This window comes from Sarcophilus harrisii, chromosome 1 (assembly GCF_902635505.1).
Source record: "Sarcophilus harrisii chromosome 1, mSarHar1.11, whole genome shotgun sequence".
Classification (NCBI taxonomy): domain Eukaryota; kingdom Metazoa; phylum Chordata; class Mammalia; order Dasyuromorphia; family Dasyuridae; genus Sarcophilus; species Sarcophilus harrisii.
Window position 1 is genome coordinate 511,794,733 of NC_045426.1, and position 72,089 is coordinate 511,866,821.

Consider the following 72,089-nt stretch of genomic DNA (forward strand, 5'->3'; position numbering starts at 1 on the left):
ATTGGCCCTTCCTCTAATTTCTCCCTCCAACTCAAATGACCATGTATTTTCCAAATTCAAAAGTCAATAGTTAGTTTAACTGTTTATGTCCTGTATACCTCAGTTGGTAAATTGCACAGTTTACTTTACCAAGCCTGGGATATTTTGACCTATTCTGAAAATTCCAAATATTTCTTATTCTTCTACATGTTGCCTATAGAGTATAATTTACATTTACTAACTTGAATTTCAAGAGGCTAAAAAACCTGGTCTAAGCTCAGCTTTCCATTAGGACATATGCATATGAAGATATATTGAATTTATATCTTTAATTTATATTTAATTAAGATGATTATCACTTGGTTCATAAGATTTGAAAGTAGAAAGGACTTCATAGATCATCTAATTTAATTTTTAAATTAAACTTTAATTAATTAATTAATTTTTAAATTGTCTGAAAAGGTTAAAAATATTATTCAATTCCACAAAGATCATTTATAGAAGAACTATTATTTCAGAGCTTTTTCAATTGTCATACTATGTGGTAGTAGCACTTTATTAAATTACTTAGTTGATATAAATGAAAACAACAACAAAAAATAAGCCTTACAATTAAGAGATAGTATTTAGCAAAGAATTTAAAAAATAAAATATAATAGTAAGTTTATTTAAATTTTCTCCAAATTTTATAAATGCCATACTTAAAATAAAAAGCAAATAAATAGAACTCTTGAACCAGATACATCATTCTATTTCAGTGGTGTCCAAAATTGGGATGTTTGATGTACAAAAGGATGTTTGTTCAATCACAGGACAAGAAAATAACCAATTGTTGGACATTTCTTCAACACAACCACACCTACTCTTTTCTCCCAACGTTCCTCTATCCCCCTTTTCTCTACTGTGTAAGCTCCCAAAGGGTAAGCAAAGTGGCAATCTTTGAGAAGAGATGGAGTGACAAAATCAAGAGCATAAGTAGAGTGATTGGTTTTACTTTATAAGGACAACTTCTATCACTGAGACTAGAACAAGAGAAGAAAAAATAAGGCAGGTGGTAGCATTATGGCGATTATCATATTTCTATCAAGCAGAGTCATATTGAAAAGAAGATACTTTTTTCTAAGTAAAATTAAAAATAATAATAAAATGATGTCCTCTGCTAAAATAAATAGGGTAATTACATCTATATGTGAACTTTGAGAAGTTCAATATGAAACAAGTCAATAGCACTAAAAGTACTGTCTTGCAAGTCAGGTAAAGCATGAGATTATATAAGACAATTTTGTAGTGGACCCAGTAAGGACACCTAAATAATTTTCTTCATTCTTGTTCAGTAAATAGGAATAGTAGAGAAATTGAATTGGGGAGTAAATCAGGACTGATATTTAGAAATAGAATGACCAGTGGAGGCTGAAACAGGAAAGAGATTCAAACTCCTTTTTGTTTTGTTTTGTTTTGTTTTTGGCTTTCTTTCAATCTTCTGTTCTTTGAATTATCTTTTGAGCCTTATCCCTTAGTATATCAACATATTCTACTGATCAGCAAAATTGCATTATCAAGTCTCCCTTGTTATTTTCTTATTTAATTTAAATTTGTGAATTTTTATCTGAATTTAACATCAAATAAATTCAAGATATCCATATAAAGAATATGACCAGATGATTTAGTTTGAAACTATAGATACTTATTACATTTATTTTGTTTTTATTTCAAATTTATATTCAGTTCAACAATTAACTTTCAGAGATTTCCTAACTTCTGAGATTCTGTTCTCTTCTGTGTACCATTTAAAAGAGCATCAATGATTCTTTTTTTGTTCTTTTATTTTTGCTCCATTCCCATTTCTCCTTTTCTTGATTATACCTTCAGTAAGTTTAATATTTTTTAAAGTCCTAGTAACAAATATTCATAATTGAAAGTTTTTTTTTTCCTTTTCCTGATTTTATATTTTATAATATTGGAATCAACAATACCTGTAAATCCAGGTAGCCCTAAGAATTGCCTTCTTCTCTCCAAAGTTAATTTTCTTATGCATTTTTTTCTTTTTAATATTAGATAGTTTAAACATTTTATTTCTTCTGTTAATCTGATTATTTATGTTTTGTATAAACATTTGTCCATTTAATCTAATTTATCTGCTGTGTTTTCAAAGAGTTGAGCAAAGTAATTTTTTTTATTTTATCTTTATATATGAATTCTTTTTTACATATTTGATATTTTTTTGGTTATACATTTTTTTCCTTAATGAAACTGTCTATTAATTTTATTAGTCTCTTGCTTTCCATTCTCTCTGTCTAAAAAAAATATTAATTTATTTTGTTTTTAGTCATATTACTTTGATATTATTCTTTTATTAACCTTTAAAATTATTTGAAATTGTTTTGTCCATTTCACTAATTTGTTTTTTCCTTTCAGGACTGCTTTATTAGTATCCCATAAATTTTGGTAAATTTCATTTTTGCTGCTCTCTCTGATATTTATTTTATTTCTAAAATTTGTTCTTTTATTTATTCTTTAGGATTCAATTATTTTCTCCAATTAATTTTAATTATTTCAGGCAAGGTCCTTACTTCCTATAATTTTTATTATATTAAAAAACAATAAAGGATGTGTTTAGCTTTAATGTATTCATTTGTGATATTTTTACATGCCCTAAAACATAGCCATTTTATGTTAAATTTACATATACAGCAGAGAAATATATCTTTACATTGTCCACTAATAAGACAGAAATCTAATATTTCTAATTTTATTGAGATTTATTTTAGCATTTAATTCCTTCCTTATCTTTTGATTAGATTTATCATCTGTTACTATAGTTTTAGTATTCATTTCTCCCTGAAATTCGATCTTTGTCATGATTATTTAGATGCTATTCCATGTTGTATGTTTGTATATACATACATAAATATATGTATGTATAAACATAAAATATTGATATTGATTCTTTATCTGTGGAACATTTAAGCACAATAAGGATTCCCTTGTTCTTTATCATGTCTTTGTCTACTACTGCCTTGTCTGAGTTCATGTTTACCACCCTAATTTTGAGGGTGCACTTAAAGCAAAACAGTTTTTGCTGCATTTTCTAATTTTGACTTTATGAGAATATTTGTCTTAAAAGTTTTTTAGTTTTTTTTAATGGGGGGGCAAGATTCTTCTTTATAATTTATTCAGCTATGATCTTTTGTTTTAGGGGTAAATTATTCCCCACATTCACAATGATAAATTTTAATTATGTAATTTTTACCATCTTGTACTTCTGTATCCTCCCTCCTTTTTTCTCTTCCTTTCCTGCTTTTCTTTTTTTTTTCTTCTACCTTGCTCCTCTACTTCTCTACCCCTTCCTTCTCTCCCTTCCTTCCTTTAAAACTTTCTCTTTGTTCATCTTTGTATTCATAGTTTATGTGATCATAAATCCTTTACCCTTTTTTCTTCTTTCATTTCTAGCATTGTAACTAAATTTGTCAGATTTTGTCCTTCTCCTAAGAACATAAACAGAATAGTTCTACTTTCTGCCTATTTGTTTCTATTATTTAGATTTTTCTATGACCTTTACATATGTTGAGGTTCTGAAATGAAATTCGTTTCTTGCTTCATTAGAATTTAAACAGTTCATCATTTTATAATTCAGAGGTTCTTTTTGTGTGTCATGGACTCCTTTGGAAGTCTAATGAATCCTATGAACCCCTTTTGTACAATAATATTTAAAATGTAGGAAAAAGTGTGGAGTTATAAATCAACTCAATTATATTAAAATATATTTATTATTATATTTTAAAAAGAAGTTCTTTTTTTTTATTTAATAGCCTTTTTTACAGGATATATACATGGTAACTTTACAGCATTAACGATTGCCAAACCTCTTGTTCCAATTTTTCCCTCTTACCCCCCCCTCCCTAAATAGCAGGATGACCAGTGATTTAAATATTTAAAATAACAGATACATAATAAGTATACTGACCAAAACATTATTTTGCTGTACAAAAGAATCAGACTCTAATTTTGTACAATTACTTGGAAAAAATCAAAAATGCAGGTGTGCATAAATATAGGGATTGAATTCAATGTAATGGTTTTTAGTCATCTCCCAGAGTTCTTTTTTTCTGGGCATGCTAGTTCAGTTCATTCTGCTCCATTAGAAATATTTGGTTGATCTCATTGCTGAGGATGGCCCTGATCCATCAGAACTGGTCATCATCTGTATTTTTGTTAAGTATATAATGATCTCCTGGTCCTGCTCATTTCCTCACACCAGTTCTGTAAGTCTCTCAGGCCTTTCTGAAATCATCCTGTTGGTCATTTCTTCAGAACATTATTCCATAATTTTCATATACCACAATTTATTCAGCCATTCTCCAACTTCTGGACATCCATTCAGTTTCAGTTTCTACCACTACAAAGGGCTCCCAAACATTCGTCACATGGTCCCTTTCCCTTCTTTTATTCTCTTTGGGATATAATCCCATATTTCCTCTGGATCTTAAATTTATCTTTTGAGCATAGTTCCAAACTTCTCTCTAAAATGGTTGGTTCTTCAAACTCCACCAACAATGAATCAATGTCCCAGTTTTAATCCCCTCCAACAATCATCTTATTTTCCTTCATCTTAAATCGACGGTGTGGTGTATCTTAGGTTGTCTTTTTGCATTTCTGTTAATAATGACTTGGAGCATCTTTTCATATGATAGAAATACTTTCAATTTCTTCATCTGAAATTTTCTTTCATTCCTGACCATTTTCAATTGGAGGTCGATTTTTATAAATTAGGTTAATTCTCTATATATTTTGGAAATAGGGGCCTTTATCAGAACCTTTGACTGTAAAAATTTTCCCAGTTTTTGCTTCCCTTCTAATCTTGTCTGCATTAGTTTTGTTTGTACAAAAACTTTTTCAGTTTAGTATAATCGAAATTTTCTATTTTTGATCAGTAATGATCTCTAGTTCTCTTTGGTCATAAGACCCCTTCCACAGGTCTGAAGTAAACTTTCCTATTTCCTCTAATTTATTAATAATTTCATTCTTTATCTGGTCTAACCCTTTATTTCTTGGTTATGGCATTAAAGTATGGATCAATCCTAGTTTCTGCCATATTGGTTTCAATTTTCCCAGCAATTTTATCAAACAGTAAGTTCTTATCCCAAAAGCTGGGATCTTTGGTTTTCAAAGACTAAGGTTGCTATATTTGTTGACTGTTTATCCTTAACCCAATCTATTCCATGATCAATAATCTATTTTAGCCTCAAATGTTTTGGTAACGCTCTCTATAATATAATTTTAGATCTTAACTAAACCATCATTTGATTTTTTTTTCATTAATTCCTTGAATTCTTGACCTTTTGTTTTCCATATGAACTTTGTTTTTTTTTCTAGGTCATTAAAATGTTTTTGTCTGATTGGTTATAAATGGATAGATTAGTTTGGTAATTTGTCATCTTTAATATTTTCGCCCTTCCAACAGCATTTAATTTTTTCAATTGGTTAGATCAGACTTAATTTGTGGGAAAAGTGGTTGTAATTTTGTCAAAAGTTTCTGATTTTCCCTTGGAGATGATTCCCTAAATATTTTACATTATCAGTAGTTACTTTAAATGGAATTTCTCTTTTAACTCTGACTGTTGGTTTTTTGTGATATATAAGAATGCGATATTATGTGGGTTTATTTTTAAAACCTTTGCTAAAGTTGTGGATTATTTCTAATAACTTTTAAGGAATCTCTGGGTTCTCTAAGTATACCATCATGTCATCTGCAAAGGTGATAATTTGGCTTCCTTTGCCTATTCTTTTCCTTTAATCTTTTTCTCAGCTCTTATTCTTAAGCTAGCGTTTCTAATAAAAATATAATTGATATGGGTTTTGATTTATTGGGAACTTGTTCCTTAGATTATGGGAAATGTTGCGTTTTTTTCCATTTTACATATTAATGTTTTAATGGAATGGTTTAAATAAATGCTTTCTTGATTATTAAGGAAAAGTTTTTAATTTTTTCCCCTTATATTAAGTTTTTTTAATAAAAGTGATTTTATAAATCCTCTTGATCTATTAAGGAGATATTTTCGGTTTTTTGTAATTTTATTTAAATTTTGGCCAATTTATAAATTGGATAATTTTCCTTTTTTAACCAGGTGCCATTCTGGTATAAAAATTTTCCCTTACCCTTTTTTCAAATAATTTTTGCTTGAATAATTTTTTAAATGTTTTAAAATTCATTAAATCCATTGGTCCCGGGGTTTTTTCTTAGGGGTTTTTAATTCCTTTCTATTTCCGAAATCATTCAAAATTTACTTCCTCCTCTGGTGTCTGGGAGTCTGTTTTTTGGGTAGTCATCCTTTCCTTGGATTATCAAATTTTTGGCATAAAGTTGAGCAAAATAACTCTATTTTTCTCTAATTTCCTCTTCATTGGTGGAAAGTTCTCCCTTTTCATTTTTAAGACTACAATTTCATTTCCTCCCTCCTTTTTAATCAGATTTACCAAACATCTATTTTATTGGCTTTTCAGAACCAACTCTTAGTTTTTTAATTAGTTCAATGTTTTTTTACTTTCAATATTTTTAATTTCTCCTTTTTAATTTTAAATTTCCAATTTATATTTGATTGGGTTTTTAATTTGGTCTTTTTTAGTTTTTTTAGTTAAGCCCAATTCATTAATGTTTTCTTTCTCTGTTTTATTCAAGTAAGCCTCTAAGGATATAAAATTCCCTCTTATTATCCTTTGGCTGCATCCCATAAATTTGGTATGATGTTTCATCTTGTCATTATCTTATAAATTATTAATTGTATCTAAATTTTGCTTCACCCAATCATTCTTTAAGATGAGATTGTTTAGTTTCAATTACTTTTTGGTCTATTTCCCCTAACTTTTTGTTGAATGTAGTTTTATTGCATCGTCTGAAAAGAAAGCATTTACTATTTCTGCTTTCTTGCATTTAATTTTAGGTCTTTATGTCCTAATATTTGGTCAATTTTAATAGGTTCCAGAACTGCTGAAAAGAAAGTATATTCCTTCTATCTCCCATTAATTTCTAAGATCCAACATCTAATTTTCTAATTCTATTTACTTCTTTAATTTCTTTCTTTTTGTTTTGGGTTTGTTTGTCTAATTCTGAGTGCAAGGTTAGATCTCTACTATTACAGTTTTGTTGTCTATTTCTTCTTTGCTCTCTTCTTCTCCTTTAGGAGTTGGTGCCATACCATTTGGTGCATATTGTTTAATTGATATTCTTCTTTGTTTTTACCCTTTGTAGGATGGTTTCCTTCCTTATCTCAATTGGATCAATTTTTACTTTTGTTGATCGAGATGGATGGCTACCCTCTTTTGACTTCACCTGAAGCATAATAGATTTTGCTCAGCCTTTTACCTTTACTCTATGTATCCCCTGCTTTAAATGTGTTTCTTGTAAACAACATATTTTAGGGTTCTGACTTTTGATCCAGTCCTATCTGCCTCCTCTTTATGGGGAGTTCATCCCATTCACATTTCGGTTAAATTACTAAATCTGTATTTCCTGCCATCCTAATAACCCCAGATTTTGCTTTTTATTCTTACCTCCCCAACCCTCTTTCCCCTTTTAAACTTATTCCCCTCTTGCATCTCTACTTATCCTCTTTATAATCCCCTCCCCCAATTCTTTCCCCTTCCCCCTTATTACTCTTTTTTCTTTTCCCTTTTCCTCTCCCTTTTTAATAGGGCAAAGAGAATTTTCTCTAAAAAAATTCAATTATTTTTTACTTTGAGCCAACTCGAGGGAGTAAGTTCCCTGTTCCTCCCCTCTCTAATTCCCTCAGAATAAGTTCCTTGCCTCTTTGTGGGATGTGGTTTCCTCTTTTTATCCCTCCTTCCCACCTTTTCTGCCATCATCCCTTTCCATATCTACCCCCTTTTTTTGTTATATCTAAATCAAATTATAATATTTTTTTTGTTATCCACAACGAAATACAATTCTCAAGATTTTTTACCTTTTTTCATCTCTTGAGTTCTACCTTGGAATCAAATTTTTTTTAGTTTGGTTTTTCTTCAGAAACAAATAATTCATTTGTTTCATTTTCCATCTTTTCCCGGAGAAAATGCTCACTTGCTGGGTATTTATTCTTGGCTGCATCTCAGTTCTTGTGCCTTTGAATATCTTTCAGGCCCTTCTTTCCTTTAATTGAGGCAGCCAGATCTTGGGTGATCCTTTTTTGGCACCTCGGTTTTAAATGGTTTTTGGCTGTTGAAAATTTTTTCCTTAATCTGATAGTTTTGAAATTTTGCCACAATTTCCTTGGCTTTTATCTTAGGGTTTCTTTAGGGTGTTCGATGAATTCTTTCAATGCCTATTTTCCTTCGTTCTATTACATCTGGGCAGTTCTCTTTATGATTTCTTGTAAAATAGTATCTAGGCTCTTTTTTTCATCATAGTTTTCAGAAGTCAATAATCCTAATTTATCTCTCTAGATCTATTTTCCAAGTCTTCATTTTTGCAAGTAGATAATTCATGGTTTTTTCAGTTTGTCATTTTTGTTTTGTGACTGATTCTTGCTGTCTCTGAATCATTAGATTCTATTTGTTCAGTTCTAATTTTTTAAAATTATTTTCTTCATTAGCTTTTTACTTCTTTCTGTATATGTCCAATTGAGTTTTTAATGTATTGTTTTGGTCTGTAATTTTTTTTCCATTTCCTAATTTTTTTTTGGAATTTTTTTTTTCAATTCCAAATCCACTTTCTTGCAGTTCTTTGTCTTTTCAATTCCCAAAATCCTACTTTCTTTGATTCTTTTTTTCAATTCACAATTCTTCTTTCCTGAAATTTTTTTTTTTTCCAATTCACCAATTTTGTTTCCCTCTTCCTGGATTTTTAACTTTTCGTTTTATTTCAGGAAGTTGTTGCTCTCTTTAAGGCTTCTTTTCCTTTCCCATTTATCTTCTAACTCTCTTTTGGACTTTTAATGGTCTTTTCTGTAAAAGCATCATTGGAGGACAGTCTGATTATTTTGCTGTTTGGGGTCTCTTCAGGTTTTGCTGACCTCTTTTTCTGCATAAAGCTGTTGATCGTTCTTTTCATCTTTTTATTCATTTTTAAAGCCTTTGGGTGGTCTCCTAGGCAAGGGGTTCCACTTCCTCCCCAAACGGGGAAGATGTAAACCGATTTCCGGCTCCATGGGGGTGCTCTGGTGGGTTTTCCTTCCCCCAAAGGAGTTTCGCATGGCGGACTATCAAACTTTAGTGGGGCTGGTGGGTTGTTTGCCCTTGGCTAGAGATAAGGGGTGAAAGTGTCACTGCCCCCAGGTCGGGCCTCTTTGGGACTGGTTTAGCGCCGAGACGCGGAAGAGACCTCCCAGAACTCTGCCCAGCGTCTCTGCCTGAAGCACAGCCCTGGAAAAGCTCTTGGCCCCAACCGACTCCCCACTGTCAGATTGGAGGCCCCGGGCATCCTCCTCCGGGTACTCCCCAAGGAAAAGCCCTGTGCGGGTTGGGGCTGCGCCTTGCTGAGATCTGTGCCTTCACCCTCGGTTTGAGACTCTCCTCGGAACCTAATTTCTCTCCCCGTCTGCCCAAAATCCCCCTGGCCCCGGAACCCCTTTTTGGCGAGCTGAATTTTCGCCTGAGTTGTTCACTTCTTGTCTTTACAATTGTGATCAAGACTATTTTTGAGGCTCGATAAATTGATAAAGGGTAAGAAAACTTAGAAAGTCGCGTGTGTCTTCTCCCCATCGGCTCCGCCCCCAAAAGTTCTTGAATTCATTGTCTCCAAAAATATTCCACAATATACTTCTAATTTTAGTTTATTGTTCAGATGATTTTTTATTTTAAATTTTATAACCTCTTCTTTGATTTTCAAGATTTCCATTTTTGTATTTAATTGGATGTTTCTTATTTATTCTTTCTAGTTTTGTTGTTGTTGTTGCATGCCTAATTCATAAATCTGGTCTTTCTCTCTTTCATTGATGTACATATTTAAAGATATAAATTTTCCCATAATTATTGTTTTGGTTTAATTCCAAAAATATTGGTATCTTGTCTCATTGTTGTCATTCTGTTTAAGAAAATATTGATTGTTTCTATGATTTGTTTTTTGATCCACTCATTCTTTAGTTTTCCATTAGTTTTTAATCTATACTTCCAGAAACCTTTAGTGATGCCCTCAAACAGGTACATTTGATATTTCTATTTTCTGCATTTAGTTGTAAAATTGTTATGTTCTCATACCATTAACTTTTGTGAAGGGGCTATGTATAGCTCAGAAAAATAAAATCTATACTCCTTTCTATTCCTATTTAATTTTCACCATAGATCTATCATATGTAACTTTATAAAACCCTATTTGTCATTTTAAGTTCTTTCTTATTCATTTTATGATTAGATTTATCTATCTCTTAAAGGGGAAAGTTGAGGTGTTCCACTAGTATAATATTAATGTTGAATAATATCCTTCAATTGATTTATTGTATTTATCTTTCTATAACTCCCTTGTCTTCTGAATTTTCCTTTCTCATCACTCAGTTCTGATCTTTTCATTAGAAATGATTGGGGGTACTTTTTTTCTATTAAATATTGTTCCTCCACCCTTGGAATTATAATTTTTTGTTAGACTGGTTATTCTCTGTTAACTTTTCTTTTCTTTTTGAATACCGTATTCTAAATGCTAATCTCACTCTATTTGGACAAACTATTAATTTTTGTGTCATCCCAACTGTGACTCCAAAATACTTGAAATCTTTCTTTTTGGCTAGTCACAACATTCATTCATTTGTTTATTTATTTATATATAACTGGTAGCTCTGGATTTTGCCTACAATTTTCATTTCACTTTTCTTTTGGGGAGTCCTTCCTGGAGATACTCAGTAGATGCTTTCTTTTTTCACCTTCTTGGGTAATTTTAATAAAATTAATTTTCACTTGTGACATCTTGAAATATTGTATGTCAATTGCTTTTTGCCATGGTTTTTAGAGAGATAAAAAACTTCTAAGATTATCTCTTTCTCAAATGTTTTCAAAATTAGTAGTTTTTTTTCATGTTATATAACCTATATATATATGTATATTAAAATTTAGTATTTCTCTAATATTCATGATGTAGTATTTCTTGTCTCATAAAGTCATTGATTTTTGGTTGGCACATTTCAAATCACAATGATTTAAATATTTAAGAATTTATCTACACATTCTAAGTTATACATTCTCCTTCCCTTTCTTTCCTTACTAGTTGTAGCTTCTGCTAACACTGTAGTATGTAGTTCCCCTTTAATTTCTTTCAGGTACTCTCATAATTCTTGTAATCAAGACTTTTTTTTTCTTCTCAAGCTCTATATAAATCTATTGTAGACTTACTCTTTTTTGTGGGATTAACTCTCTAGCTTGTCACAATTGAAAGAATTTCTTCATTGTGTTATATTTCTTTTTTATTGTTTACTCATTTCTTCAATCTGTTTCTCAATTAAAGCTCTGTGTTTGTGTCATATATATTACTTTCCATATTCTTGAATAGTGTAAAAATACTAAGTTTTGAATTCACTGGTCAAGACTAGACATCACTTTTGTGAGATTTCCATAGTTTTGCTGAGACTTCTAGTGGATTAAATTAGATTGTAGGCTTTTTTTTTTCTCTGAGTCTTTATTGTAGAGCTCTGATTTTGGATTTGCCTCTGTCATTTTTTGTGTGTCTGACAGATCCAAGCTAGATGCTGATAAAAATGATGGAATGAGGATTCTTTCAAGACCCAGAAAGATTTTTTTTCTCAGCTACTGCCCTAGCCATTCTTCTTTGTGGCTCAGGTATCTGTATTCTGCGTTCTCTTTCTAAAATGCTTTCGGATTATTCTGTATCGGTCCCTGCAATATGTTAGACAAGGTTACTCAGCCTGGACAATGATCTTCCCTGTCTTCTTCTATGTGAGACAGCTTGCCTAGAAACTGAGTAGTCTAGACTCTTACAGTGTTTTGGTTTCTCACTGATTAAGGTTTAATTTTTTTGAGATGATAGAAGTGAGGCAACTGAGTTCATATGACTTGTTCAGGGTCACACAGCTAGGAAGTACTATGTGTCTGAGGTAGATTTTGAACTCAGGTCCTCAACTTCAGAGCCGGTGCTAGAATATCCACTGGGCCATCTCACTGTCCCTAAGGTTTTCTTTCAAGCTTTCAGAAGATTCTGGGAATCATTTTGTGGAGTATTAAGTGAAACAGAAGTTATCACCATTTCTCCTAGTATTTCTTCATGATTGTGCCTTCTGGTGATCTGGGCTTCCCTAGTTCTTAACATGCTCTCACAATTCCAGATCCTTTGAAGTTCCCCAGACTTAAAGTTTGCTTTAGTTTCTTGCTCTATTCCTGATGATTTACTTTCATTCCTTCCCCTTTCTCCTTTAAGTTCAAGTTCAATGAGACTTCCCTTGATCTACCTCATCCTTTAGACAACATATAATTTCTACTCTTCTCAGAAATATTTTGTGGATGCAATTGTTTCTGGATGGAATATGACTCTTCTTTAGATCATGAGTTCTATGAGGGAAGGGCCTATTGTTTATAAGGTAAAGTATCTTACCAAATGTTTAGCACAATGAAAGCAATTGGTAGCTAATAAATATTTATTGAGGGTGAATTTGCTATGAACATACAAGATGGGTATTTAATATTTGTTGAATAAATTTTTAGAATCAAAATCCAGCTGCAAAATGGCTTGAAGTACAAGAGCATTTCAATGTATATGCTTGTTCTTGAATGCTATTTAATGGTTTAATAAGATTTGATAATAATGAGCAGCATTAAGAACTAGCATTATTTGATAGTAGTTTCCTGTTGCAAATTTCCTCCTTCAGTTCATTCTTCTAGTGGCTAAATGATGTACCTTATATACCTTTCTTGTTGGCAAAAAAATGTTTTGAATTCCATGCAAAAACTCCTGATTAATGGATTTTTTTGTGTTCAAGAGACTCTTTGCAGAACCAGTGTAACAATAAATCATAAAATGATGGCATTGAATCACTGCCTAGATGGTTGTTCTCTCAAAGAAGAATGTCCATCCAAAAAAAAAATTCTATACTATTTTTAAATCTATTTATAGCGTCTATTCACAGCATGGTTCAAAAATAACATATATTTCCATTGTTGACAAAATGCTGCTGAAATATAAAAGCCATTTTCCTAATACCATGGTTCTTGCCTTTTCCATCCTAATACCTTTTAGGCCTAGTGAAATTATTTTTCTTATATCTTCTTTTTAAGTTTGAAGAGTTCAAAGTTGGCCTTTGGCTGTCAAAAAGATGACTAGAAGTAGGAAAGAGGAGAAGTAGAAGACATAGGAAATAACTGGCATTTTTTATGTAGTCAATAAAAATAATAATTAGACATTTATTAAGCAACTAACATTCCAGGCATTTTGCTAAATCCTGGGGATTCAAAACAAAAAGTAACAGTACAGTCCTTGCTTTAAAGGAGGCTATAGTCTAATCTTCTAATGCAAGAAAAGGAAGCTGAAAGAAGAGCTTATGGAGAGATAGTGTATGTGAAAGAAGATAGTGGAACATTCAATTTGAGAAATCCCAATGAAACATTAAAGTGAGAAACAATAATAAAAATTTGGTACTAGTAATACCACAGATACTTCTGAATAAATTATACTTTTAAAGGATTCTTGATTTTTCATATTCTAACTTACTGAGATTTATTTTTAATAATATATATATTTCATATTACATACATATATGTGAAATTAAATATATTATATCCCATCATTTTATATAAAAATGTTGTTGCACTTTTATCAACAATTGACTTTTTTTCCACATAGGAACAAGTAAAACAGTGTCAGACTACAAAGGAAGTGGTATAAGATCAGATAATATCTTTGAGAAGTGATTATCTCATTAATCTTGAACACTTCCATTTTTAGGAGGCAGCTAGGTGACATAATAGATAGAGTGCTGTACTTGTAAATCGGAAAGCTGAAATTCCAATACTTACTCAGGTACTTATAATCTATGATTCTTAGTTAATTCTTCCAATTTTCACCATTTCAGTTTTGCCATCTGTAAAATAGGATTAATAATACTTTGTACCTCACAGGGTTGTTATGAGGATAACATAATATATGCTTTGCAAAATTCCTTTCAAGTTTTAAAGTCTTACATTAGGCTTATCAGTTTCTATATTTTTATACAGCTCCATGAAGATCACTCTATCTTTACTAAACTGTCCCTTCTACAACTTTGACACTTTGTTCTTAATTCTTTTCTCCTCTTCCTTGAAAATATGTTGTCATTTAATTTTTTTCATCATCATTATTACATTATATTCTAATTTTTAATGTAACTATTTAGATAAATGTTATATTATCTTCCTAAATTCCAATCTCCTTAAGGAAAGAACTTTAAAAATGTTTATCTTTGAGCCTCCAGCTTCTGAGAAAAAAATTAACATGTGATAGGTGTCTTTTAGGCAGTATTTTCATGTTGCCCCTTCTGTTTTCCTTTCCCTAAAATATCAGATAGTCATGGAATAAAATAACTATACATTCCTGGAATTGGAAGAATCTTTAAGTTGAAAGGGGCCTAAGAGATCATGTAGTCCAAACCATACTACAATTAAAGCTACCTCTAAAATATGCATGAATAACTGTTATCCAACATATACTTGATGACCTATGGGAAGGGTGAAAATTCATGCCTTTCAAGGCAAACCACTATGGTTTTACATGTTCTAAATGTTTGAAAAAATGTGCCCTTATATCAAGACTAAAATTTCTTCATTGTAGTATTCATCCATTGCTTCTAATTATTTCTTCAGAATTCAAGAAGAAAAATTTAATCCCTCTTCAAACCTACATTATTTCAAATACTTGGAGACAATGATCAACTTCACCCTACAATATTTATTTTTCTAGATATAATTCCACTCATTCTTTTCATCAATCAGTATATGAAGTTGAGATCCTATAAGGGTCTTTTGTTTGTCTCCTCAAAATATTCCCCATTAAAAGACTTAAAAATTCTCTAAGTATTTTCTAATCAGGGGAGATGGACTATTTCCTATAGCATTGAAAATATTAGGCTCATTATAATGCAGTCCAAGACTGACAGCTTCAGTAATTGCATTATTTCCCTTATGAATCTTTAGTCTCTTAGAAATCCCACTTTTCAGCAAAAAAGTTGTTGCTATTGTTTTCAGTTTGTGGCTTCTACATTTCATTCTGAAGGTTTTTCTATTCCTGTAAGCTAATTGCCCTGAACCTAAAGAATTTTGGTTTGTATATTCCTACCTGTGATTCATGATATCCTGAACTGTTTTCTCTAACTTCTGTAGGGGAGAAAGATTCTTTCTCTTAAAGGGTTTTAAAGATACTTGATTAATAATCTTGTTTATTGTGACAGACAGGTATATAGATAGATGTAATGTTCAGGATAGCTTTCTGGAGGTCCTTTGGATGAGCCTTCGTTCAGCAGAATAAACACCAAGAGAATGGTCAAGAATAAAGTCCAAAATCTTTATTGTCTCTTTCAGTCTCCCAGTATGAACCAGTCTGCTCCACAGTCTTTTCCAGAAGTCTGACTCACAATCTGACTGACTGTCCCCAGTTTCTTCCAGCAGTCTGCCAGTCTCCCCTACAGTGCAGGAGGAAGGAAAGTCATGAGGAGGATAGTCAAAGATAGAATGTCTTCTTCCAGTCTTTGTTAGCTCTTATACACCTTATTGTAATTATATCATTACAGGATACTTATTATATGTGTAAACTAGAGAACCATTACATTACCATACTAAGTTCTAAGTATATATGTGAACTAGAGAACAATTATCTCATCATTTCCACTGAATTAACACCTTGTTTCAAGTATATTTGTCCAGAGTTCTGAATCTCTATAGAAAGACAGATAGACAGACATACAGACAGATATTCTCTGGTAAATGGTCATTTCATAATCAAATTTTGGATGATATAATTATTATAAAAGTAATTCAAGTAACCATTTATAATTCTATTCCATCAAGTTCTTAGGTTTTCATGCTTAATCCTGTCTTTTTTATGAACAGAGTTTATTTGTTCTGCTTTCTTTTTAACTAGCTTATTCTTTTCCAATAAGTTATTCCACTGCAGAGCCATATTCTGGTCATGTATCCTAATTTACCAATTGTTTGCAATAGCTATGACATCAAATATTTTTCTTCCTATGGTGTTATAAAAGTCAGTGCAGTTTTAAGTGTGAAACCTTTTATTGCATCAATAATTGTAGGATTGTTTATAATATATCCTCTCATCCTCTCTGTTATCTGAATTAAATGAAGAGATGGAGAAAGTAGTCATGAAAATCAAGTGAGGAAAATTGAGGTAAAAAATATAATTAAAACTCTTGAAAGTGATGAAGTCTAAAACATAGATATGTCAACTAAAAGATTATTTGTAATCTTGAATTAAGTAAAAGTCACACTTTGGTTGAGTGATGAGACCAGTAGCCTGATGGCATACTTGAGGGATAAGAGAAAAGAAAGTCAAGGCAAATGAATTTTTTTTTTGGTAAGAGTCAAAGTGAAAAAGAAAATAAATACAAAAAATAATATATTTAGGGAATGATCAGGTCTAATAAGTTTTTATTTTAAAGGATGGGGTAAGGTGTGGTGTTGAACACATTGGGAAGCAATAAAGAAGGATAATTGATAGGTAGAGATTGAAGATTAGCTAGGGAGTAGGGTATTTGAGGTTTCAACCTGCTGGAAAAAAACAAGAAGAGATTGGCCTTGGAAAGAAAGACTATTTTGTTGTCAGATACAAAGTGGGAAGTAGGAGAAATTAAGATTTAAAGAGAAGAGCTTTTAATAAGGAGAAAAAAGGAGCAAATGGAGCTCATTGTGACAAGCCTCAGTGTTCTCTGTGAAGTAATGGTTCTTTCCACGTCTGAGTTTCAATTTTGATTCTTCTTAATCATACTTTTTCATGATTCATAAATATATAATGTATCTAGCAAAATGTTTGTTAGGAAGATGGGCTTTTATATAATCCAGCAGTTTGAAATCAGTAAGACTCTTACACAATCTCACAAATATAATCCAACATTACTCTTACTCATACTCAATTCTTTCTTGCATAATAAAAATGTTTTAAACTATAAAAACACTTTTAACAAGCATTTCATTTATGTTATGAAGATATGTTATGTTGCTCCTTCACTAAGACAAATTTAATACATTGTTAGAGATTCTTACATGATCTACATCATGACTAGCATAAATAGAATAACCTAATAGTTTAAAGATTAGACTTTTAGTTAGAGGAAAGATGGCTTTGAATCTGGATCCATAATTTGCTAATTGGGTAACTGCAGCAAGCCATATATCCCCTCTAAGTTTAACTTTCCTCAATTTCAAAATGATGGTAATAAGAAATACACTATCTGTCACTCATGAAAAATACTCTATATTTAAAATAGTTCAGCCTCAAAGTGCTATAGAAAAGCAAAGTGTTAGGGCAGTGTACCTTAGGATAGAACAGTAGTTTTGGTTCTGATTTAAAAAATAATTTTAAAAATTCCAAACAAATATAAACAGATGCCTTGAATAATGATAGCATCATTTTGAAAGAAGAAATATTGAGGTATCTGGTGAGCTGCAGTTGAAACTGGTTTTGTTTCCCTGCTATTTGAACAAGTGTTGTTTCTTGAGCCTTGATCATGATGTGTTTTTTTTCCCCATCCCAGAGGGATTTTTGGTACGTGCAACTTGTCTGTGACTGAACCAATCTGTCAGTGACCCATCAGGCTTTTGCAAGCACACTATTCTGTGAAAAAGAGAAGAAAAATGTTCATGTTTTGTTCCTAAAGTTTTCTTGGGAAACTAATTTAATTTGGACTTTGGTTTTGAATTTTTGCTAATAATATTTGGAAAATAAATGTGGTCAGAACATAAAACATGATCACCACTGCTAAATGTTTGAACATTTGGAAATCTGCTTCTTTATAGAAAAGTATATTTGTTAAACATTTACATATTAAAGATTGCTCATAAGTGTTCATGTGTACCCCTTCTCGACCTAGAAATAACATTGTAGCAAGCACTATTTCTATGTCAGGCCCTGTACTAAGGACAGGGAATTCAAAGAAAGGCAAAAGAAAATCCCTGTTAGAATTCTTATAAGGTGCTAAGTCATTGCAATTGAAAGAGATAATAATTATCTAATTTAGCATGGCACTTCACAGTTCTCTAGTTCACTAATGAACTTAGTACTTTATTAGAGTTCACACCTTTCACACCTTTAAGATTCACACCTTTAAGAGAGCATATATAAGCTAGGAGCCTCAATCAGGGTTCAGTCCAGAAGATTCACAAGACAGAAGCTTACAAGCCCACTCTCGGCGGCTGAGTCAGATTCATTCCATATTCCACCTTTGTGCTGGCTAGAGATTTGGAGAGAGCTAGAGGCTGAAGCTGGTAGAGGCAAAGGACTAGCAGCAGGAACCAAGTTGAGAAACCGGGTTCAAGGAAGGATACAAGACTTAAAGGGAAACAATAAAGGATTTGGACTTTAACTCCTGGCTCTATTTGGGGTAGTTATTACACTGAACTGAAACTAAGGTTGCCTCCAGAAGCTCCCCAACAAACCTGCTCCCAAATCCCCACCATCAAAGAGTGCTTACAAACTTAGAAAAGGGAATGGCACAGAAAAGCATCTATGAATCAGAGGAGTGTTTGATGGAAAGGTATATGGGGCAGGGGGCATGATCAAGAAGGCTAGAAAATTGTAGTCAGGTGGCAAATTAAATTGGTGAACTAGGGCACCCACTTTAAATGAAATATCTGTGGAGGAAGAGGGGAGATAGGGATGGAACCCTGGGCAGATGGCACTGATAAGATATAAATACCATGTGATCTTGCAGGATAAAAACGTTGCTAGGACATGATGGGAAAATCCAAAGGAATGTAATTAGATGAAAACTAATTTTGTATATTTTTGGTATTGAAGTAGTATGGTATAGTATAGTAGAGAGGTGGCCTTGGAACTAGGGAAGAAATAAATCAATCAGCATGAATTCAAGTCCTACTAGTGAAACATATTGTTGTGACCTTGGACAAGTCTAATATTTTAAGTTATAGAGATGTTAACCACTATATATTAATAGTTTCCTTATGAATTAGATATAATATCAATGAGATCACAGGTCTAGTTCCTATATTTTCTAATTACTTATAGCAATACTTCTTGTTTCCCACTGTAGGATGCAAGTTCCATGAAGACTTTCATTTCTTGCTTTATAGTCCCAGGCCCAGCCCAGTGCTTGGCACGTGGTATGCTTAAAAAATATTCCTTAATCTGTTTATTCATTACAATTAACTTTCATTTTTGCCCTTGAAAATATCATCCTTCTTTTTTCCTTTAAACTGTATTGTTTCCTATATTAATTTAAAAGTTCTGTTGCATATTCCTTGGACTCAATCTTCATTTTTCTCCCACTTATCCTTGTATTTCTCCTCCTGCCTATCTATAGAATTCCCTAATTATATATCTATTAACCTTCTATAAAGATAATATTGAAATATTACAAAGGTCATGTGGTCAACAAAATGGAGAATGAGATATTTTCTCTCTCAAAGATTGTTATCTCTCAAATATAGACATTGGAAGTCAGAGATAGAGTAATATCGTTTCCACTCCAGTGCTCAACACTTTACAATATCTCACAGATTATTCACAGTGACTCAGCAGTCACATTTGCTCATCATATCTCAGTAGTCACATATCTCAGTAGTCTGAGATACCTTTGATCTAAGACTCATGACTTGGACTCAATGAATATATTTTAGTACTTTTTTAATAGGTTTTCACAAATTAAGCTTTGAGAGTGGTTTTCACATATTGCAATGTCATTTTTATGTGTTAAATGAAGGTAAAACTATGCTAGACAGAGACTAAAATTTTGTGTTAATCTATAATTCAAATAGAAGGAGATAAGGACAGAACATCATTAGCCTGATACTGTGGAAATTCTTCCTTATGTCCCATCATCCTAGGAATTTTACAAGTGTATTCTGTGGGAGTTACCAAACCCCGATTTGTAAAGATTAGAAAATCTTCTTATATTAATTTTGCTTTGCTTTGCTTCTTCCCTTTTTAATTTTTTTCCCATACTATGTATTAATGGGAACATAGAACAATTGGGGTAAGGTTTTAATAGTATTAAAGAGAAAAAAAACTCACATTAGAAGAGAACATTTATGTTTACTTCTTAGGATAAAAAAAGGGGGGGAGGGGAAATGCATTTAACAAAGAAATTCAGATGGCGTAGCCAAAATAACCCAATACTGAAATACCACCTAGTTTGGAAAATATTCTTTTCCTTTGGAAGACTATGCCAATTTATAAACGATTTAAGTATGTGTTTTCAGAAAATAAGGATTACATTATATTATGAACTAAAATTTATTTCTTATTTTATAATTCTCAAAACTCTTCCTGTATTCTCTCTACTCTCTGAGATTTCAGGATTTTTGCTTTCTTTAAGTTTTCTTCCTACTTCTTTTACTATTTCTAGGTCTCCTTTTTGATTTATCACATATTCTTTCTAAGCACCATAAGTGTTTCCTTCTATATGTCCTAGAATTTGCAAAACTTATCAGTGTCTGCCACAGAATATTCTTTTAATAAATTCTTGATTTGACTTATTGAATTTTCTTTTATAACTGATTCTTTTTGTGATCCCAATAGCTTAAATAAGTTCAATTAAGATCAAATGAAATAATAGATAAGGTGAATTACATATTGTAACAATGATTAATCATGAAAGACTTAGTTTCTCTATTGTTCAATTGTTCAATACAATAATCCAAGATAATCCCAAAAACCTCATTATTAAAAATTCTCCTCAGACAGAAAACTGATAGTCTGAGAGAAAACTGAAATATTGTTTTTACTTTCTTTTTCTTGTACTGTGATTAATGTAGAAATGTTTTTTTTTCATGATTTCCAATGTATAATAAAGGTTGGAAAATAGGAGGGAAAAAATTTGGAACTCAAAAGAACATTAAAAATAAACTAATTAAATGTCAAATAGATTACAAACTTTGAAGTTCTTTATAAATCTTAGCTAATTATCATATCTAGTTAGATGATTCTGGCATTTATATAGTCACTTCTAGTCTTTTTCCTAATCTTTATTCTCCATTGCTTATGAGACAATTCAAACCGAATTCCCCAGAGACATATCAAACTCAATATATCCAAAATAGAAAGCATTTACTTCCCAACCAAACTTACCCTCTTCCAAACTTTGCTAACACTATGAAGGGCACTACCATCATCCTAGCTACTTAATTTCAAAATTCTGTTATCATCCTCTATTCCTCAATCTCTCTTATCCTCTTATATCCAATTATTTGTCAAAACTCGTCCTATCTCCACATCTTCATTCATACAATTTGCTCTTCATTTATATAATCAATTCCTAATTTAGTTTCTCTTTACTTCTTTTCTGAAATGCTACAACAGATTTCCTTTTGTTGTCCTTGTCCCACATCCCCCTTCCCCAATTTTCATCCATCATCTTCCCAGTTGCCCAGTTAACTTTTCTGAAACACAAAAGTCCCTTGGCCCTACATGCCAATCTAAACACATCTTTGTTTCTCCCCCCAGTCATCCTCTATCCCTGGAATGAACTCCCTCTTAACCTCTATCTCTTAAAATTCTTATTTCTTTTAAGATCAAGTTTAAAGACCACCTTCTTTATTAAACATTTATTGCTGTATTCAACTGTAGAAACAAAGTTTCCAAAAACCATCTCATATTCATTTTATATAAATTCTGTAAATGTTTAGGCAACTTGAAGACAAAGATTATTTCACTTTTCCCAGTTCTTACCACAGGGCATCATATTTAGCAAATCATTAATAAATGGTTGATATGCATTATCCTATTTCATCCTCATATAATCCTGTGAAGTACATAGTACAGGTTTTAACACTGTTTTGCAAATGAAGAAATTAAGTCTAGAAAGATTAAGTAACTTCTTCATAATAAGCACAATTATTAAGACTCAGATGCTAAGCATTTGACTTTACAGACAGTTCCAGAACAAACACTAAAAAAGTACTTTCTATTTTAACATTTTTTTTAAATTTTGACTTCCACATTATCTTCCTCCCTCCAGCCCTTCCTCTAGTCATTAAAAAGGCAATGAATATAATACCAGCTATTCATACAGAGTTACACAAAACATTTTCACATTAAACATGTTGCAAATAAATAAAGAGATAGAACAAGCAAGAAAAATAAAGTAGTTCTTTAATGAGAACATTTAAAGTCAAGTCCTTCATCACATTCATTCTTGACAGGAATTTCCCAGTTTTTTAACAGATTTAACTTCGCTAGGCAATACTTAAAGTTTCTAGGTTTACCTAAAATTCAACTTCTTATTTAGAAATAACTTACTAATACCTTCCTTTCTCAGAGTGACTTCCATCTATTTTTATTTATCTTTATTTATCTACCTAGTTGTTTACATCATGCAGTTTTCCTTACTTGTGGGCATCTTGTGTGTCTTGTGGGCAGCTACAGTTTTTGCTGAGTGTGTATGTGTTTGTGTCTCTAGTGCTCAACACTGTGCTTGGCACTTATTAAGTACTTAATAAGTACTAGCTTACTCAACTTGATTGTAATTCTATTTACATAGGTAAAAACAAATGAAATAATCTATTGATATATTAGGGAAATAAAAATTCACACATACAACCTAAAAATAATGCAAAAACTTTAAGGTTTATAAACTTTAGAAAAGTATATTATATTTCATTGGATAATCTTTTTTCTAAAAGGAAAAAAATAATTCATTTGATATTCTAGGTGATCTAGACAAATAAATTCTAGCTCTAAGATGTCTTGTTTGATATTTGATAATTTTATATATGCAAATGGAAAAATATGTAGTCCAAAAATTTAATAAGCTTTGAAAAATTTATATGAAAATGTGGATGACAAGACTCAGGTAAGAATTAAAGGCCTTTTACTTATTAGAAAAACATTAAAAAAAATAAAAACAGTGAGCAGCTGGTGGTTTTGTTCCTTTTTACCCAATAGGCTCGTACTTTTGTGTGTGTGTGTATGTGTGTGTGTGTTTGTGTGTGTGTGTGTGTGTGTGTGTGTGTGTGTGTGTGTGTGTATGTATATGAAGACTGATAGACTGATTCTCCCAAAGCTCCAGTGAGCTGGCTGGTAGTGAGAAGCAAAAGAAGTGGAAGAAAAAATAGTGAAGGAATTATCTAAAAAGACCCACATACTCTTCCTGTATCCTTTGTGAACTCCCCAAAGAATTTTTTTTTCCTGGCAGGAGATTTTCTTAGTGTTTTTATTTAATAAAAAAAAGTTCTGACAACTGCAAATTGACAAACAAGAAGAGAACACATGCTGGGCCACATTTTTAGGATGTCTATAAAATTCTCTCGTACTTTTGGTAAGTACTAATACATTTTTGCTGACAGTTTGTGTGTGAATGCAAGCGTTGCCTTTTTTGTATGTAAAAATTCACAGATTCTCATATGCCAATTTCCATTGGGAAATAATGATAGGGAAGTCAGATTTAAATTACACAAAAGCAAATATCTTATATTGACTAAACTGTCAGAAAGTGAAATGGGTCACCTTGTGATGGGGTAATGAGTCTCTTATAGTTGATAGTGTTCAAATGAAGGCTTGAGGATATTTTTTTCAGGTTGTTGAAGAGGGAATTCCTGGTCATGAAAGGTTAGAATATTTAACTACGGAGGTTCTTTCTAGCTCTGAGATTTTGTAATTTGTACAGTTAGAAGAGCAGTAATTAGGCATAAAAACCTTGAAATGAAGAAAAGCCATGGATTGTTACATAGATGGACCTGCCTAGTATCTATTGATAAGACATTATAAGAGAATATTGGAATAGTGAGCATTATTGGAATAATAGAGTAGAGGAATGGAAGCTAGTAAAGAACACATTGGAGCCCAGTTTGAAACTGTGTAGTGCCAATTTATAATAATTAGCAAAAAACAGAAGCAATCATACCAGAGTTGGATGAAACAGTCTTTGTTGAAACAACTTAGAATGAAAACTGATTGCTGATTATATATGACAAATATGGCTACTCACCAAACAAGAGTCTGAAAATCAGTAGAGATTATTAAGTTCATCTTTTTAAGATACTTTGAGACATGAGACCATCACAAAAGAATCATAAGTCCTGAGTAATTCACACTCTGGGGAAATATTCTAATGGTGTTATGTTATGGAATTCAATTTAATGAATATTTTTTGACATCTGCTATTTGAAATCTGGTGAGCTAAATGGCACAGTGCATACAGTGCCAGTCTAGTCAGGAAGGCCTGAGTTCAAATCCAGCCACACATATCTAGTAGAGAGGTATATGATCTTGCAGAAGTCCAATTCTCTTAGCCTCAGTTTCCTCATTTGTGAAATGACTTGGCAAAGTAAATAGCAATCTACTCTACCAAGAAAATCCCAAATGGTGTCATGAAGAGTTAGATGCAATTGAAACAACAATATAAAAAAACCAGTGTACTAGCTTCAGCATATACAAAAAACAAAAAATGACACTGCCCTTAGGTTTAAGAAATTTACATTCCAAAAGGGGGAACATGATGTTTATGTAGATAAAAGAATGCAACTAGAATACAAGGTTTGGGAATATTAAAAGCAAAACAAATCCAGAAAAGTTACACTAGGAATATTGGAGAAAGAAAAAAATAGAGGGAGGAATAAAGCAGAGAAAACCACACATGATTCTTGCAGTATAATAAAGATTTAAGAATATTGAGAAATAAAAAAGGGCAATTGAATTTTCATATCCTTTCAATCTCCTATATGTGTATTAAATTGTCTATTAGAATGTGCCCTCTTTGAGAGCTTTTATCTTTGTATCTTTGGTATTCTTTCTAAAGTGACATATATATATGGAGGTAAATGATGGCATGTTATGGTTGAGCAAAAGTTACTAATTCAGTTTTATAATGTAAAATGTGAGTAGTAATGTGAAATAAGTCTGGAATGAAGCAAAAATATAAAAGATCTTTTAGGCCAGTTTAAGTGACTTGCATCTTATCCTAGACCAAATAGTTAATCCCTATCATATTTCAGTTTAATATGTAGTTTTGAAATCAGCTTAGTGAAAATTTTTGTTAATCATCAATACATCTTTTTTTATATTGTTAAGTACTAGTCTCCTTCCTTGAGGTTACATACCTGAGTAGTTACTTGGCTTTTTACTATTTGGAGCAGCAGAGATTCTGAAATTTTCTCCAATTTGTGGTATTATAGGGACAGATTTGTCTATGATTATCCTTTGGTTTGTCCATGTATTTGACTGCTACAAAATAGACTAACTATAATTCTCTTCTCTACTCACAAAATAAGGTCTTTAGAAGACCATAATGCCTTTTAGGGTTTTTTTTATGCATGACACAATAATTGATGCCTATAATAATTTAGTATTTGAAAAATCCCCAAACTCCAACTTCTGGGATAAGAACTCATTATCCCTCTGGGATAACAGAAAAATAATATGTCAAAAACTTGGCATAGACCTACATCTCTGGCCCCATACTAAAATAAGGTCAACATTTGGATGTTGGATATAAAGAATGATACCATAAGCAAATTAGGAGGATAAGGGATAATCTACCTCTTAGTTCTTTGGAGAAGTGAGGAATTTATGACCAAAGAAGAACTAGAGAACATTTATGAAAGGCAAAATGGACAACTTCAATTATATTAAATTAAAAAGTTTCTATGTAAACAAAACCAACAGAAACAAGACTAAAAGGGAAGTACAAAGCAGGGGAAAAATTTACAGCCAGTGTTTCTGATAAAGGTGGTCTCATTTCTAAAACTATAAAGAACTGTGTCAAATTTATAAGAATACAAGTTATTCCCCAATTTATAAATGATCAAAGTATATGAACAATTCGAAAGATATGAACAAATTAAAGCCATCCATTGTCATAGAAAAAATACTGTAAATTATTATTGTTTAGAGAATTGCAAATTAAAATAACACTGAGGTACCACTCACATCTCTCAAACTCATTAAAATGACAGGAAAATATAATGATAATTGTTGGAGGGGGTTGGGGAAAACTAATATTAATGATGGTTGATAGAGTTGTGAAATGATCCATACTTTCTGGAGAGCAATTTCAAATTATGCTCAAAGAGCTTTCAAACTGCATATCCTTTGACAGACTACTGGGTCTAAATGCCAAGGAAATCATAAAGAAGCACTAGAAAAAAATGTTTCTAGCAGCTCTTTTTGTGATAGCAAAGAGCTGGAAAATGAGTACATGCCTATCAATTAGGGAATGGCTAAATAAGTTGTGTTATATGAAGGTTATATAATATTATTGTTCTATAAAAATGAACAAGCTGATTTTAGAAAGGTCTGGAAAAATTTACATGAACTGATGCTGAACAAAACAAGTAGAACCAGGAATACATTGTACACAATAACAGCAAGAATATGTGATAATCAACTATGAAAGACTTGGTTTTTCTCAGTGGTTCAATGATCCAAGACAATCCCAATAGATTGTGGATAGAAAATAACATCTGCATCCAGAAAAAGTACTATGGAGATGAATGTAAATCAACACATGCTATGTTTACTTCTTTCTTTTGTTTGTTTTTCTCTCCCTTGGTTTTTCTCTCTTTTTTTTTGTTCTGATTTTTCTCTCCCAACATGATTCATAAAGCAATGTGTTTTAAAAAGAAATAAATTTAATGTAATTTTTAAAAAGGTACTTTTTGAAGCCTTATGCACTTTAGAATTATAAGCCTACAGTAACATTTCCTTAATAAATTGGAGGGCACAATTATTAATTCAGAATAAGACTATCTTCAAAATAGTGTAATGAAAATATAACAATTTTTTTCTATAACTGTAGAATATACTTCTCCAAAAATATACTCGCTATCAATGGAAACAATGAACCTATATAGAAATCACATATGGATTGCTGTGGTAGGTTACATGTATGGTTAGGAAACATATTTAAAAGAACACACATTTGGCCAGGAAGCACAACTGAAAAAAGACGAGTATATGCTTTCAGTGCTTTAGAGTTTTCTGCTAATGTCAAAGTGTGATATACTTATGGATCCTGTTCCTGGCTATTCTCTAAATTCTGTTCATCTCTATTTTATACATTGTTTTTGTTATTTTATTCAACTGAATGTGCAATTTCTTCTATAGGCTATTCCTAAAGAGAAATAGTCTCCACAACATGGTCTTTTTCTGAATGTGTTATCTCTGTCAGATGTTGTTCAAGTATCAAAATAGAATTTACTAGTAGAGATATCTTCACATATCTATATGTTTTATATCTATTTGAGCATATAAATGAGCTGTGTTTATGCTAAGAGCTATTTCAGAATTTTTAGTTTCTGGCTTTAGCTAAAGTCCTTGCCTTCAAGTAGCTAAATTTCTATGTCCTCTTCATAAAAAGAATGGTTTTTACCATATGCTTTCAGTTCCAAACCTTGACACTTTTTAGAAGTCTTTAATTAATCAGAAGTCTTGCTTTAGTCACAACTCCTCCCTAGGTCAAGGGATGAGGAGCAAGGAACTTCTTCTCATTTTTATTGACATGACCTATCTTGTTCGCTTCAGAATCTTTGTTGTAAGGCCTGTGTTCTCAGTAATAGATTCTTTAGTTCAAGTACCAAGCTCTTTAAAATAAAGAACAAAGTCACTCTTAGCTAAGCAATTAGGGCCTTCAAGTTCAAATCTGTCATTTGAATTGAACTCCTTGATCCATAGTCTTTTATGTTTTCCTTTGGAAACCTTCACCTAAGTTTCTATAGAACACTTTCTATAATTCTCCATAATAATCTCTGACTAATCTTTCATTGATATTGATTAAGACATTATTTCACCAACAACTGTCAAAGTCTCTAAATTTCTGGGGTCCCCCAGTTTTTAAAATTCAAAATCTCTCCACATAGATGATGCCTTTGAAATTAACTGCAAGTTCACTGACTGTTTTCCTGATTAGCCAAATCCTTGGCCTTTCACATAGATTATATATATGAAAGGAAAGGCTGAACAAATCTTAAGCTTACCCTTGTATATTTATGCATGCAAAAACAAGGCTTGATCATTTTGGGAATAAGATACCACTGAACAAGAGAGTGCCACTTGCATCCTGGGACAATACCAGTCTTCTTGATTTGTATCTTGATACTGAACTCCCAAGACTCTGGAGCTGACTTTGTATAGCTCTGCCTCACTTAAATCAAATTTACTTACCAGTCAAGACATCACTCTCCCAATTCATTGGTTCTCTTTGAGAACAAAGGACAAACAAACAACAATCAACAAGGAAGAAGATAGTAACAGCTATAGTGAGGGAGATATTTTATAACTTCAACAGTATCCTGACTGCTACATGATAGTTTTGTTATTAATTTCTGATTGACTCCATATTGCAATTGCCAAAGTAGCTTTTCAAAAATTCCTCTTTTCTCCTCAGGTTCTAATTCTGTTCTGAATAACCCTTAAAAGATTATTTTGCAAAATAATATGCACTTCCTTGCTATCTTAATACATTACTTTGGAGTTCTTGGAATCTCATCACTCTGAGATATTGAGGCAGCTTTGAAAATATTAAACTTTTCCCCGTTGCCTCCATGCCAGCTTCTTTTGTCTTCTCTAATGCTTTGTCTTTGGAATTATCAAAATTCTCTAAGTCATTATAAAATTCTTTCTAATGTTGTCTATTTTTCTACTTAAAAAAAATTCAAACCCACCCTTTCCATTTCTTATTTTACAACCTTACCTTGACCCAGATATACTTCAGCTGTAACCCCATTGTTTTTCTTTTCAAAGTCAAATGTATGGAAAAACAGGTACTACTTTGCTAATTTCTAACTTCTACACATCCTTCCATCCTTTGCAATTCACCTCTTTGTCACAGTTGAACACTGAAAGTGAAATTCACCAGGTTCTGGATGATCTCCAACTTTCCTATTGGAATTAATTAACTTTTCGTCTTTACCTTTCTTGATATGTCTATTGTCAATTTTCTATTTAATAATTCTTTCTTCTCCATTTCTGAAACATATTATGGTTTAGTTTATTTCTTCTCTTTTTTCAGGACCCTCTACTAATTTCTGTTTTTACTTGTAAGTTTGGGCATTTTCCAAGATTCCACTTTTCTCTATTTTCTCCCCTGACAATTTGCGCCACTCCCATGTATTCAATTCCTATGCTTATAACACTATATTTTTATCCCAACCTTGCATCTTAGTTCCTCTCAAATTTCCAATTATCACTTGAATGTTTTGCTGCTATCCCAGACACAAAATTTCCAAAACTTATCTTTCCCTTCAAAATCTGTTCCTCTTCCCACCTTCCCTATCAGGGACACTAGCCTGATTTCCTGAAGCCCTCTTCTACAGGAGCATATTTCCAAGTTATCCCCCATAAATGTGGAATGGAAGCCCTTCATATCTCAAAATGATTTTCATGCTTTCTTCCCCAACTTCTAAGTCACATTTTCCTTCTGATCCTGTCAATAAAAAGTAATCAATATCTCTCCAATATCTTATCACTCAAACATGAATTTGTCTCATTGAAACTTGTAGTTTAGTTGTTTTCATGTTTATCTTACCTACCTTATAAAGAGATAATAAGCTCCTTGAGAGACTATCCTTTTTCATCCATTTATCCCCAAATCCTAAAATAAAATATTGCACACAAAATGCTCTTTATAAATATGTATTTAGATTGAATTTGTTGAGTGTGGAATAGGGGCAAAGAGATAGAAGTGTTAGAGGGTAATTTGAAAACTCCTGTTTCCAAGGATATGAAGGACAATATTTAAAAAATATCTTTCATGTAAGAATAAAACAATTCAAGATCCTCTTTGAGAACAAAGGAAAAACAACAATTAATTAGGAACAAGATAAGAACAGCTATCTTGAGAAAGATGTTTTATAACCTCAAATTTGAAGCACAGAAAAACCAAAATGAGAAAGGAAAGTAAAACAGCAATAAAAACAAACTGAATTAAATTCAGATTTCACAGTAAATAATTGTGTATTTATGAAGATTTGACCTTTCACAGATAAATATAAACACCCCCCACAAATATATACCCATTATATATATATATATTTGAGTACATATACAAATCCATATATAGATGTATACATATATTTCTAAATATTTAGGTATACATGCATTTATATATCTATATATCTGACATATAGATAATACGATATAAATTTATGTTTGTATATGCATTTATATTTGCATATGTATTACTTAAAAATCCTTGTTGTTTATTAGATTTTTCAAAGATGTGAAGCAACTATTTTTATATTTCATTTAATTGGCAAACATTTCTGTAAATCTGATTTTTCAACTATTTGTTAATTTTGAGCCTAAAACTAGATTTGCTTTTCCTTACTAAATAAATCTTTATTTTATTACTTTGGCCTTTCATAATATACAACTTTTCAGTAGTGTTCTTTATTTAATTTTAAGAGTAACTCAGAATAAGACAGGATTTGTTTATTTTTAACCTTCAAAAGTACACTTTTCTATTGTTTCTTTGTTAGTGTTTCTTTTTCTTTTCTTTCTTCTTTTACTTTGAAATAAAAGCAATCAAGCAATACAAATCAAACATCTCCAGGGCATTTGCAGTGTTTCAACAAAAGGGCCTTAACTCAGAGTTTCAACAAATTGTGGAAATCAAAAACATGTTTGTGTCCTTTGTTATACCATGAGGGGACCTTAGAAATTATTTGGATCAAGGTCACTTCATTTGAAAAATGAAGAAATTGAGACCCAGAGAAGTGAAATTGTTTATCTAAGAATAATTAATATGTTAAATTAAAGTAATTGATTTAAAGAAGTCCTATCTCCACTTCACACTACCTTGAAGTGGAATGTTCAGTCTTCTGGTTTCAATCATGGATCTTATATTAAAAAGAAAGCTCTTTGAAAATCACTTAATGAAAATATGGCACACAAGTGGTTTATCCCGTTTCCTGTATGCTTTGGTTATTCACTCTGGGCCTTGTATACATAAAGAGCACATTAATTGGAATGGGGAAAATTCCAGATAATATGATATTTGTCTTATCTGTGCATATTTGAGGAAGAATTAGCTAGAATAATGGAAAAAGGAAAGGTCTCAGCTTTGAGATTAATGATATTTCCTTCTCAGAAGAGCTTGCCAATTTTGAAAAATCAAGAAGCTAATGGGATCCCATTTTCCCTTCCTTGTCCAAGAATCCCAAGATCAGCTGGTGGCAGTATCTACCTTGGAACCCTAGAACTAACAATTCTGCAAGGAATTAAGCAAAAGAGTTATAACCATGACAAAAAAATTTCCTAAGAAATCCACAAATAGGAATTCTCCTGCAAGCTACCCATTTCCTTCAAGAACCCATATGTTCATTTGGTGAAATTCTGTACCAATTGTACTTTTCTAAAAGCTACATAAAGTAGGTTGCCTGAATTGGCTCTTAACAGCTAATTTTGAATGCTAATTTTGCACACTGATGGGGATTTGAGATTATGGAATTAAAGAATTGCCCTTTGAAGATTCATAGAAATATCTTTAAGAAACAGAGTCATACTCTTAAGTTTTATTTAAGATTCATCTGGGAAAATGGGATTTGGGGTGAGGATCTTCGGAGCTTACATTTGATATAAATAAATTATTTACTGATTTGAGACAAAAAAATGATGACAATTTGAATAATCTAATTATTCATCTAAATTCATCTAATGAAGTAGAAAACAAGAAAAGTTTGTTACTGGAAAGTTTTCTTGGGATAATTAAATATTTCCCCATATAATTCTGTGTCTTATTATATATACAATTACACGACAAACTATCTTTGCCATAATGTCTCAACTAGTAAATGAAGCACAGTTAACAGAATTTCAGTAGCAGAAGACATTCTCAATTGTTGCTTCAAATCCTGGCAATGTTTCAGACTGCCAAGCAACCATGGAGCTTGATAGGAAAGTATGATCTCTCATTTGTCAATAATGATAACAATTAAATATTTAAAAAAGAAAAGAATGATCAAAGCCTCTCCTTGGCATTGGAAAATTGCTAACTTTAAAGTTCATCTGATTCACTTAGAGAATTTGATATGAATTTCTTTTTTTGTGTGTCTATTGCTGTGGCTACCAGGGCATAATCCAATCTCACTAGGGTATAACCAAACAAGAAAAATATAAATCTCTTAGAAATGGTAAAATCTAAAGCATTCAAAAAAAATAAAAAGTTATATGAGGAAACAATGTCAGAAATAAAATAATTTTTCCTCTACAAGCTTCTCCAAAAGTTCATGTTACCTTGAAATTTATTTATCTTTAATTTTTTGCCACACCAGATATATAATTCCCTCCCTCTCACCCATCTCATCCTTTTCTTTGCAGGGAACATTGACTTGGTAAGAGATCTATCAAGATCTTCCAAGTAGATTTTGAGTTTTAAAATGACTATAGACTATTTGGATGTTGACCTTAATAATAAATGTGGCCAGATGTTTTGCCTGAATATTTAATAGGTTTATAGACTTTTTAAATTGTCCATAAGAAATGCAACAGAAATTTGATCAAACTTTAGAAATATCCATTTAAAAAAACAGACCACATCAGTTTACAAAAGAAGCTCAAGAGGCTTTGAGAGAGGTTGAACTGACTTTATCCCATGTGGTTGAAAGAATCGCTCAAAAACCCTTGGAAATAATAGTTTTTGCTGCAAAAGAAGCAATCACAGCAGTCTTTCATCAAGGACATAGTGTAATCCAGTGGGTGACCCTCCAAGCACAACCAGACCAAAGTCCTGCTCTTTAACCATGCTTGTGGTTAGAATCTCATTAAAGTCCATTAAGCAAGTAGTACAATTATCTGGGATAAGACCTGACAAAATATACTATGCTTTCTAGATCTCCCAAGCTAGGGTGCCAAAATATACCTTCCAGATATGTTCTCTGGAGGACCTCGGGAACATCCCCATTCCTTGGTCTTAGTGGAGGAGTAAAGGAGGCAGGAGACTGATGAGAAATTTATGAAAAATGCTTATTCTGACCTCTCTCCTCTTCCCTCTTGCCTCCAACTTATTTCATTTCCAATCCACAAGGTCATCTACATCATCAAAGGCTGCTTTGCAACTCCCTCAAATTTATGATCCACAGCTGTGGAGGTTCTAGGAGAAATGACCTGCTCCTTCACTCAGGCATTCACTTTAACAATATACCATCCAGAAATTTTACATGACTGTGCCTAAGCCATAATTTGAATGAAAGCTAGAGACAAATAATATTTGCAATTTAGTATGTTCCTTCTCTAATACTTTTGCTTTTTTTAAACTCTACTTTTAGACATTAGACATATCTAGAGAATTAGAGCAAAAGAATTGGAATTAGGAGAGTTTCTTTTTAGGATATGATGTTTTAGAATGTTTAAAACTGTTTGTACCCTCATTACTTTTCATATTTCTTCTTTTTCCATGTTTATTCCTCCTAATACTCTCCTTTTCCCCATCTTTTTATCACAAACTATCTTGTCACTCTGTCAGCTCCCCCAATGTTCCAGTATTTCTCTTGATGTATATCTTTCTCTGTATTTTCAATTTACTTATATAAATATCTCCTTTTTTCACTTTTATTTCTTAAAGATTTTACAACAATTTAACTTCGAAAGATTGTGTTGGGAAAAATAAAATTATGAGACAAAATAATGTAATAAGCTTATAGCACAAGCATCGACAAACACTATTTATTTGGTTCCTAATATATACAAAATTATATGTGTTATGGATCTGTTAAAATATCTATTTGGGTCTCACAAAGAATATTCTGGTAAACTTTTCAAGGCCAAAGTTTAAGGACTCTGTACAGAGTTCTGTGCCAGGATTCTTTAGCTTAAACATCTCTATTATAATATACTTCCTTTTTAAAAACTTTAATTACTTTTTCTCAAAAAAATTGTGAAAAATAATCTTGCCCTCGATTTGTTGAAGGTTATAGATTGTCATGTATATTGTATTATAAAAGTGTTGTGTTGTGATAGTGTAGCTTTGAACTTTGCCATTGAACGATAGCTTTCAATTCTGGCAAAGAACCAATGCTGAGATGAGAAACATGACAACTAAACTTAAAATAGAAGTCATACACCATTGGCAAAGGCCCATCATGTATTCTCAGCTTAAAGGATAGTTGGAGCAGAGAGTTTCAAAGTGACAAATGAGATGTTAGTTTCTGGGGTTGGAAGATGGAAGGATCACCATAGGGCAAAATAAAGGGCAGGAACCAAGTGTCAATGTTGGAATAAGGAGAACACTGGAATTAGTCGTCAGAAAAGAAGAAAGGGAATTCCTTGATCCAGCTTCCTGGAAAGATGATTGTGCTTGAATAGTATCAAGTTCAAACTAAGCTGAGGAGCATTGGAAGCAAGAAGGACAATGAGGAACAGTCACAAAGAGAGAGAACAGAATCAGACCTGATTTATCCTACAAATATAAATTATTCAGACTGTAATTCCGATCATACAGAGATCAACTCTCATAATCACATAGGAGTTTTCTTTAGAGGGATTCATAAACAAAGAGTGACACTAAACATCCAGAAAAATCTGTAAGTTCCCAAGGAGGACAACAAGAACTTGTCTTAATTTTTATAGTTTGAGGCATAAGTCTTTTATCTTTTTGCATTTTTCTGTGTCACAAAATAAAAGCTATGTTGTATTCAATATATGTGGCTAGTTTGTGTATTTACATGAGCTTTTTCTGAGGAGACCTAGATTCAAAACAAATTTTGAAGTTTCCAGAATAAACTTGGAAAGAAGTAAAAAGGATTATACTCTCTCTAGATTCCACCAGAGATTTTAAGCCAACTTGGAATTCTTAACATAGGTTAACATATACTTCTTACCCAAAGAAAGTAGACATTTCTAAATCACAAGGAAAAAGTCCCTTCAATCAGTTTTACAAAGCATTTCCATAGGGTATAATTGGACTGATCAAAAGAAGAAAAAAAAAAAAATGGGTATTTTTTTTCTGTGTAGGCTTTTTTCAGAACTGGCATACATATTAAAATTCTCAACCTTTCTGGATAATAGAGAATACATCATAACAATAGTGAAAAAGAATCTTTATCTTTTAATAGCATACATCTTTCCTAAATTGGAGGGATTACCCATAATTCCTAAATACTTTTCTTGAAAACTGATGATTTGAACTCTTGCTGATAATATACAGCTGAAGAGTAGGAAAGCAACACCTGGCCAAGTGTGATTGCTCACCCTCATTTTTAGCCTTCTGAGAACTTTATTCTACAAGGGAATCAAATTCCTATTTGAAATTAGCTTGCCAATAGCTTTTAAGTTGGTGACATTAAAAGAAAAAAAAAAACAATCTGTTCTAGCAGAACTTTGGAATTATGTTTCACCTTATGAATCACAAGGCTGAAATGTAGACTGCTTCAAGAACTTGTTCAATCAGTTGTACAAATGATGAATATTCATCTTTTGCTTATCTTCCCATTAGATATCATAGCCATCTGTTGCCTGCTGTTCAGAATCAAAGAATCTGCCCAATCATCTCTGACTTATGGTCAACTAGTAGTTTATTTTATTTTTTCTTCATGAAAGGGAAAAGCAGAGGAGCAAGATGAGGGAAATAAAGAAAATGAAAGCCATGTGTCTTGGTTCTCTTGGATACTAAATTGGCAACACAGTTAAAGTACTTGAGTTATGTAAGAGAATCAGTGCTGGATGTAAATTTATAGATCCAAGGAGGTCTTCCTAACAAAACACAATTTTAAAATAAAATATATTTAATATCTGTTTCATTTTCCAAAGAAATTTAGCAACACAGTGAGATGAATTGAGTAGTCATTCATTGCATTTTTTGAGAACAGGCTCAATGTTTGAGAACAATAACACTTTCTTGTTTATTAAAACTAATATCTGTGAGAGCAAAGTTTCTGCCTATCACAGTCCTTTGCATAGATTGGAGATCAAGAACAAAAACTGCAAAAGTAGAGTAGAAAGAATAGTGTAAAAGGCTGTAAAGTCACTAGCTATCTTGTAAAATGACTATAGATCAAGAATACTGCAGAGGACAGCCAGTTATGGCGATACTCATTCATCCAGGAAAACCTGCAGAATCAGAGGACACTTATCAGATAACTTTATGAAATGAACTTGGCAGCAGTCTGAAAAAGCTCTAGTTAACTGTCTAAGAGAAGTTTTGTAGTCTCTTCTAGTGCTGAAATTGAATAATTTACTTCTTTGAATTTGTTTTTTGAACTAGTTTGGGAATACAGGAAAAATGAGAAGACATGCCAATAAATGATATCAAGGAAAAAGTACTATCAAAGCAAATGAATAATAGTTCCAACAAATAATTATAATAGTTCATATTCATTTAACTCTTTAAGGATTTCAAAGTACTCTTCTCATAACAGATCAATAGGGTAGCTCATGAAATTATTATTTGTATCATCTCCAATACAGATAAGAAAATGGAGCTTCAGATTAATACTGTGACTTTTCCACAGTCACACCCCTAGTTAAGTGAATCAGGATTTGACCTTAAGTATTCTGATTCTAAATCCATTCCTTATTTTTTTCAACACTACCAAAGAGAGGTACAGATAGATTTATATTAAATACTCTACTCCTCTTGTTCTTGGATCACCATGAAAGAGGACTTTGCAACAAAATCATGGAAATAATAATTCTGATATATAGATGGGATTCTGATGGGCTCTGACAAAATTACTATAATCAGCAGAATTTCTGTTATTTTGCAATAAGTAGTAAGAGAAAGCACAAAATTTACTAAAAATTAATTTAAATAATTTGTCAAAGGTACATGGATATTTAAGAATGGCAAATTATCTTCTTGTCTTAGGGTGTATGGGGAGGAGTGTTTACAATTGTTGATGTGAAGGAAATAAATGGTCTGAGGAGAGAGAGATATCTATCATTCTCAACTGTGGACCAAAAAAGAAGAGGTATTTAAGCCTGAAAGACAATTGTGATCAATCAAGTAAAGGCCCTGGGAATTATAATCAAATAAACAATAATCAAAGAATTTTCAAATTAGACAGGATTACACATGTCATCTAAGCCAACCCATACTTAATAAATAATTTCTAAAAAGTACATAACAAATGGTCATCCATCTAGAAAACCTTCAGTTAAGGGAACCTACTACTGCAGTGCCACCAATTCTAAATATGATAGTTTTGTTTTATAATACTTTTAATTACTTTACCCTACAGCACATAGTTTCTGAATTTTTATAACCTCATTTCTCTTTGTAAATAAATCCTAGAAAATTAATTATTGTGTCCTCTATTATTTGGCAATTGAGTTGAAAGCAAACATCACAGATTCAGTCAGTCTATGATAATACAGTGGCCACAGTGGCAGATTCAAGGAACAAAATTTGTTTGGGTATGTAAATAAAATGAAACAACAGATCTTCTTTTTGAACACTACAAGAAAAAGATAGCAAAGAAGAAATAGCATAAAAATCAGTTTCCTGAATCAATGAACCTAAGAAACCAAGCAGTCTCAGAAACCAAAGAACATCATTCTTTCTAGTATTTCAAAGTGGAATTAAATGATCAGATGTGATTTGGAAAGTAGTGAAAGGTGAAAGTTATAAATTAAAATATAAATGTTTTCTAGATAATTTTGGAAATCCCTGAAGGCAATATAGTTTACTGAGACCTAATATTAGCTGATAGGATCATAGATTGTGAGTTAGAAAGAACCTGAGAGATCATCTTGTCTAACTCCTTCATTTATAGATCCTTCACATCAATAATTCTAAATATTTCCCCTCCCCCAAATGTGGTGCTGTATAAATATCCTCTCACTCAAGGAGATAAAAGGGTGTTAGTGTTCTTGTTCCCCTCTAATTGCTATATCTCCCAAAGGAGTCTACCTTACCTTAGATTTGTGTTCTACTATTAATTTTTAACTGCATTATCCACAATATTATTATATATTTTGATCAACATATTTTTCTTCTTTTGAAATTATTTTTGCTTTCCACCCCCAAAAAAAAGAACAAAAGAGAAAAACATCAAGGAAAAAAAAAGAAGGAAAAAAAAGTGGGAATAGTATCTGCTGTTCTACATTCAATATTGATATGGATGGCCTTTTCCTCCCAAAGTTTATTGGGATTGCCTTGGATAACTGAACTGCTGAGAAGAACTAGGTCTATTAGTTGATTATTGCCCAACCCTGCTGTTGCTGCAGACAACATTTTCTTGATTCTGCTTGCTGCAGTGAGCATCAGCTCACATAAATCCTTCTAGGTCTTTCTAAAATCAATTTGTTCATAATTTTTATAGAACAGTAATATTTTTATTACTTTTGTATACAATAATTTATTCAATCATTCACCAGTTAATGGTTATTTACTCATTTTCCAATTCCTTGTCACCAGAAAAAGAGCCACTATAAACATTTCCCCACATGTGGGGGTTCTTTTCCCTCTTTTATGATTTCTTTGGGATACAGACCCAGTTGTGGCATTATTAGATCAAAGAGAATTGACACAAATTTGTGGCAAACATGTTTAGGCTTTGTCTTTTCATTCTAATTTACCATGGTCCAGTTTTACATTTGAGGAAATAAGGCAAATGGAGTTTGTCACTTGCTCTTGACTATCCATCAAGCAGGTATAAGAGGCTAAACTCATATCTCAGGTCTTTCTCCAGGCCCATTCCTTTATCTCTCACCACATAGAGAAAAGTTAGATTGTCTTTAAGGGAAGGTACAACCACTAAGAGTTGGACAAATTTTCAGAAGATAAGATTTTACAATTAGGCTTTGAGGAAGCAAGAGAAATCAAGGGGAGAGAAGAGAAGGAAGGAAAAGTATTTAAATCAGCCAGTAAAAATGCATGAAGTTGGAAGATAGCAAATCTTGTGCAAGGAGCAGAAAGGATCTTGGATTTGGAATGAAAGAAAGAATAAACAAAAATTGGAAGGATAGGAATGGCTAGAATATAAAGGGTTTTAAAAAGTAAACAAAAGGATTCACATTTGATCATTGATATAATAGAGGAGAACTAGAATTTATTGAGAGGCAAAATATGCATGAAGTTGTGAAGTGGGACAGTGAATAACATGTTGGTTTGAAGTCAGGAAGATTCATCTTTCTGAGTTCAAATCTGGCATTAGGCACTTATTTGTTGTGTGACCCTATGCAAGTCACTTAACCCTGTTTGTTTCAGTTTCTTTATCTTTAAAATGATCTGGAGAAGAAAATGATGTCATTCCAGTATCTTTGCCAAGAAAATCCCAAAAGGATTTATGAAAAAGTACACATGATTGAAACAGGAAACAACTACAAAGGAGACAGACCTCTACTTTGAGGAAGATCACTTTAGTGGATGTACTAAACTGCTGAAAGAATTGAGAAGGAAAATGAACCACAGAAAGCAATTGCATTACGAGGTGAGGAGAATTCAGACAATGGTGGCAGTAGTGTTAAAAAAGAGAAGGGATACATACATATATACACATATACACACAGAGAGAGACACATATATATGATTACATGAAGATTTGGAAGTTGATTGGACATGGGGCATGAGAAACAATGAGGAGTAAAAATGTGCAGGGAATATTAAAAAAAAAAAAAACACTATAAACTCTCTTGGGGATGGGTTAAGATATCTCTGCAGAAGTAGTAGCCTTAGAGACCAAAGAAATGCAGCCTGCAGATTGTACTAGTTCTGTTTTTAAGAGAAGTCTGTTTCTACTTAGAGTACACCTTGTACAGCTTTGAGATTTGGAATAGACCTACAGGCTACACTACATTCTCATCAGTCTCCTCTTGTTGGCTCCTTAATTGAAGATTATATTATATATATATTGCTTTCCTCAACCTGATTTTGCACTCTTTACTAAAATGGAACAATCTACCTTTAGTTTTAGTTCTCACTAGTTAGGTCTGCTTCACAAATGAGATTTGAATGAACCAATGAATAATAAATCAATGAAAATGATTCATTAGGTATTTACATTGGGCCAAGCAGTGTACTAAGTGGTAGAGATTCAAATTTAAAAAAAGCAAAAAAAAATCAGTTTTTATGATGCTTAAATACTAATAGAAGGAGACCAAACAAATAAAGGAAGTAGTACTTTATTTAAGAAAATTAGTGATATCATTAATAGGCTATTGCAGAAAAGATTGACAAACTCGATTAAGATCACCAAAGTAGTAAGTTGTACCTGATCCCAGGTGTAACACCTTTGTTGATATTATTTCATTACTGTCAACTTGACCTGCATCTGTGACAAATTTGTTGTTGTTGCTTTGTTTTGTTTTTCAGTTTGTACAGAATTCATACTTCTTTTTTTCCCATGTAAAGTGTGGGAAGTATGCAGCAGGTCTAGGGGAAGTAAATAGGGTCTGTGGGGATTGATGTGGAGAAATACAGGTAATGAGACAGAGAATAGTTACAACCCTGTTCAAGATGTGGTGGGTAAAGAAATCAGCCACCAGTCAGCATATTGGATCTAAGGATAAAGAATAGGAGTAAGCATATTGGCCATAATTAGGTAAAGTTTTATAGGGTTTGTTTAATAAGTTTTCTGTCTACTAGTTTGCTTAATCATTCAAGTTAAATATAAAAGTTGTTAAGATACTCTTACATTTTGAGAATTGATAAAAAATATAAAATGAAGCCAATGAAATAAAGTTAACACAAAGATGCTTTTTGCACTACATCTGAAGTTCACTTAACTTTCTTATAATCTCCAACTGTGTGAACTTGTCACTTTGTCCTGGTTTTGAAAGAACATCATGTGTAACAGAAACTCTAGAAATGATATTTTATACTTTATTTCATAATATCACATTTTTGTGGGGTTTAAATATATAATTATTTACTTATTAACAATGATATAGTTAATAAATAAATGAGACTTTAATTAAAATCAGCAATTTTAATATTAACTTTAAGCAAAGTCCTACATGAATGACTTAAAGAATAGGCCCTCAGGCTAGCCTGTAAGGGCCTAACTGTACAGAAATATTTTCTATTTCTTATAGATACCAATCCTGTATTTGGCATTGGTTAGTGAAGATGTATTTTAGTCTATTTAGATTCTGTGTGTGTGTGTTTTGTTAGCTACCTGGTAGCCGATAGAATAAATATAGATACTACCATTGTGATTATACATAGATATATGTATGTATATATATATATATATATATATAGATATGTATAGATATTATATATAAATGTGTATACATATATACAAATATACACATATATACACAAATGTATATGCATATGAAAATTATTCCCATCATCATAACATTTTTTACCTAATACTCATGGAATAAGTGACAGGGTAATGTCTGCAGGAATCTCTATAACTTAAAAATGAAACTGTTCTTATTTTAAAAGAAGTATTCAAGTATTCTCTTGATCAACTGCATGAACTAGCCATTTATAAAAATCACATTGTTCTTTGTTCCTTTCATCTGTACAATGGGTATGAAAGATGTATAGAGAGAAGGGAATATTAAACAATGAAACAAAAATGTTGTCCAAATAAGGTAAAAAAAAGTGTGATGAAACTGAAAACTTGCAATCTAGAAATGACAAAATTAAGTTTTCTTTTAAAGTTTATCAAAGCTAGTCTAGAATTCTTTGTAAGGTTTTAAAAATGATACATAAAAATTAAAATATTACAATTACAAATCTATTGCCCAATCTCATATATGCAAAAAATTGCATGTGAATACCTAAAATTGGAACTAATATGAATTCAATTATTGTTTCCACTAGAGATTTAAAAAAGAATATCAAAATAATATGTCAGCCTTACTTTTGTGTAACTCTGCTTTTAGGTTAATGTAAATTAAGATTTCAAAGAGTTTCAACTATATGGTAGCTATATGCTATACTTTTGGTTTATTGTTGCACTCTACAGCTTTCTGCAAGGAAGAACAAAATTTTACTTATGACACCATTCTATGATTTTATGTCCTATAAAAGCAATATTGATAACTTTTAAAGTATGGCAGTGATGGAGCCTCTTCTTGTCCCTGGTCATCTACTAATTTATTCCATTTCATTTAGTATTGTTCTAAAAGTTTAACTGTTAATGTTTAATGTCGAAACAGAAGTCTTTCTTATGAAAGCTTTCAAAAATAAAGTTGAAACTGACTTGCACTTTTCCAACACTGATCCACTGATTTAATTCTCTGTTCCTTCTTTGGAAGTTGAATATATGTGTATCAATAACATATAATTACAAAAGGCAAATCTGGGATTGAAACACCTGGAATGGTCATTTGGTTGGGTTCCTGATCCCAAGGGCAGCCCCTTTGTTTAAAATATTCCATGCTGTCAACATAGCCTGCACCTGTAGCAGTTTATTTTTTTTAATTTATGCAGTTTACATAATATTTACACATTCAGTTATTTCTCACTGAAAATATTGACAACAACCTGGTACAACAATGACCCGTATTTAGTAACATAGCACTTCCACTATTTTTGAAAAATAGTACAGTCTTCTACTTGTTGCACTATAGCTCATCATTCTGGGTGTTGGATGCACTACATTTGTAGAATGGAGATTTCACTAAAGGAAACTGATTTCCTTCCTTGTTACAATATTAAAAATTCACACCATAGTCACAGTCAGTGACATATAGAAAGGTCTGTGCCCAACCATGGTTGACACTAAACATCAATCATTATTCCATCTGGAATTGAACATGCAGTATTAATCACGGAGAGAAATCATGTGCATTTTATAACATGAATCAAAACGAGTTTCTTAACAAATGTCATGCCAAGAACTTGCTATAATAAAGATGTGTGTCTGATACTATTCTGCTGCCGTTCAGAGACTCTGTTTCTCTGTCTCCATCACTTTCTCACTCTTTTTTTCGATCTGTCTCTGTTTTTTCTCCTTGTCTCTTTTACTTTGTCTTTTTTTCCTGTCTTTCTCTTTTCATTTATACAACCATTTTCCCATATTACCATACATATCCTTACCTTCCAGGATTACAATACTTATAAAATTGATACATTATAATTTTAAACTGAAAGTAAAAGAAAAAGAAATAAGGTTATACAAAATAATATTGCATATACATATATAAATACACAAAGTAGAAAAATTTAGGGTTTGCAATTAAGTTTATTCTAAACAGAGAGACAATAGTACAAGACAGTGAAAAGTTAGTATCATTAGGAGAAGAGGGCTGCAGATGCTACAAAATTGCTTCATCTGGAACAAAATCAAAATGTAAAAACATTTAACCCTAGCTGAATCAGAGAATAGGATTTTATAGGGATTTTTTTTAATTGCAGTGCGTTTCCTTTGAAGCATAAAACATAAGACAAAATGGATCAAATGAATTTGTGTAAAGGATTGCAAGTAGGAAAAAAAAGATTTTGTTTAATATATGATGTGATACTATTGTGTAGTCTATCTAATCTGAAAGCTTTTGTTAACTGGCCAATTATATCTCTCACATAATATAATAAATTCTATTGGCAACTCAGCAGAGAAATTTATCCAGTTATTGCCAATGGCATAGAGAAGTATTACATTAAACTGGGACAAGGGCATAGCAGGATTCATTGCTCAGTTTCAGTTCTGAAATGCCCACTCTTCTGGTTAATGCCATTGGAAAAAAACCCTAATCCAAAATGACTTTCTTAAAAAAAAAAAAAAAAAAAAAAAAAAAAAAAAAAAAAAAAAAAAAAAAAAAAAAAAAAAGAAAGAAAGAAAGAAAAAAGAAAACTAGCATATATAAAGACACTTCAAGGGCACATGTACCCTGTGATAAATGTTCACCTTTGGTGAAATGTATAATGTGTTTTCTAACTGTTTTGGACTTCTGTGAACTTTAAGGGTCACTGTGATTGGGAGCTCATGACAATAGTTCTTGACAACAATGAAATATGGATGTGAATTTCCAGGACTTTGAGCCCTATCTATGGAGGGCTTTAACCACTTCATAATACTAATTTAATGAATATCTTTACAAGATAGAAGTGGTAATAGTTCATTTCCTTCCTCAAGCCCTTTTGTACCTGGCACTTAAGTAATTAACAGATGAATGGTAAGAAGGGATATGGAAGCAAGATCTTTAAGAAGGAAGAATTTATATCCACTTTAGGAATCTGTTAATATACAGACATATTTAGGGTTAGAGTCAGAAGCATTTGAAACAACTTGTATAAAATAGAGTTCAGTATTATTAATCTGCAAATTTTTTGTAATGATTTCTAGTTTCTTATTCAAATTTCACTTCATCAAAAAGTTTATTTTATGACAGAGATGTAGAGAAATGTTATTGTGAATTTTTTGATTCAACTTATATTGAGTGGTTTTAATAGCAAAGAACTCTATACTAAGATAAAGTGAAAAAAGGTACATGTTTTAAATAATTAAGCAAACTAGGAGAGCAAGAAATAGTTTTCCTGTCAGATCTATGGAGAATGGAAGAATATATGATCAAACAAGATTTAGAGAACATTAGGAAATGCAAAATGGATAATTGTGATTACATTAAATTAAAAAGGCCTGTATACACATAAAAAATGCAACTGACATTAGAAGGAAAACAGAAATCTCAAAAATAGCTTTTTACAGCCAGGGTTTCTAATAAAGTTTTTATTTCTAAAAGATATAGAACTGAGTCGAATTTATAAGAAAACAAGTCATTCCACATTTGACAAATTGTAAAAGAATAGAAACAAGCAGTTTTCAGAAGAAGAAATTAAAAACCATTTCTAGTCATATTAAAAATTCTATAAATCACTTTCAAGTAGAGAAATGCAAATTAAACCAACTCTGACATAGCATCTCACATCCATCAGATTAATATGATAGAAAAGGAAAATGACAAATTTTGGAGAAGATATGGGAAAATTGGGACACTAATGCAGCCAGTTGAGTTGTGAACTGATCCAACCATTCTGGAAAGCAATTTGGAACTATGCCCAAAAGGCTGTGAACCGGTGCATATTGACCCAACAATACTATTACTAAGTATATTTCCCAAAGAGAACACAAAGAAGGAAAAGGACTTACATAGGCAAAGATATTTATACCAGTCTTTTCTGTTGTGACCAAATATTGGAAAGGGAGAGGATATCCATCAATTGTTGAATGACTGAACAAGCTGTGATATATGAATTTGATGGAATATTATTGTCCTATAAGAAATGATGAACAGAAAGATTTCAGGAAAAAAACCTGGAAGGATATTCAAGAACTGATGCTGAGTGAAGTGAGTAGAATCAGGAGAACATTGTACTCAATACAGCATGATTTTGCAATGATCAACTATGAGAATACTAGCTTTCCTTAGTAATGCAATGATCCATGACAGTTGCAAGGGTTAATGATGGAAAATGCTATTCACATCAAGAGAAAGGACTATAAAGTTTGAATGCAGATCAAAACATACAATTTTCACTTTTTAAATATTTTCTCTTTCTTGAAGATTTTTCCCTTTTATTTTGAGTCTTCTTTCACAACATGACTTATGTGGAAATATGTTTTTGTTTTAATTGGAATAGCTTTGTAAATCTACAGATCTTTCTTTCTTTAAAAAAATATTTTTATTTTCAAAAGTATATTTTTCTGTCTATTCAAAACAACCTATTTTATCTATTTTGATAGTTTCAACATTCACCCTTGCAAAACCATGTGTCCCAAATTTTTCTCTCCCTCCCTTCCTCCCACTATCTTTCTTAAATGGCATGTAATCCAATTTATGTTAAACATGTGCAATTCTTCTAGACATATTTCCACAATTATGATGCTGCAAAAGAAAAAAAATGGAGTACTCTCTCGAAGTGCAGACAGCTTTCTCCATCACAAGATCATTGGAACTGGGCTGAATGACTTCCCAACTGAAGTCCATCAGAACTGATTATCATATAATCTTTTTGTTACTGTGTACAAAGTTCTCTTGGTTATACTCACTTCACCTAGCATCAGACCTTTATGAAATCATCCTGCTGATCATTTCTTATAGAACAATAATATTCCAAAACATCCATATACCATAACTTATTCAGCCATTTCCCAACTGATGGGAATCTACTCAGGTTCCAGTTCCTTGCCACTACAAAAAAGGGTTGCTACAAACATCTTTGTACATGTGGGTCCTTTTCCCTTTTTGATGATCTCTTTGGAATACAGGCCCAGTAGAGACACTGCTAAATCAAAGGATATACAGAGTTTGATAATCCTTTGGGCATAGTTTCGTATTGCATTCTTGAATGGTTGGATCAGTTCGCAACTCCACCAATGATGTATTAGTGTCCCAGTTTTCCCACATCTCTTCCATCATTCATGATTATCTTTTTCCTCTCAATTTAGGCAATCTGAGAGGTGTGTAGTGGTAATTCAGAGCTATCTAAATTTGCATTTCTCTGATCAATAGTGATATAGAGCATTTTCTTTATATGAAAATTGTTTATATCCTTTGTCCATTTACCCATTACCCATAAATAGCTTATATTCTTATAAATCTGAGTCAATTCTCTATATATTTTAGAAATGAGGCCTTTATCAGAACCTTTGGTTATAATTTTTTCCCAGTTTACTATAATCTTGTCTACATTGGTTTTGTTTAGACAATTTTTTAAACGTAATATAATAAAAACTATCCATTTTACATTCCATAATGTACTCTAGTTCTTCTTTGACTAAAAATTACTTCCTTCTGCACAGATTTGAGAGGTAGACTATCCTTTTTTCTTCAAATTCTTGATTTTTTTTCTTCTAGATGAACTATATTATTATTTTTTCCTGACGTTGTAAAATAATTTCTTGGGAGTTTGATTGGTATGGCACTGAATATGTAGATTAATATAGGAAGAATTATCATTTTTATCATATTAACTCTACCTAACATATGGGCCCATGATATTTTGCCCACTGATTAGATCTTATTTTATTTGTTGGGAAAGTTTATTGTAAATTGTGTTCATATAATTCCTGGTTTTGTCTTGGCAAATAGAATCCAAATAATGTATATTATCTATAGTTATTTTAATTAGAATTTCTGTTTGTATCTCTTACTGTTGGACTTTGTTGGTAATATATAAAAATGTTGGTGATTTATGTGGATTTATTTTGTATCCTACACCTTTTCTAAAGTTATAAATTGTTTTTGTTTTTAGTTTTTGAGTTGATTCTCTAGAATTCTCTAAGTAAACATATGATCATATCTGTAAAAGTAATAATTTAGTTTCCTCATCTACTCTAATTCTTTTAATTTCTGTTTCTTCCCTTATTGCTAAAGCTAACATTTCTAATACAATATTGAATAGAAGGGGTGATAGTGAGCAACCTTGTTTCACCCCCGATCTTATTGAAAATGGTTCTAGTTTGTCACCCTTATATATGATGCTTGCTGATGGTTTTTAAAAAGATGCTACTGATCATTAAGGAAAATTCCATTTATTCCTATATTTTCTGGTGTTTTTATTAGGAATGGGTAGTGAATTTTGTGAAATTCTTTGCTTTTTCTGTATCAAGATAATAATGTGATTTCTGTTAATTTGATTATTGATGTAGTCAATTATGCTGATAGTTTTCCTAATATTAAACCAGCCCTACATTCCCAGTATCTAATCCTACTTGGTGTATTATGCTGGGAATAACTTGATGTAATCTCTTTGATAATATTTTATTTAAGATTTTGGCATCAATATTCATTAAAGGAATTGTAAGATTTTCTTTTTTCTGTCTTAACCCCACCTGCTTTAGGTATTAGCATCATATCTGTGCTATAAAAGGAATTTGGTAGGGCTGCTTCTTCCCCTATTTTTCCAAATAGTTTGCATAGTATTGTAATTAATTGTTCTTTAAATGTTTGGTAGAATCCACATGCAAATCCATGTGGCCCTAAAGAATTTTTTCTTAAGAAGTGGATTAACAGCTTGTCCAGTTTTTTTTTCCCTAAAATAGAACTATTTATATAATTTATTTCCTCCTCTGCTAATCTGGGCAATCAATGTTTTGTATATATTCATTCATATTACTTAGATTATCATATTTCTTGGTATACAGTTGAGCAAAATAGCTCCTAATTATTACTCTAATTTCCTCTTCATTGGTGAAAAGCTCATCCTTTTAATTTTTAATAATAACAATTTGATTTTCTTTTTTCAAATCAAAACTAAAAGTTTATGTATTTTGTTGGCCTTTTTCATAAAATCAGTGCTTAGTTTTGTTTATTAATTCGATAGTTTCCTCATTTTAAATTTTATTAATCCTTCCTTTTATTTCCAAAATTTCAAATTTGGTATTTAATCAGGGGTTTCTAATTTGTTCTTTTCCCAGCTTGTTTAGTTGCATGTTCAATTCATTGATTTTCTCTTTCTCTGTTATGGGCAAGTAAGCAAGTAAGATATAAAATTTCCTGTAAGGACTTCTTGGCCTGCATCCCATATATTTTGGTATGTTGTTTCCTTATTGTCATTGTCTAGGATTTGTTGTTTCACCCACTCATCTTTAGTAATTTATTATTTAGTTTCCAATTAATTTTTGGTCTATTTTTCCTAACATTTTATTCCATGTAATTTTTATTGCATCTCATGCTGAAAAGATGCATTTACTATTTCTGCCTTTTTGCATTTGATTTTTAGGTGTTTATGCCATAATAAATGGCCAATTTTTGTGTACCTTTCATGTGTCACCAAGAAAAAGTATATTCCTTTCTTTCTCCATTCAATTTTCTCCAAAGATCTATCATACCTAACTTGTCTAAAATTATATTTACTTCCTCAACTTCTTTCTTATATTTCCTAAGATAAACTTTTCTTTTTATTTTCCCCCTTTCCATCCTCTCCAATGTTTTGCTTCTGATCACTTCTTCCCTCAGTGTGCCCTCCCCTTTTCTACACCCTCCCTCTTTCTTATCCCTTTCTCTTTCTATTTCTGTTCTCCCTTCCATTACCTCACCCTTTCCTTTGCTCCTTCTCTTTCTACCTTCCTATAGGATGAGAAAAGTTTTTCTATTACACTATGCAAACTTTGAGCCAAATCCAATAAGATTAAATTTCACACAATGCTCCTCCTCTCCCCTTCTTTCCCTCAATTGTAATAGGTCATTTTGCCTTTTCATGTGATATAATTTACCGCATTTTCCTTCCCTTCCTTTTTCTTCCAGTATACTCCCTGTTCCATTTATAGCATCTTTTTTTAATATCATCACAGTAAAATTAAATTATACCTATACTCTCTATGTTTACCTCTAACAATGATACAGATCTGAAGAGTTCAACATGTCATCTTTCCACATTAGGATGTAAATAAAAATGTAGGATTAAAAATAAATGAACATCAGCTATTTCATTGAATAGCCATCTTTTCCCCTTAAAAAAGAATGGTTAATTTTGCTGGATGGTTGATTCTTGGCTTTATTCCTTGGCAAGTTCCTTTGCCTTCCAGAATATCATATTCCAGAACCTTCAGTTCTTTCAAATGGAAGTTCCTAGGGGCAGCTAGGTGGTTCAGTGTATTAAGCATCAGCCCCGAAATTAGGAGGACTTGAATTCTAATCTGGCCTCAGACACTTAACACTTCTTAGATATGTGACCCTTGGCAAGTCACTTAACCCCAATTGCCCCAGAGGAAAAAAAGTGGAAGCTCCTAGTTTGTGGCTCCTTGATATTTGAATTCTTTGTTTCTGGCTGTTTGAAGTGTTTTCTCCTTAATATAATAATTCTGCTTTTTCTTACTTATAGTCTCAGTACTTAACCCAGGTCCCCAAACATTAAATTAATTAATAAATATTATTAAATTTAATTGATTGTCTTGGTCAAATTCTAGTCTATGAATAGAAAAGCAAGGGCATTGAATCTGACTTAGAACAGACCCATTCTACCTAAATAAATGAATTTCTAAAATGAAAAGGGGGATAGATATAAATAATGCCAAAAAAGTCTTGTGATGTTTATAGTTCCCCCTCCAAAAAATCTTTCTTTTTCTCTCTCTTTTCAGTTAATATAAACATTCATTCTTGGTCTCAGTGACTTCAGCTGCACAGAGGGGAAGAGAAAGTCTTTTGAGGAACATAACAGCTGCATAACTTTTGTAGGATGCACTTATGTCACGAATCATTTATCTAAAGATCATGGCATTTTATCCCTAGTGGCTTCATAAGTCATATGTATCCATTTCCAAGAACTGCAAGATTTCCCTTTGGCCAACACAAAACCTTTTCTTTTTTTCATCTAGCTGATCCTTAAGTGACAATTGATTTAGAAACTATTTGGTTGTGTGTTATAGAATCTTAAGCTTGTAAAAACATTTTTAAACAGTTACTTCTGGCATAAGGTGTTTTGCATACCCTCTTTGTTTATTTTTAAAAGTAATGAAATATCAATTACCCAACAAGTATTGGAGGAAGGAAATCATATTGTGAATAATCTGTGCAGATATCATCTCACTATTTAAAGTTAAGGAAATCAACTCCCACACAAGCATTTAAACAATTATTTGTCAATCTCAAATGGCTGAAAATGACCACTATTTTCAACACAGAAAAAAATAAATTCATCATCTAACAAAAAAGCTCTCATCACCCAAATTATCTAATAATTCAAAACAATCAACATTTAGTAACTTCTTGCTATGAGCAATTTCTTAGCTCTGACTTTCCCTTGGCAGCTAAATTCCCAAATATATTATTAACAATTATTTTTAAATGGAATTTCTCTTTGTATCTCTTGTTATTGGATTTTTTAGTAATGTATAAGAATGCTGATGATTTTTGAAGATTTATTTTGTATCCTACAACTTTGCTAATGTTGTGGATTATTTCTAATAGCTTTTTAGTTGATTCTCTGGAATTCTCTAAGTATACCATCATATCATCTGCAAAGAGTGATAATTTTGTTTCCTCATTACATGCTCTAGTTCCTTTCATCTCCTTTTCTTATTTTATTGCCAAAGCTAGCATTTCTAATACAATATTGAATAGCAATGGTGATAGTGGGCAACCTTGTTTCACCCCTGATCTTACTGGGAATGGTTCTAGTTTACCACCATTACATATGATGCTTGCTGATGGTTGTAAATAGATGAATAGATGCTACTGACAATTTTGAGGAAAAGTCCATTTATTGCTACACTCTCTAGTGTTATTCGTAGGAATGGGTGTTGGATTTTATCAAATGCTTTTCTGTATCTTTTGAAATAATCACACTTTTTTTGTTAATTTGGTTATTGATATACTACTATCACTACTACACTAATGGTGTAGTTACACTAATGGTTTTCCAAATATTGTACCAGCCCTGCATTCCTGGTACAAATCCTATTTGGTCATGGTGTATTATCCTGGGGGATGATTATCTGTAATCTCTTTGCTAACATTTTATTTTTGATGTTTTCATCAATAATCATTAGGGAGATTGCTCTGTAAATTTCTTTCTCTATTTTCATTCTACCTGGTTTAGGTATCAGTATCTTGTCTCTATTGTAAAAAGAATTTGGTAGGAGTCCTTCATTATCTATTTTTTTCAAATACTTTATTTAGTATTGAAGTTAATTGTTTTTTAAATGTTTCGTAGAATTCACATGTAAATCCATCTGGTCTTGTGGATTTTTTCTTAGGGAGTTGATTAATAGCTTGTTCTGTTTCTTTTTCTAAAATAGGACTATTTAAGTAATTTATTTTTTCTTCTGTTAATATGGACAATCTATATTTTTGTAGGTATTCCTCCATTTCACTTAGTTTGTCCAGTTTATTGGCAGAAAGTTGGGCAAAGTAATGATAATTGCTGATAATTGCTCCAATTTCCTCTTCATTAGTGGATAGTTTTCCCTTTTCATTTAAGAGACTAACAATTTGATTTTCCTCTTTCCTTTTTCTAATCAAATTAACTAAAGGTTTATCTATTTTGTTGTTGTTTTTCATAAAATCAACTATTAACTTTTATTTATTAATTCACTAGGGGTTTTTTTGTTTTCTTTTTAGTTTCAATTTTATTGATTGCTCCTTTTAATTTTAGATTTCAAGTTTGGCATTTGGAGGTTTTTAATTTGTTCTTTTTCTGTTTTTTTTTTTTTTTTTTTAGTTCTAAGCCCAATTTATTGATCTTTTCTTTCTCTATTTTATGCAACTAAGCATCTAGAGATATAAAATTTCCCCTTATTACCACTTTGCCTATATTCCACAAATTTTGGTATGTTGTCTCATTATTGTCATTCTCTTGGATAAAATTATTGATTGTGTCCATGATTTTTGTTTTGCTTATTCATTCTTTAGGATGGGACTATTTAGTTTCCAATTTCTTTTTGGTCCATTTTCCCCTGACAATTTATTGAATGTAATTTTTATTGCATTATGATATTAAAAATGTATTTACTATTTCTGCCATTCTGCATTTGATTTTGAAGTCTTTATGTCCTAATAAATGGTCAGTTTTTGTATAGATTCCATGAACTGCTGAGAAGAAAATGTATCATTTCAATCTCCATTCAATTTTCTCCAAAGATTTATCATATCTAGCTTTTCTGGTATTCTATTTACTTCCTTAACTTCTTTCTTATTTATTTTGTGGTTTCATTTATCTAGTTCTGAGAGAGCAAGGTTGAGATTTCCCACTATTATAGTTTTGCTGTGTATATCTTCTTGCAACTCTCTTAACTTCTCCCTTAGGAATTTAGATGCTACACCATTTGGTGCATATATGTTTAATACTGATATTGCTTCATTGTCTATGATATCCTTTAGCAAGATATAGTTTCCTTCCTTATCTCTTTTAATTAGATCAATTTTGGCTTTTGCTTGATCTAAGGTCAGGATGGCTACCCCTGCTTTTTATACCTTACTTGAAGCATAATAGATTCTGCTCCAGTCTTTTACCTACTCTGTATGTATAGCTCTGCTTTAAATGTGTTTCTTGTAAATAACATTGTAGGATTTTGACTTTTAATTCAGTCTGCTATCCATTTATGTTTTATGGGAAAGTTCACCCAACTCATATTTACAATTAAAACTAATAATTCTGTATTTCCTGATCTTATTAACTCCAAATTATAATTTTCTCTATCCTTTTTCTTTCCCTTTTCTCCTCCCCTTACTTATGAGTACTACTTCCCTCAATCAGACCCTCTCCCTTTCTTATACCTTTTCCCTACTGTTTCTCTTTTCCCTTCTATTTTTTACCCCTTCCCTTTTCCCCTTTCCTACTTTTCCTCCCACTTTTCTATAAGATGAGAAATGTTTCTTGGTGAAACCAAATATATCTAATTTTCTTTGGGCCAAATCTGATGAGAGTAAGATTCACACATATTCATCACCCTCTCTACTTTCCCTCAATTATAATATGTTTTCTTTGCTTCTTCCTGAAATGTAATTTCCCTCATTTTTACCACCACTTTTTCCTTTACTTTCTGTTACAATCCCCTTTCCATCTCTAGTTCCTTTTTTTATATTATAACAGTAAAATCAGATTATACATGTACTCTCATTGTATACCTATAACAGAAATACAGTTTTGAAGAGTTTTTTTTTTCTTTTAATCTTTTTATGCTTCTCTTGAGTTCTATATTTTGTGGTCAATTTTTTTTTTTTGTTTAGGTCTGGTCTTTTCATCAAAAATAAATGGAATTCACCAGTTTCATTGACTGTCCATCTTCTTCTCTGAAATAAAATGTTCAGTTTAGTAGGGTAATTTATTCTTGCCTGCATTCCAAGTTCCTTTGCCTTGTGGAATATCAGATTCCAGGCCCTTTTGATCCTCTAAAGTGGAACTGCTAAGTCTTAAGTAATTGTTATCCTCAGCATTTGAATTTTTTCTTTCTTGCTTCTTGTAATATTTTTTCCTTTTGTCTGATAGTGTTCAAATTTAGCCACAATATTCCTTGGGGGTTTTAATTTTGGGGTCTCTTTCAGGAGGCATTTGGTGAATTCTTTCAATGGTCATTTTACCTTCTGTTTCTACGATATCCAGGCAGTTCTCTTTGATGATTTCCTGAATGATAATGTCTAGGCTTTTTTTCATCATGTATTTCAGGGAGTCCAATAATCCTAGGATTGTCTCTCCTAGGTTTATTTTTCAGTTTGGTTGTTTTCCCAATTAGGGAAAACATTTTTTCTAATTTTTTTTCTTTCTTTTTTTTCTGTTTTGCTTGACTGATTCTTGTTGTCTCATTGCATCATTCATTTCCATTTGTTTAATTCTGGATTTTAGTGAATTATTTTCTTCATTTACTTTTTTACTCCTTTTTGTATCTGTCCAATTGAATCTTTAAATGAGTTGTTTTGTTCTATGATTTTTTTTTCCATTTTACAAATTCTGTTTTTAAGGAGTTATTTTCTTTTTCTGTTTCACCAATTCTGGTTTTCTGGGAGTTGCTTTCTTTTTCCATTTTGTAAAATCTATTTTTTAATGAGTTATATGCTCCCCCCCCCATTTCACTAAGTCTGTTTTGTAGTGAATTTTCTTCAGATAGTTTCTGTGTTGCCTTTTCCAAATCTTCTTGCAAATTTTTCATTTCCTTTCTCCATTTTTCTTCTACTTCTCTTTTAAGATCCTTTTAAAATTCTTCTAGGAGCACCTTGTATGATGGGGAACAGGTTATATCACCTTTAAGAGCTTCATCTGAATACAATCTGCCTGAGTCTTCTCAGGGTTTGAAAACTGTTCTTCTCTTTTGCCATAAAAGCTGTCTGTAGTCAGATTCTTCTTTACTTTTTTTACTCTTTTTTTAAAGTTAAGATCTGCCTTTAGAGTGTAGGAGATTTTTCAAGTGGCCTCAGCTGTGCTGGGTCAGAACTAATTCTCTCCTGGTACTGAGTGAGTGTGGCCAGGTTCCATGAGATCCTGGCATTTGGGAGTTCACTATTGATCTTTTGTGTTTGTGTTGGAAGTTTTATAACTGCTCTATTAATCTACTGGCTTACAACCAGGACAGATTGGCCAACATTGCTGTAGATTTCTATAGATACCTCCCTGTGGAGATTCTCTGCCCTGTGAAGTCAGCAATGCCAGTGTGGTCTGCCACACCCCGGGACTCTGAGCTGGCTTTTGTGGTCAGCTTTGTGTTAAGCTTCCTCCCTCTGGTTTCTGATTGAAACAGACCTTTTCTGGTCTGTTTCCTCCCATAGATTCTCTACCACATGGAGACTGCACCACCCTGGGACTCTGTGCTGCCTTCTCTAGCCTTTGTATTCCCTACCATATACAATTGAAACAGGCCTTTTCTGGCTATCTTCAAAATCATCTTCTGCTGATAATTTGTTGCACTCCCAATATTTGTGAGTTGTCAGTCCAGAGCTAATTCAGAGACTGGATTTCATCTTTAGTGTAAGGGTTGTAGAGAAGGTCAGAGAGAAATGTGTGTCGTCTCCACCATCTTTGCTCTGCTCCCCGGAAGTCCAAAATATTTTTAATAGTAATACAGAATCAAACTGGTAAAATAGTATAAGAAGCTGACCTAATGTGTAAAAATTCTCAGTTTAAGTTCTATCTTGTATATTACTGGCTATATCACTTATTTTTTCATTGCCTCCAAAAAATTAAGATATCAAATTGAGTATAAGGTATTGATTAATTTGTATTGATAAGTGGATCTTATTCTCTAAAAGTTCCCCATACTAATGAAATTATAGTTTGTCCCCACTTCCTTAAATGGTAAAGAAATAAATGTGAATTCTTTTAATGTTTTTTTTTTTTTCAGTTTTAATAAGCTTTAGAAGAGTTATGAAGTGGTCTTTAGCCAGTAGGTTCAACATATTTTGATATGAATAAGTGGATAATTGTGGTAGTCATTTAGGTTGAGGGAATGATTCTACCTGACCTTTTGGTTTCTCTTTTATAGAGAAAAGAAAACACTTTTCTTCAAATTATTTAACTGGATAATGTAAAACATGAGTTTCTTATTTGGGATCACTTAAAATAGTACATAAATGTAACCTAAACAGTTTCAATATTTATCATGCCAGGGTAAAAAGATAAGCATTCAGAGAATAAGAATTGAGAGTTTTGAAATCGCAGTATTTGGTTCACCAGGTGGAGTATTCATTTAGAAATTCTGCCAATTTGTCCTAGATTCATCCTTTTCCATTAGGGTAAATGTTCTATTTGGCAAAAATGTTCTGTTTTCTAATGTGTGCTTAAAGGGGGGAAAACATATTCTGCGGTGAATTTGAATAAAGCAGGGTTTTCACACTTCAGTTTGGTTAATGAGGACCAGATTTGAATGCTTTCAAAGGAAAAGGAAATCTGGAAATGCAGAATAACAACAGCAGCCAATTGCCATGGGTTACTGCAGGTTAATTGGCATCTATTGTTTGGAGATGAGTCAAACAGGGAAAGAATTTGATGCCCAAATATTGTGTTTTCATTTACATTTTTATTAAGATTTAACAAATACAGAGAGAGCTCATCAATGTAAGTTGATATGATATTTGCAAAGGAGACAAACAAAAATTAGTAAAAGCTCCAAAAGGAAAGGAAGGAATTGGTTTATATTTTATTTTTTATTCCCTTTAAAATACTAAAAGTATCTCTTTAATATATCTGTGTCTTTAAGGATATCAGGTGAGTTCAAATGGTCTCTGAATATCAGTATTTTTTTAATGTAGAAAAGATACAACATTTTCATTTCCTAATAGGAGCCAGGGAGCCTCAGAATGCAAAAAAGGGCCTGAATTTTAGTGGATCAGATGTTTTAACGAGTCATTCACAATATGAGTAATGCATCCATCACACCCTACTGTCTTTCCATCTGGCCCAAACCTTTTCTTTTTCAATAAGCCAATTATAGTATCCTATTTTCTGCTAAGCACATGTGACCTCACCAAATATTTCCTATAAAATTTGAAGCTACCTGCCATTAGCTTCCTCTTCTCCTTACCTCCAAATTCAAGAACACTTCAATGTCATTGTCTATTTTCTTACCTCATAATCACTTTCCAAAATATTGAAATTTATATTCTGATCTCTTGACAAAAGTCAAATATTTTTTAAAGGATAGCAGTGATACTCAATAGTTAAATGTGATTTCTTCCTCACATATTGATCCATACAAACTTCCATGTACAATGTGACACTGTCTATTATCTTTTCCTCCTAGTAATTCTCTACTTTCTGAGTTTTCATGAAACTTCTTACTCTTTTCCCCCATAACCTATGTACTTTTTTCCCCTTAATTGTTTTTTTTAATTATTATTGTTGTTGATCTCATTGGAATCCAGATGTTCAACTAATATCTCTATGAAGGTGATTTGAAGATCTGTATTTCTTATCTCAATGTCCCACTAACACTTCCCTCTATCTAATATCCAGTCAACTATATTTAGATTTTATTGATTCTATTTCCACAATATCTTTCACAAGCATCCTCTTCTCTCCATTCATTTGCCTATTCAAATTGCAGACATTATTACCTTTCTAAATGATCTCTTAATCTCCATTTTCACTCCTCTTCATTCCATTCTTCATATAACTGCCAAATATCTCTAAACACAGGTCTAACCATATTAATCACCTGCTCATAATGCTTCAGAGGCATGTGTGTGTGCTTCTATGATTAAAGTTCTTCACACAGTCTCCAGGCTTCTATTGAGTTAATTGCTTTCCTTTACTCACTCTACTCTTTAGTTAAATTGGTTCATTATACTTTTCAGATGAGTTGCTTTGGGGCCCAAGATAGGAGGATGCACACTGCAAATTCCCTACAAAGAAGAAGTTTTATATTCAGTTCTTCTCAGCATTCTGCTTTCTGTCAAATGACAGACATTTTGTTGCACCACTGGGCAGACTTGGGTCATGAAGATTTTACTGGGTTCATTGGGATAAGAAAAATACAATTTTATTTTAATATGATTACTTTCCTTTAGAAGTGACTCTACATACATTTCATCTGTTTGAATTAAAGAAAAAAAATTATTTAAAGTTTTTATAGGTTTTACTGGGTTGCCAAAGAGATCCATGAAAAAAAAATAATTCACCCAAGAGTAAAATAAAAACAAAAAGTCCTGAAATTAAAAAAAAAAAAAACATTGCCTTCAAAGAGATTAAGTTGTAGTAGGATTCCACAAAATATCACAAAACAATCATGGCATTTTGAAATCAAAAGATTTTAATTTTTTTTAATTCATTATACATTACTTATGAATTATAAGACTTTATCATCATACCATGAAAATATACATGTCTAACATTTTATTGAATGTTATTTCAAGAAATCTGTGACTTTGTAACATTATCTGTTTTGCTAGAGGGAAATGAATTTTTTTTCCTGTGACTAAATGAAAACCATTTCTACTACAATGAAATCAGTCAATTAGATGAACTCATGTTGCATAATCTAAATTTTCTGAGTACCAATTTTATTTCCTTTGGGCATAATTAATTTTGAACCTACATTCTGTACTACTTAATCCAAATGCAGTCAGTTGTCTTACAAACTGCCTTATATGATGTAGTAATCTGTTTAAAAAGGTAATAATTAATTCAAAGTGCATTATAGTATGTCTATGCTGAATAAGTTGCATAATGAAAAAAGACTGTCTTTAAAATTCCAAATAAGCTCTAATACATACGATTTCTGGAGGAGAGAAGGAACAATGTGGAAAGAACAGATGCTGAATTCCATTCTAGCATCTTTCAAAGGGGATTCAGGGGGAAAAAATTATATAAAACAAAGCAGATAACAACCTACCAGAACTATCAGAGATGCCAAAATACTTTTTTCCACTTTATGTGCCTCCTCTTGCCTCTAACAATTAGAATTCCTTAATTAGCACCTGTTATCAAAAGAATTAGAGATTGTAAGTAATGTTTCAAATACACACATCCCTACTGAAAATAATCTATCAACATTTACATCAAAATAAAATTGAGTGATATCAAATCCTTTGAAGCAATAGTATGCTGGTAAATGTTTAACTACACTTTTCTGGGAAGAAAAAGTATACTATACATACTTTTGAGTTTAATCCACATCATTAGCATTTTCTCTATCCTTTTAGGTCTAGAAAGTCAATAAACAATAATTCAAGGCCTGATTTGTAGCCTTTGCTGATTTCTGAAGTGTAATTCCTCACACTGAAAATTTAACAATCAGCTTTCACCAACTATGCCAGCTGACTCCAGCATACTCCTACTGTGGAGTAAAAGTAAAGAGGGAGATAATATAAGCCTGAGAACAAGGGACAACGTAAACTAAAAAAGTAAAGAAAATTGTCCTATTTTGTTATATTCAGAAAGCTCAGAGTTCAAATATTATTTCGGATACTTACTGGCTTTATGATTTTGGGCAACTCACTTTAACAACAATGCTTAAAACTGAGGAAGGAAATTGCAAACTATTGCAGTATCTTTGGGAAAAAGTATTCATAGAGTTGGTCCTCCAAAAACAGAGATAGATAATACTGAACAACAATATTTTTTCTTAGGATCTACTCTGTTCCCCCTAGTCCCTTCTGATTCCCTTTTGACATACAAGTGAGAGAGTCAGAAGCAGCAATTTTCTGGTTATAACAAGGTGACAGGGAACTTTGAGAAGGTAACAAGTTTTATTTTCATCTAATCTGAAATGAAATTCCTTTTTCTTTCCATCCCCTAGCTAGGCTATTATTTCCAGAATGGTAGATCACAATTGTATTTGGAGAAGGGAAGATTTGAGAAGAGATGTTGCCTCTCTTCTCCCCTTTTTCCCTTCCCATCTTAACATTCCTGAATCAGGTTCAAGTGTCAGATGAATGAATAGAGGATAGCAGAGAAAGCAAGCAGAAGGAAATCATGTAAACAGAGACATAGGGGATTTCATTTGGCTACTCTTAGAGAAGTTTGAAAAATAATGTTGCCTGTGAGAATGCCAGCCACCCATAGAGCAAGGACTGGTTTGCAGAACACAAAATGTAGAGTCACAGTCCAAACTGTTGATTATAAATCAAGAGAAATGTAGGTTAATATTGAGCCTATTTACATAGTACTGTGAAAATGGTATTAACCAGTACCCAAAGACAATCTGTCAAAAGGACCATATTTGTCTTTTGTTAATCCCAAGTAATTGTATCTAAATAGAATTGATTTTTTCAGTTTTACAGTCATTGCAAATTAGGTATAAGTTTCATTAGCAAATATGTATACAGGAGCTTGAATTGTCAATAGGTTACTGATAGGACAAATGACAGTTGCTTAGTTTATCATTCCTCTTAAATTAGAAAGTGACATCTAAAAACCCAAGGAACTATATTGCCATTTAGCTCTGGGAAACAACTAACCTCTGTTACCTTATAGAATCGTATTCTATATTTTCAGCTAAGTTCTCTCAGCCTTTTGGTTCTGTATAAAAAGATTGTCTGACTTCTCACTGAACATCTAAGGACTGAACTTAGCCTTTCATGTCTTGACAAAATTTCCCAAGGTATTTTCATAATTAGAACAGTCAATCATTATTTTCTCCTTTTTATTCCTCTCTTCTATGACACTATCCTCTACAGGCTGCCAGTCTTATAACATTTTTACCCCTTTCTCTGAAACAAAGGCATTGCTATCCCCAAAATTGTCTTTGAGCTTTCTTTGAGGATTTATTGCATCAGCATTCCCCAGCATTAGATAACTATACCTGACATTATTCTTTGAATTTGCAACTAAACACTACTAATTACACCACTTTAGGCAAGCAGAATACACTGAGAAAAATTTCTTTGTAGTAGTAGACTGAATCATTGGATGGAAGTCTAAATTGAAAGGTATGTGTGAGTTTGTGTTCTATAATGTGTGTGTGTGTTTCAGTATTTGTTTTAGATTCTAAAAATCTAATGAATAGGGGAAAATTAAAAGAAAGAATATATTCCTTGTGACGATTGACTTACTGTTAGGTTCTAGGTAGCAATGATTCTGTTTGATGACTGATTCTTCAGTTTATATCTTGAGAAGTTCCTATATTCCCAACACACCCACACCCACACCCATACCCACACCCACACACACACCCCCATGCTTGCACACACATGGACACATGAAAAATAACTATTTATCTCATAAAGAGATAAAAGAAATATTGCCTAAGCTCCTACTGTGAGCAAAGGCAAAGCACTGTAGGAAACAAAAGTCTACATGAGGCAATATTCTTTTTTTATGGCAGTAACATGATAAAGCTATGTTCTTTCTTCTTCAGTTACAGTCACACAGATGTAGTTGTCTTCATTCCTAGAGAGTAATTGAATGAATTCAATTTTTTCAAAATGTTTATTAAGCATTAGGCAAGCTTTGTATGAATGAATGAAGGAGCAATAGAATGAATGAATGAATTGTGCATTATTAATGGAAAGAAATCACTGACAGGCATCAGAGACTCAGAATTCAAATTCTGCCTTTGTCAGGTACTAATTGTGGAAAATCACTTTTCTGGAAATCTCACTTTCCTTCTTTGAGTGTTAATTTCTTAGGCAAATGCCTTATAAGATAGAGCCTACACCTGGAAGCAAAAAAGAAAAACAAAAACCTGAGTTTAAATCCAGTATCGAACCCCATCTTGTGACCTTTTGCAAGTCACTTAAATCTGCTGTCTGTTTCTTCATCTATAAAATGGGGATAATAAGATCTATTTAAAGATTTACTATGAGGATAAAATGAGATTATATTTGTAAAGTACTTAGAGACCTTAAAAACTAATGATGATGTTGGTCATGATGATGAAATAGTTAGCTTTCAATGTTCCTTCCAGTTATAAATCTATGACTTTGACATCTATCAGAAGTTGAATCAGGGTTTCACATTTATATATAAATATATATAACCTTTGATATAACCTTTTGATTTCCATTTTTTTAATTGATGTGGCCAGTTATGTTGATTGTTTTCCTATTATTGAACCAATCCTGCATTCCAGTTATAAATCCCACCTGGCCATAGTATATAATAGTTATTATATATTGTTTGTAATCATCTTGCTAATATTTTGTTCAGAATTTTTACATGAATATTCATTAGGAAAATTGGTCTATAATTTTCTTTCTCTTTTTTGCTATCCTGGTTAAGATATCAGTACCATATTTGTGTTATAAAAATTTTTGGTAGGACTTCTTTCCTATTTTCCCAAATAGTTTATATGGAATTAATTATTCTTTAAATGTTTGGTAGAATTTGATAGAATTCACTCATGAATGCATCTGAAGATTTTTTCTAGGGAGTTCATTATTAGCTTGTTCAATTTCTGTTTTTTCCCCTAACATGAGGTTACATAGGCTTTCTATTTCTTAATCTAGTAATCTAGGTAATTTATATTTTGGTAAATATTCATATATTTTTCTGAGAATCATCAGATTTAGTGTCATGTAATTATGTTAAATATTTCCTTCTCATTGTTTTAATTTCTTCATCTTTGGTAGTGACTTCACCCTTTTTGTTTGGATACTATATATGTGATTTCTTCTTTAAAAATGAATTTATCCAGTGGCTTATCTATATTATAGATTTTTTTATTTCCATAAAACAATTTCCTAGATTCATTTATTAGCTCAATAGTTTTGTTTGATTCACTGATTAATCTCATTTTTTATTTTCAAGATTTCCAATTTAATGCTCACTTGCAAATAATTGATTTTTTTCTTTTTCAAGTTTTTTTTTTGTAATTCCAATTAAAATTTTGTAATTTTTTACAGTTTCTTAATGTAATAATTTAGAGAAATAACTTTTCTCCAGTGCTGCCTTCTCTGTATTCCATATATTTTGGTATGTTGTCTCATTGTTGTCACTCTCTTTAAATTATTGATTGTTTCTATAATTTTTTTATCTTCTTATCCTTTAAGATTAGATAATTTGGTTTCCAATTTCATTTTTATTCTATTTCCATTGTCCTATGTTGAATGCAATTTTATTTCATTGTAATCCAAAAAGAATAAATTTAAAATTTTTACCTTTTTAAATTGGATTTTGAGGATTCTGTGCCCAATTATATGGTTTATTTTCATGTGGATGTCATATGTTTCTGAGAATTCAGTTTTCTTTACAGGTCTGCCACAGCTAATTTGTAATATTTTGTTTACCTTCTTACTTTTTTTCTTGTTTATTTTTTTTTCCAATTTATCAAGCTCTGAGAAGGGATCATTGCAATTCTGTTAACATAGTTTTGCTATCTATTTATTCTTGCAATTCACTTAACTTATCTTTAAGAATTTGGTATCTACAGCACTTGTTGAATATATGGTTAATACTGGTATTGCTCCATTGTCTATGATATCTTTTAGCAATATATAGTTTCCTTTCTTATCTCTTTTAATTAGGCCTATTTTTGTTTTTACTTTGAGATCAGCATGTTTTTTCATTTTTGTTTATTTATTTTCTTACTTCAGCTGAAACATAATAGATTTTCCTCCAATCCCTTATTTTTTACTCTGTGAGTGTGTGTGTGTCTGCTTCAAGTGTATTTCTTGTAAACAACATATTATAGAATTCTGATTTGTTTTATCTACTCTGTTATCCACTTTATTTTCATGGAAGAGTTCATCCCATTCACATTCATTCTCTTCCATTCTGTACTTCCTCTTTTTTGTCCTCTCTTTCCTCTTACCTTTTTTCTCCTCAGCACTCTGCCCTGATCTGCCCTTTCTTCTGTCAGTTCCAACTTCCAACCTTTATTTAATATCCTCCTGTTCTCCTTCCCTGTCAGGTAAGATAGAATTTTATATTCAATTGATTCAAAGATGTTATTCAATCTTTAAGTCAATAGTGATGAGAATAAGTTTCAAGAAAGGTTCATTGCCCACTTCCCATCTTCTCCTCCATGAAAATAGGTCTTATATGCCTCTTCATATGAAGAAATTTACAGCATTCTAACTTTTCCTTTCTTCTGCATTCAATATACTGCTCTTTCTCATCTCTTAATTTTTTATGTCATTCTCTCAAATTCACTTTTTACCTATACTTTCTGCCTATGTGTAGTTCTTCTAGTTATGCTATTAGCAATACAGTTCTTTTTAAATTAAAACTTTTTTATTTTCAAAATTATACATGGATAATTTTCAACATTCACCCTTATAAAATTTTGTTGTTCTAAAATTTTCCCTCTCTTCTCCCCACTCCCTCCTTTAGATGGCAAGTACTCCAATATATATTAAACATGTGCAATTCTTCTATACGTATTTCCAAAAATATCATGCTGCATAAAAAAGTCAGATCAAAAAGGAAAAAAAAAAATTGAGAAACAAAACAAAATGCAAGCAAACAGCAATAAAAAGAGTGAAAATACTATATTGTGATCCACACTCAGTACCCCTCTCTGGGTGCAGATTACTCTCTTCATCACAAGACAATTGGAACTGGCCTGAATCATCTCATTGTTGAAGAGAACCATGTCCATCAGAATTGATCATTGTATAATCTGGTTGTTGCTGTGTATAGTAATTTCCTGGTTTGGCTCATTTCACTTAGCATGAGTTCATGTAAGTCTCTCAAGTACTCTATGAAATCATCCTGCTGATCGTTTCTTACAGAACAATACTATTCCATAATATTCATATAACATAACTTGTTTAGTCATTCTCCACCTGATGAGCATCCACTCAGTTTCCAGTTTCTTGCCACTACAAAGAGGGCTGCCACAAACATTTTTACACATGTGGGTTCCTCCTTTCCCTCCTTTAAGATATCTTTGGGATATAAGCCCAGTAAAAACACTGTTAGATCAAAGCATATGCACAGTTTGATAACTTTTTGAGCATAGTTCCAAATTGCTCTCTAGAATGATTGAATCAGTTCACAACTCCAACAGCAATGTATTAGTGTCCCAGTTTTCCCACATCCCTTCCAATATTCATTATTATCTTTTCCTGTAATCTTAGTCAATCTTAGAGATATATAGTGGTCCCTCAGAGTTATCTTAATTTTCTTTTCTCTAATCAATAGTGATTTAGAGCACCTTTTCACGTGACTAGAAATTATTTCATTTTCTTCATCTGAAAACTGTCTGTTCATATCTTTGAATGTTTATCAATTAGAGAATGTTGAATTCTTATAAATTTGAGTAAATTCTATATATATTTTAGAAATGAGGACTTTATCAGAACCCTTGAATATAATTTTTTTCTCAGTTTATTGCTTCCCTGCTAATCTTGTCAGCATTGGTTTTGTATGTACAAAAACTTTTTAACTTAATATAATCAAAATTATCCATTTTGTATTCAATAATGTACTACAGTTCTTCTTTTGCCACAAATTTCTTCCTTCTCTACAAATCTGAGAGGTAAACTATCCTTTGTTCTTCTCATTTGCTTACATTATCACTCTTTATCTTTAAATCCTGAATCCATTTCAACCTTATCTTGGTATAAGGTGTTAGGTGTGGGTCAATGCCTAGTTTGTGCCATACTAGTTTCCAATTTTCCCAGCAGTTTTTGTCAAATAGTGAGTTTTTATCCCCAAAGCTGGGGTCTTTGGGTTTATCAAAAACTAGATCACTATAGTCATTCACTACTTTGTCATGTGAACTTGACCTATTCCACTCATTGACTATTCTATTTCCTAGGCAGTACCAAATTATTTTAATGACTACTGCTTTATAATTTACTTTTAGATCTGGTACAGCTAGACCACTTTCATTTGCAATTTTTTCAATAATTTCCTAGAAATTCTTTACCTTTTGTTATTCCAGATGAACTTTATTATTCTTTTTTCTAGATCTGTAATTTCTTGGGAGTTTGATTGGCATGGCACTGAATAAGTAGAATAACTTAGGTAGTAAGTATAGCAAAGCAATTCTTAAGATCACCAGTACTCTGTATACATATGTTAACAATTGAATTCTATGGAATCCCTTTTGTTTTATTTTCCCTTTTTACTAATTTATACTTTTCTTGGTTCTTGATATGGGATGTCACATTTTTGGTTTAGTTTTGGTCATCTCCTCAATAAAGCTTGAAATGCTTTTATTTTATTGAATTATCATATTTTCCTCTGATGTATTGTGTTTAATTTTATGAGGTAAGCAATTTTTGATTGTAATCTTCATTATTTTGTCTTCTGGAATGTTCAATAAATTCTTATTCTTTAAGTTGTGAGTAATCCATACCACGATTCCCTGATATTTGAATTGCTTCTTCCTTGTCATTCAGTTCTGTAATTGTTCCTTGTGATTTTTATTTTGGCATCTCCTTCCTGAGTAATTGGCGGATTCTTTCAATGCCTCTTTTGGCCTCTGGTTTCAGTATATCAATAGTTTCCCTTGACAATTCCATAAAAGAAGCTCTTCTTTTTGAGTAAAGCTTCCAGGAAGTTCAATGTTTCTGATATTGTCTTTCCTAGATCTATTTATCAAGCCAGCTGTTTTTTTTTTTTTTCACATGAGTTATTTCATATTTTCTTTCCATTTTTTTCATTCTGTAGAATTTGTTTGATTGATTTTTCATGTTTCATAGAACCATTGATTTCTTCTTACCCAGTTCTAACTTTTAATGTGGTATTTTTCTTAATTAGCTTTTTTACTGTTTTTTTTTTCCATTTGGCCAATTGTACATTTTTAGGAATTGTTTTCTTTAGTGGATTTTTTCATCTCCTTTTCCATTTGGCCAATTCTACTTTTAAAGCAGTTTTTCAAGTATTGACCTTTCCCTTGTAATTTTCTTGCATCCTTCTCATTTCTTTCCTCATTTTTTCTTTATCTTTTTATGTGATTTTGAAATCCCCTTTTTGAGCTCTTCCATAATTTTTTTCTGAGCTTTGGACTATTTCCCCTTTATTTTTAGAATTTTGCACAAAGGCTTTTTGACATTGTTTTCATCTTCCAAGTTTGTTTTGGTCTTCCCTTTAATCATAATAACTTTATATGGTCAGAATATTTTTGCTGTTGCTGTTTTCTCCTCTTTCTTTCTCTCTCCTTCCCTCCCTCCCTGCTTGCTCCTCTTACCTCTTTCATGGCCTCTCAGCTTTTTCCTGCCTCTTAAATTTGAAATCTGCTTCACAAGTGGAAGGATTATTATCCCAGGCATCTCAAGCTTGGGGCTACAGGCCCTGGTATTTACTTGATATTGCATTGATATTGCCCACAAGGCAATCTGATGCTTCACTGAGGGAGTCTGATGGATATGGCTGACATTGCTAGAAGCTATAAGGGTCTGGCAGCTTACTTGATGATGGATTGCAGTCCTAGAGGTGGTATCTAGCAGGTGCTTATGCCTGGTAGATCTATTTCTGCATTTCTCTTGGGACTACACTGAAGTGGTGGTCTGTCAGATGTTTGTCTGTCACCTGCCTGCCTGCATAAATATAGATAATTGTGATACTCTAGCCTCTGAAGGATGACTGCTCCTCCATGCTACCTTGAAGCAGGTGGAGGTCTGACCACTGACAGATACCTGTTTTGAGGGGTCATGTGGAAACATGTGAAGATTCCATGCTGGAGGATACCTGGCATTCCTGGGGCTATGCCCAAGCATATTATGGTTCCCTGAGCTGGAATCTGGTGGCTCCCACAGCTATGGCAAGGCACATGGGGAGCAGGGTTTCTGGTATTAGCATTTTTCTCCTCTACTACAATGGGGCTCAGGATCTCCTGCTGATTTGCTTAGGTGGGTTTTGCTGCTAGGCAGCTGGAAAACTTCCTCTTTTGAACTTTGCCTCCCCCACCCCCATGTACTTAAATGAGACAGACCCTTCCTTACAATCCTCCAGGTTTTCTGGGCTAACAGATTGTTTTACTTCATTTCCTTGCTGGTTCAATGACTCCAGTACCTGTCTTAGGGCACTATTTTATGGTTTCATGGAGTTAAACCGGGGGGAGTTAACAATGCTTTACTTCTTACTCCACAGTCTTGGCTCCCAGAAGTCTTTAGGTCCAATGTTTGTTTCTTAAAACTCTTTGGAAGTCAAACAACCTGATAATTTTGCAAAGAGGGAAGTATATAGGAAATATGTGCAATTATATTGTCATCAAGAATAAAGATTTGAGAATTCCAAGTATAATGTAAAAGAATGTCTTGAATATATAGTAGATTTTCATTATTATTAGCTCAGGGATCTAATTGCTAGGAATGCTTCACTTATCTCTTATAAGCAATAAGCGAGCATAATAAGCAATTATGATTTAGATTACTTTCTAGCACATTGTAACAATGTCTCTTTGCTGTGCTATTTTATAATCTGCAACCTATATTTTTTCATGATTTCTTTGGATTCCAGACATTGTTTTTGACCATTTATTTTCTCCCATATATCAAGTTCATGTTACATCTATCAAAAAAGCATTCATCCATATTAAATGAATATTTCAAAAAGATTTCATTTTTGATGAATTTAAACCAGCAGCTGGGCTCTAATTTGCAAGTTGAATTTGGCTTTTCTAAAATATCATAGCCACCTACTAATAAGATATTTCTTTTAATTCTTGCATGGTTTGGTATTTTTCAAGAGGGGGATGTATAAAAGCACATACATATTTATTCCTTGAAATATCTGAACATGAATTTCCTTTTAAAAATGATGAAAAATTTAAAGTGATGTGTGTGCATGAGTAAATTTAAACTGAATATGTATACCAGACTAAAAATCACAAGGCAATGTGATTATGCCTTATAATTGGAGGTTTAGCATTAAGTGAGGTTTTCCATATAACATTTGTGGGAAGTAAAATGCCAAACTGCAGAATGAATACATAAGCAGGCAAGTCATCAAAAGAAGAATTTTTTGAGCATAGTAAAGATGTCAATGACAAACAAAAGGTATCTTTATTTGTTTTCCAGGTCACAAATTAGTTATTACCTAAAAAAACTAAATAGTTGGCCATTGTATATATTACATCTTAAAAATATTTCAACATTGCTGTTCCAAATATAAATATACTTTGAATAAACAAGTAGTATGTGGTGAGATGTGGGCAATATTTGTAGATAATAAAATATCTATTTAAATTATGTTTTATTTATGGAAGCCATGTGTTAATTATATCTGAAATAAATAATCCTGAGGATGCTAAGATGCCAAACTATTCATTTCTAGTCATCAAACTGTGCATACTCTTTGATCCAGCAGTGTTACTACTGGGCTTATATCCCAAAGAGATCATAAAGAATGGAAAGGGACCTGTATGTGCATGAATATTTGTGGCAACCCTCTTTGTAGTGGCCAGAAACTGGAGGATGATTTGATGCCCATCAATTGGAGAATGGCTGAATAAACTGTGGTATATGAATATTATGGAATATTATGGTTCGATAAGAAATGACCAACAGGATGATTTCAGAAAGGCCTGGAGAGACTTACATGAACTGATGCTGAGTGAAACGAGCAGGGCCAGGAGATCATTCTATACTTCAACACCAATACTATGTGATGACCAATTCTGATGGACCTGGCCATCTCCAGCAACGAGATGAACCAAATAAGTTCCAATGGAGCAGTAATGAACTGAACCAGTTACGCCCAGTGAAAGAATTCTGGGAGATGACTAAGAATTCCCGATCCCTATATTTTTGCCCACTTACATTTTTTTAATTTCCTTTACAGGCTAATTGTACAATATTTCAGAGTCCGATTCTTTTTGTATAGCAAAATAAAGGTTTGGTCATATATTAAAAAAAAAAAAAAAAAAAAAAAAAAAGAATTTATTTCATAACAAGCCTCAGAATTAGTGCTTGACTGAAAAAAAAAAAAAAAAACCCACAAATAATTACCAAGAGAAGACATTCTTGAAATTCACCAGAAAAGGTTTGTTTTTGCTCGAGGGTGGGTACGGTTTTAGATCGGGCATAGGCTGAGGGCAGGCAGCAGCAGTGAGAACACAGCGGGCAGCTCACACTGAGCAGACTAGAGGGGGGTAGACTGTAATCTCAGCCGTCTCTGGGGGAAGAGCTTCACTACAATATTGGATATTTTGCCCTGGCAGCAAGCCAGTAGACAAGCAGAGAAGCTAAAAACACAGGGGGTAAAGACTACAACTCAAAAAAACTAGGGCTTCTTGGGAACCTGGCCACACCCACCCAGAACATCTCAGCTTGCTCTCAAAGACTTAGAGTTTCAGAGCACAGATACAGCACAGCCATTGCTGTCCTGCTAGTGCCTCGCTGCTTCCCCTCTCTCCCTCAATTTGTAGAGGAAGCTCGGTAGTACCATCCAGCCCCTCCCCCCGCCAAAAAGCAGACTGCATTTGGTTTTTTACTAGTTTGTTTTCTTTGATTCTCATCTGACAAAATGAGCAAAAAATTTAAATGGACCCTAACCATTGATAGCTTCTATATGGATAGAAAGCAGACTTTAAACCCTGAGATTAAAAAAAAAAAAAAATCTCCAGATGAATCCTCAAAGGGGGAAATGATCTGGTCCTCAACACAGAAGACTCTTATAGAAGACATTAAAAAAGCTCTTACAAGAGAGCTAGAAGAAAAAAAAGGAAAAGGAAAGAGAAACTTGGCAAGAGAGTCTGGATAAGTCATCTCACTCATTTAAAAAGAGTGTGGATATAGAAATCAAATCCTTGAAAAATAGAATTAGAGAACTGGAAAAAAGAAAATAGCTCTCTAAAAAGTAAAATTGGCGAAATGGAAAAAAAAATCCCATAGAACAAAACAACTCACTTAAAAACTCAATTGGGGGGCAGCCAGGTAGCACAGTGGATAGAGCACCAACCCTGAAGTCAGGAGGACCTGAGTTCAAATCTGGCCTCAGACACTTAACACTTCCTGGCTGTGTGACCCTGGGCAAGTCACTTAACCCCAGTTGTTTGAAAAACGAAATGATCTCATACTAAAGAATGATTGGGTGAAACAGCAAATCATAGACATAATTAATAACTTCACCCAAGAAAACGACAATAATGAGACATCATACCAAAATGTGTGGGATGCAGCCAAAGCGGTAATAAGGGGAAATTTCATATCTCTAGAGGCCTACTTGCATAAAATAGAGAAAGAGAAGGTCAAGAAATTGGGCTTACAACTAAAAATGCTAGAAAAGGAACAAATTAAAAACCCCCAGTCAAACTATTTATCTAGTGCTATTTATTTAGCGCTATACCAATCAGACTTCCAAGAAAATATTTTAATGATTTAGAAAAAGTAACAACAAAATTCATATGGAATAATAAAAGATTGAGAATCTTGAAAGAATTAATGAAAAAAGAAATCAAATGAAGGTGGCCTAGATGTACCTGATCTAAAACTATATTGTAAAGCAGCAGTCACCAAAACCATTTAGTATTGGCTAAGAAATAGATTAGTTGATCATTGGAATAGGTTAGGTTCACAAGACAGAATAGTCAACTATAGCAATCTAGTGTTTGACAAACACAAAGATCCTAACTTTTGGGATAAGAATTCATTATTTGACAAAAACTGCTGGATAACTGGAAATTAGTATGGCAGAAATTAGGCATGGACCCACACTTAACACCGTATACCAAGATAAGATCAAAATGGGTCCATGATTTAGACATAAAGAACAAGATTATAAACAAATTGGAGGAACATAGGATAGTTTATCTCTCAGACTTGTGGAAGAGGGAGAAATTTGTGACCAAAGAAAAACTAGAGACCATTATTGATCACAAAATAGAAAATTTTGATTACATCAAATTAAAAACCTTCTGTACAAACAGAACTAATGCAAACAAGATTGGAAGGGAAGCAACAAACTGGGAAAACATCTTCACAGTTAAAGGTTCTGATAAAGGCCTCATTTCCAAAATATATAGAGAACTGACTCTATAAGAAACCAAGCCATTCTCCAACTGACAAATGGTCAAAGGACATGAACAGACAATTATCAGACAATGAAATTGAAACTATTACCACTAATATGAAAGTGTTCCAAACCATTATTAATCAGAGAAATGCAAATTAAGACAACTCTGAGATATCACTACACACCTGTCAGATTGCCTAAGATGACAAGAAAAAATAATGATGATTGTTGGAGGGGCTGCGGGAAAATTGGGACACTGATACATTGTTGGTGGAGTTGTGAACAAATCCAACCATTCTGGAGAGCAACCTGAAATTATGCCCAAAAAGTTATCAAACTATGCATACCCTTTGACCCAGCAGTGCTACTACTGGGCTTATACCCCAAGGGGATACTAAAGAAGGGAAAGGGACCTGTATGTGCCAAAATGTTTGTGGCAGCCCTGTTTGTAGTAGCTAGAAACTGGAAAATAAATGA